At 31.8% G+C, this 72,089-nt stretch overlaps 6 protein-coding genes across 7 annotated transcripts in view; 4 read left to right on the top strand and 2 right to left on the bottom strand.

Moving 5' to 3' along the window:
* Positions 1-936: 936 nt before the first annotated feature.
* LOC133034437 (uncharacterized) lies at positions 937-1,470 on the bottom strand. The gene is made up of 2 exons (XM_061109524.1): positions 1,233-1,470; positions 937-1,163 (listed from the first exon to the last, which is right to left on the bottom strand). Exons 1-2 carry the CDS (start codon positions 1,468-1,470, stop codon positions 937-939), a joined length of 465 nt encoding a protein of 154 aa, XP_060965507.1.
* Positions 1,471-5,817: 4,347 nt separating this feature from the next.
* On the top strand, positions 5,818-8,276 carry LOC115706646 (9-cis-epoxycarotenoid dioxygenase NCED1, chloroplastic). Its single transcript, XM_030634362.2, has one exon. It carries the CDS (start codon positions 6,096-6,098, stop codon positions 7,890-7,892), a length of 1,797 nt encoding a protein of 598 aa, XP_030490222.1. The 5' UTR covers positions 5,818-6,095; the 3' UTR covers positions 7,893-8,276.
* A 15,783-nt stretch (positions 8,277-24,059) lies between these two features.
* Positions 24,060-45,721, bottom strand: LOC115706644 (BEACH domain-containing protein C2). Of its 2 annotated transcripts, XM_030634360.2 has the most exons (33): positions 45,441-45,721; positions 45,160-45,319; positions 42,480-44,553; positions 41,235-42,022; positions 39,654-40,367; positions 39,396-39,530; positions 39,169-39,273; positions 38,743-38,856; positions 37,930-38,006; positions 37,663-37,744; positions 37,025-37,354; positions 35,890-36,455; positions 35,506-35,590; positions 34,995-35,189; positions 34,142-34,687; positions 33,922-34,065; positions 33,217-33,696; positions 32,491-32,633; positions 30,821-30,890; positions 30,582-30,665; positions 29,731-29,787; positions 29,542-29,610; positions 29,374-29,460; positions 29,179-29,295; positions 28,542-28,691; positions 28,375-28,459; positions 28,160-28,280; positions 27,857-27,953; positions 27,659-27,772; positions 27,105-27,474; positions 25,389-26,179; positions 24,793-24,915; positions 24,060-24,510 (listed from the first exon to the last, which is right to left on the bottom strand). In XM_030634360.2, the coding sequence occupies exons 3-33, from the start codon at positions 44,503-44,505 to the stop codon at positions 24,439-24,441; spliced, it is 8,937 nt and encodes a 2,978-aa protein (XP_030490220.2). In that variant the 5' UTR covers positions 44,506-44,553; positions 45,160-45,319; positions 45,441-45,721; the 3' UTR covers positions 24,060-24,438. The 2 variants fall into 2 exon arrangements, with proteins under 2 accessions (XP_030490220.2, XP_030490219.2); XM_030634359.2 differs by lacking the exon at positions 45,160-45,319.
* A 3,446-nt stretch (positions 45,722-49,167) lies between these two features.
* Positions 49,168-51,194, top strand: LOC115706645 (early nodulin-like protein 18). Its single transcript, XM_061114465.1, has 4 exons — positions 49,168-49,471; positions 49,804-50,170; positions 50,297-50,626; positions 50,729-51,194. The coding sequence occupies exons 3-4, from the start codon at positions 50,434-50,436 to the stop codon at positions 51,115-51,117; spliced, it is 582 nt and encodes a 193-aa protein (XP_060970448.1). The 5' UTR covers positions 49,168-49,471; positions 49,804-50,170; positions 50,297-50,433; the 3' UTR covers positions 51,118-51,194.
* A 6,314-nt stretch (positions 51,195-57,508) lies between these two features.
* Positions 57,509-65,325, top strand: LOC115706639 (calcium-dependent lipid-binding protein). The gene is made up of 12 exons (XM_030634350.2): positions 57,509-57,922; positions 58,044-58,170; positions 59,056-59,157; positions 59,254-59,304; positions 60,481-60,601; positions 61,403-61,524; positions 61,614-61,712; positions 62,638-62,718; positions 62,803-62,888; positions 63,388-63,613; positions 64,268-64,432; positions 64,600-65,325. Exons 2-12 carry the CDS (start codon positions 58,066-58,068, stop codon positions 65,017-65,019), a joined length of 1,578 nt encoding a protein of 525 aa, XP_030490210.2. The 5' UTR covers positions 57,509-57,922; positions 58,044-58,065; the 3' UTR covers positions 65,020-65,325.
* Positions 65,326-70,598: 5,273 nt separating this feature from the next.
* LOC115706638 (receptor-like serine/threonine-protein kinase At2g45590) overlaps positions 70,599-72,089 on the top strand; it is a 2,630-nt gene continuing 1,139 nt past the window's right edge. Inside the window, exon 1 of the mRNA XM_030634349.2 lies at positions 70,599-72,089. This exon is cut by the window's right edge and continues 1,139 nt beyond it. Within this exon, the coding sequence (XP_030490209.1) occupies positions 70,769-72,089 (1,321 nt within the window). The 5' untranslated portion in view covers positions 70,599-70,768.

Genomic DNA, 72,089 nt, shown 5'->3' with positions numbered 1-72,089 from the left:
TTAATATCAAAAACTAAACGCTACTTGTTTCAAAAAAAATATGAATGATACAAAATTAAATTACCATAACTGAGTGAACCAGTGTAGTATATGTGAAAATTATTATGAGAACTGATTCTTTTTTTTTTTTTTTAAACAAGTAGCTTTTAGTTTATTATATTAAGAATATTAAGTTTAAAATAATAAAAATAAATGTAATGCATCTGGACCCTCCACGTGTCCATATTTATGAGTTAACGGAAGTCACTAAAAGAAATGTCACTTTTGCCAGCAAATTTTGTGTTGGCAAAAATTTAGTATTGCGTTGGTAAAATGAAATTTAATTCTGATGTGTTGGCATGCCAAAGGGGTTGGCAAATCAACATTGGTATTAGACCTTTTGTCAGCACAAAATAAAAAGCGTTGGCAAAAATAACTTTTTTTCCAACGCGTAAATGCGTTGATAAAAGTTAAATTTTAATAATTACAAATGTGCGCTGGTAAAACATTGACATTTTTACTAGCGCAGTTTGCAAAATGTTGTGCTGCAGTAAAAGTGATATTTCTTGTAGTGAGTGGTAGTAACAGGTGTAAGAGAATTGTAACATTAGACATTTTTGCCCCCAAAAATAAAGATAAAATATTTAAGTGTATAATCTAAAATATTAGGTATTTATGCCGCAACTTACTCTAAAAAAATTTAACTCTTAAGAGCTTTATGGTTTAATCATCCATAATTATACATTAAATATTTCTAAGAAAATGAAAAAATAGAAGTTGGGAATTGATTTCTGACCTAATTTTATTTATATAATAACAATTTTTTTTTTTCGTATTTTTGGAGCCCTGAACGTGCGCACACTTATTAGTTTTTTTATTGAAATTTCTTAAAACTTAAAGTTTGTATGACATTATCATTTTTTTCAATAAAGTTTTTGAGGGAAAATTGTAACTTTATTAATAAGAAGATTCAACCATTACAATAGAAAGAACATCAGCGGGAACATTCTCCACGCCAAATATACGATCTGGATACAAACAAGAACTACGAGCAAGACAATGTGCAGTTTTGTTTACAGAACGTTTAACAAAATTAATTGTGACTAACGACAAATCGGCCATAAGAGAACGACAAGCCGCCACCTGAAGGCCAAAAGGAGAAAGAATATCCACCGCGCTTTGGACTGCATGGACAACAACCAAAGAATCGGTTTCAACCACAACCGGTCCCCATTATTTCCTCTTTATCCAACTCAAAGCCTCCTTAACCCCTACCCCCACTCGTAAAACTGTGAAGCCTTCAATGAATCGACCCTGATAATCCCAGGCCACCCCTGCCGCTCCAAATCGACTATCACTTGCAAAGATTGCACCATCGACATTAACCTTATAATTTTTCCCATAACCGGTTTCACCCAATGCTCTAAGTCCATTCTTGAACCCGTAGGAACAAGTAAAGACTCCATTCTCCTTTGTTGAGCATTTCTCCATTGATTAAGGACTACTCTTACCAATTTCATTGCTTAAAATAAAATACGAGACTTACTCACTTTCATACTAATTCACCTAAAAATTATGTCTATTTATATATTTTTTTTTAACACACCTAAAAATTATATTTAAAAGCTCATAAAATATATGTTTTTGTACCTAAATCCTCATTATAAATTTATTTTTCATTTATGACCCTAAAAGAATTTTCTAGGTCCTTTCCTAGACTTGAGTGTGCTCTCTCTTATCCGATGTATGATTTGTATATTTGACACGTTTTAATGTAGTGCATGAAAATGTGAAAAGCATTTACATTATTAATGAATGTATACCACTAAAAATAAAAAAATTATATACATTCTCATTTCATTTTTTTTTTTTAAAAAAAAAGTTTCTCTATCTAGAAACTACTCTACTCAGGAATTCATTATTACAACAAACTAATTATAAGTATTAATGATAAAGATTTTATCTACATATAATAGAGATTATCTTGTGAACAAATTTACATTCAATATTGTAATTATTATTTATTTATTTATTTATTTATTTTTTTGGTGTGAATCAGAAACCTTATACTGCCTCAATCAGCAACTCACTTGAGTCTGAAAAAAAAAAACTATTTTAAGAACAAAAAAATTCAACCTGCTATATATATATATACTTCTCTTTACAAATATGAACAATTCAATCCATATCTAAACATGTAATCTTTTTTAACTTCATTTAATAACGTCCGCTCCAGAGATTATACATGTAGCTGAATTTTGAGAACAAAGAGTTTGATTTCTATTTGTCCAAAAGTGATGAAGTAATTAAGGCTAGCTGTTGTAACTTTAATATTCGATTCTAAAAATACATAATTCATGATCATGTATATCTATAATAATCTAGACAAATTTCATTTAATGATATATATGGGATGAAAATACCTTCAAAATTCTGTTTTTATAATTACTAAATAAAATTATTAAACAAATTGTTGTAAAATTGTTTGAACATAATTAAATTCTGTTCTATCTGGCATATAGAATCTGACAGAACAGAAATAAAAATAACTAAGCAAAAAATAAAATGACGCACAAAACGTGGTATCAACAATCCTTTGGACTCCTAGTTTACGAGAATACGCCCAGAGAATGAAATTTATTAGATGAATTTCAAGTGATTACAAAATCAAATTGACTTATATAAATAAAGATTTTCTTTGAATTTACTACAGCTGTTGTAATCTATCATTCGAATCCAATTTTTGAAGTGCTAAGACCTTGAACTCTCTTCAAATCGTAGCACTTACACTTCCTCCCGAAAAACGACTTACTTGCAATCTTCCTTCCGATTAATAGTGTCTAACTTGCACTTTTCCTCCCGAAAAGCATCCCACGAACAAGATTTTCTCCCACAGCTTGATGAACGATATATCTAAGGTGTATAACCTACACAATTTTAACAAAAAATAATCCTGAATAATATAATAATAAAATACTAAGAATTTATTGGACTCAAGTTTTTCACATAACTAAGAAACTCTATTTAAATTTGAAAGTAATTTTCCAAATAATAGAAATTAAGGAAAATTAATTACCTAAAGGTGTATTTATACACTTTAGAATCCCTAGATCATGGTCAAAGAACCAAAAAACAATTAGGTCAATAAATAAAAAATCTTTTCAAACAAAAAAGTTAGAATTTGTTTAAACAAAATCAGTCTGTTCAAACAGGTGCATTGAACCTGAATAGTTTTTCAACAAAGTTTTCATAAATAAATGAGGAAGCTTTGATAATCTTTAATGATATACTTGTAGTTTCTTGGAAATATAATAAAGATTTTTTTAAAAAAATACAAATATAATATCAAATAATCTAAATAAAGAAAATTTATATTTATTCATCAATAATTAAATAAAAAATCTAACTTGTAAGACTTTTCACAATAAGCAAAGAAAGTTTTTTTTTTTTTCAAAATTCATAAATATAAATACAAAACTATTTTCAAGAATATATCCCATAAACATTAATTTTGTCTATTTTATTAAATGGCTAATTACATAAAACACCATTTTTTATAATAAAAAAAATACATTTTATGTTTAATAAAGAATTTTTTTAATATATTTTTACGATTTTTTACCGAAACAACACAAAAACAACAAGAATACTACATAAAAGATAACATCAAAATAACAACAAAAAATAACATATAAATAATAAAAAATCAACAACAAATTAATAAGAGTACAACATAAAAACACTGTATTTTTTATAAATAAAATAAAAAAAATCGTAAAAAAATATTTAAAATTCCGTAAAATCGTATTTTTTGTAATTTTTTATTTATTATTTTTTGTGTATTTGTGAAATAATCTCTTTATTAAATAAAACATTTAAAATCTCAATTAGCAAAAACGTACAAATACCCTCCTTACACTACCTTCCACGAAAGTTAGGCAAAATTTAAATGAATCAAAGTAGTGTTGGACCCTATTTATTTATTTATATATATATAAATATATATCCTTCCCCGTTTATTTTTTTTTCCAAATATAATTAACAATATTGTCTTGCGTATTTGGTATAAAACAATATAGAATTAAGTAGGTAGCATATAAATTATATATAAAAAGAAATTAATTAAGTAAAAAATAAAATTGTGTCAATATTGTGTCTACACTAACGAGCTTGTCATACTTTAATTATATGCATACATTTCACATTATATACATATATCTAATAATAGTCCAATATATAATAACGATGATAGTATGAATACGTACAAGAACACATTAATAATAATAATAATATTAACATATTGTTAAACTTATTTTTTCCCCTATTTTTCATGCACGTAATCATTACATCTTACCTACTAAATTATCAAAATTCACTTGACAATTTTTTCTTTTTTGTTTTACAATGTATAATTGGTGCTGTATGAGAACTGATCAAAATACATAGATATTTATAAAAATGTACGTTATGTATAGTGAGAAGACGTAAGGAGAAAGGAAGTTGGGCGTGGCTTTTTTATATATATTATTCCATATTCAATTCATGATAATAATAATAATTTCATTAGGGGAAAAAGGTGCATGAATTTCGTTTATATTTTAGTATATTTTGTTTAATTTAAATTGGAAAATATTAATGAACGTTTACTTAAAAAGTAGGGGGGAGAAGAATATGGAAAGAGACAAGGAGAGGAGAGGAGCGTGTAGGGCCAATGATAGTGAACTAGATTTTCAGGGTGCTGTGACAATAGCCCTACAAACACTGCCACGTGTTACTGTGATGACTGACTGACCAGTACTGTCTTCTTTTTTAGAGGGAAGAACGCGGGGTTACTGGTGACGTGTACTTTCTGCTCCAATGAACTTCTCCACCCAAAAACCCCAACTTCTTTTTTTTTTTTAATTTTTTTTTAATTTTATTAATTTACTTTCTTCTGACATGAAATTGGCCAATGGGGATACTTCAATTCATTCCAATTTGTTTGTTTACGCCACATTCGAAATATCCAATACTATTTCTCAAATGAGTGTAATGTTGGACTACAACATTTAAATAAATATATATTATTTTTCTTAAAAAAAAACTAGAAATAATAACCTAAGCAATCCACTATTGCTATTATCAGTGATTTAGTTCAACTATGATATTTTTAGCCTAACTAGATTTTGACAAAACATGTCAAAATTTGTCTATTAATTAACTTTATTTTTAGTCACTTATGTAAGAAAGACTTAAACTCGAACAACATACAGTTTCATCATAATAATAGCAAGTATACTATTTTAATTTTAATTTTGAACATGAAATTTTTCCAATCAAATCTTGTCAAACAATTGTATTAATTAGGCTCTTAAGGAACTAATAACAACCAATAGAAAATAACAAAATGGTATGATATTTAAATAATAATTAGTTCATACAGGTAGTTGATTATACGATTCTCCATCTCCAACGAACTAACTTTTTTTTTTTCCTTTTAAATATTTGTGTGTAATGGGAAAGTATTAAAACAGTTAAACAAAAGGATTAGAATATAAAAAAGAAGAAAAAATGAAAGCAAAGCAAAGGAATGGACTATGGAGAGGAATAGGTTAGGGGGGTATCGTGGCAGAGTGTGAAGAAGCGGATGTCCCTATTAGACCCACCCACACCTCGTTTTGATCACTTATTGGCAATCCAACAATTGAGTGCTGCTTTTTGTAGCAATGCAACACGTGGTCATCTACTACATGTCTCAGGTGGACCTTCTTTCGTTTTACTTCTTCAACTCCTAACCTCACTCCTATTCTCTTCTTTCTCTTCCAACCCTATATATATCCCTCACTCTTTCATTCCCTTCCCTCCTCATCAAATTAAATCTCATCTCATCTCTCTCTCTCTCTCATTTTTCATCCCATCAACACTTACTGTCACTCTCACTTCACTTATTGCCTCTCTCTCTCTCTCTGTTCTTTTCTTTCTATCACACTCTAATAATTGTCTTTTAACAAATCAGAAACATTTCAACTCTCTCCTTATTCTAAGCCAATCAGAATTGAAAGAAAATATAAGAAGAGGAGAAAGATTTTAAGTAGTGGCAGTACCAAGTAGTTGTGTGCTAAAATAAACTTTTCAATATGGCTTCATCAGCATCTCCAAACACTTGGGTTAAGCCTAGAATTCCTTCTTCTTCTTCGGTAAAAATCAGAAAGCCCAATTACATAAGTTGTTCTCTTCAAGCTCCTTCTCTTCCAAGAATCCCCAAAAAGACAACTACTTCTACCACTACCCCTTATAACCAACCTTCTTCTACTCCTTCAATCTCCATTAATCATCGTTCGAAAACCCCAATTGAAAAGTCTCAGTCTTCATCATCTGGCTCTGAGCTCAACTTCTTTCAAAAAGTGGCGGCGATTGCTCTCGACGCAGCTGAGACTGCCTTAGTATCACACGAACGCAAACACCCTTTACCGAAAACCGCCGACCCAAGAGTTCAAATCGCTGGAAACTTTGCTCCGGTGCCTGAAACCCCTGTAGAACACTTTTTACCGGTTGCCGGTAAAATTCCCAAATGCATTGACGGTGTTTACGTAAGGAATGGAGCCAACCCCCATTACGAGCCGGTAGCCGGTCACCACTTCTTCGACGGCGATGGAATGGTTCACGCCGTTCAAATTAAAGACGGCGCCGTCAGTTACGCCAGCCGATTTACAGAGACTAACAGGCTTGTCCAGGAGAGAGCCTTCGGTCGCCCGGTTTTTCCTAAAGCAATCGGCGAACTTCACGGCCACTCTGGCATCGCCCGGCTCCTCCTGTTCTACGCCAGAGGAATGTTCGGACTCGTCGACCCGACTCACGGGATGGGAGTTGCCAACGCTGGACTTGTCTACTTCAACAACCGGCTTCTCGCCATGTCCGAAGATGACTTGCCTTACCACGTGCAAATCACGAGCTCCGGCGATTTGAAAACTGCTGGGAGATACGATTTCGGCGGTCAGCTTAAGTCAACTATGATTGCCCACCCGAAAGTGGACCCGGAATCCGGTGAGCTTTTCGCTCTGAGCTACGACGTCGTTTCAAAGCCATACCTCAAGTATTTCAAATTCTCTCCCAACGGAGAGAAATCCCCTGACGTTGAGATTCCTCTGCCTCAGCCAACAATGATCCACGACTTTGCCATAACCGAAAACTTTGTTGTCGTCCCTGACCAGCAAGTCGTTTTCAAGTTGCAGGAGATGATTCGAGGTGGCTCTCCGGTGATATACGACAAGGAAAAGGTTTCCAGATTTGGGGTTTTGGACAAGAATGCCTCTGACGCTTCCGGGATCAGATGGGTCGAAGCTCCCGATTGCTTCTGTTTTCATCTATGGAACGCTTGGGAGGAGCCAGAGACCGACGAGGTTGTCGTAATCGGGTCCTGCATGACTCCACCCGACTCCATTTTCAACGAATGTGACGAGAGCTTAGAGAGTGTTCTCTCTGAAATCCGACTCAATCTCCGAACTGGGAAATCAACACGACGACCCATTATCACTGCTGAATCTGAACAAGTTAATCTTGAAGCTGGAATGGTGAACCGCCACCGGCTCGGGAGAAAAACAAGGTTCGCTTACTTGGCTTTGGCTGAGCCTTGGCCTAAAGTTTCTGGCTTTGCAAAGGTTGACCTTTTCACTGGCGAGGTGACCAAGTTCATCTACGGTGACGAGTGTTACGGTGGCGAGCCTATGTTCCTTCCAAATGGCCCCGATTCAGAGGAAGAAGACGATGGTTACATCTTGGCATTTGTTCACGATGAGAAAGAATGGAAATCAAAGCTCCAAATCGTCAATGCAAAGGATATGAAGCTCGAAGCAACAGTTGAGCTTCCATCAAGAGTCCCATACGGTTTCCATGGCACATTTATAAGCTCTAAGGATTTGGAGAAGCAAGCTTAAAAAGATGGTGATGATCGATCTTAGTGTTGGATTATTGGATCGACAGTTTATATGTTATGTGGTTATGTAAAAGTCTGCGGTTTGTATATTGGTGTTAAGAAGCAGACTCCAGTGGAGACTTACCAGAGGGATGATGACAGATTACGTCCCCGGAAGATCTCCTCTGTTTTTCCCTTTTCAAATCTTTTTACTCTTTTTCTTTGTATTATACACAGTGAGAGGTTTTACAGAACCAGCTTGTAGCTTTTGGGCTGTAGGTAGTTATGGAGCTCAGCTGGTTTTTGCTTATTCTTTCACTTTTATTATTATGATTATGATTGTGTATATCATAATGTTTGCAAGTACATAATTTTATAAAGATAAATTGCATTCTGTCTTTATTAATCCTAATCTCTCTAAACAAACACTCTGTTATATATACTCTGTTTCTCAGTTCTTATTTATAACCAAACTTCTGTTTTTTTGGCACCTGAAGAGTGAAGACCGTCGAGTAATTCATGGATTGTTGTCTGTTTCTATTTCATTATTTTTAATTTTAACTTTCGTTTTCGTCTGTTGTGGTACGTGGTAATAAGTGAAAAGTAATATTGGATAATTAATATTATAGAAAAATACAGAAGTGAGAACCAATCAATGAATAAAAATCTAATAACAAGTTTTATTTAAACTCTCTTCTATTAAGCACGTACTAGTACTAAAGAAGAAGAAAAGAGCCAATGGGAGTATCCAAATCCAATGCATCAGGGGAAAAAAATTGTTCAAATATGCAATCAATTCAATGCCCGACAATTGTTCTGTTTACTCAAAATAACCGACAATTAAAAACTAATAAAAGGAAAGTGCCAACATTTTTTTAATGAAGATTTTTTTTTATTGTTGCATTGTCAATAATTCATAAATAGTACTATTAAAGTTAATGTGAATTATTCAATAAACTATATATGTAAGTGTAACTTGTTTAGGATTTGATTTTGAGAGGACCCCTACGAGTTTTTTTTGGTCATGTTTTTAATATATTTATTTTTATATAATAAGTGGTATATATATGTAAATGTTTGCCAATGAGGGGATTTGATGGTGGTGGCCACTTTTGATTGGTGAGATAGTGAGTGTACTAGAGGAGTAAGGTTCACGCTCGGAACCAATCACAAGAAGAAACATCATGTCGGCCGACTTATTGATAGATTTTTTAGAAGGTTTAACAAAATACATATATATATGTTTATATATATATTTATATATATGAGCTATTCAGAGATATTTCAATGGTGACTCCATAATAATAAATATGATGGTTGTCTAATCTTCAAGGAAATGGAGAGAGTTGAAATGGAGTACTTTTCATGGTCAACTTTGCCAATGATCTTTACTGGTTTTAGATGAAGATGGGCATATCAATGATATTTATCCACGTGACTAAGTACTTTATTTTAGGCCATTTTTTTTAATACTAAATATAATCTTGGGCTAATAAAATAATGTACACATCTCTTCAAACGGATAGTATGGTAATGATCTTCATCACCTACTTAATTTCATAAATATCTTTGCACACTTTCATATTTAAACTGTTTTAGCGATTTTTTAAGGAGGATTATTAACTTGTGGAAATTTACATCCTATCTCCAAAGTTTATAATTCAATTAATTGGACTATATAAATTTCATTATAGGACTCCGCATGCAATTAATATATTATCTACTATATATAATTATGTTGTAGAATAAAGGGTATTAATATAAATGATATTAGCTAAAGTCATACAGCTTTAAATAAAATTGTCAAATTGGGTAATTGATATTATGGAGCTAGGGTATGGAATGGATGACAATATGTAATAATGTCAACTCTTGTTAGAATGATATATAGTGAAGAAAATATTGAACATGTTGGGAAATTTGCAGACAAAATTAGTTTTAGCTGATGAATGAATGGTTGTGCATCACAAATTGCGGTTTATCTTCGAATAGAATAAAATAAATAGAAAAAGCTCTTTGCTACTTCCCAATCCTTTTATAGTATATTGCTTCGGGTGCTTTTATATAATATTATTATCATTATTATTTCCTATTCAATGCAAACTTCATTACAAATAAGAATTATAATGTTAATTCATAAAGGCATTTTTTCTAGCTTATATATTTTCAATCACATGTGCAGGGTCACTATCTCTACAGTTGTTAATAAGTGTAACATTTACCCTTATTAATAATCTCGCTTATATAAATATAATAGAGATGAAAGGGGAAAAAAAGGTTTCGATGGATATGTGGGCATATATATATATATATGGGCATTTACTGTAGATGATATAAAATGGGTAATAATAATTTGGACAAACACATTGAATGGTAGAGGGGCTCATCAACTATTCTACTGAAGCTGATGAATAATGAGTATGTGTAGGGTATGTGTCTTTTTGTAGTTTATTGAAGCTTTTGGGGTTTAATTTTCGATGATGGGGTATATCCTTAGTTTGATCCGTATGCAATGCATGGTCTTCTTTTGTTTTCTACATCTCCATATTATATCATCTATCGCTACCCAACACATGTGCTGGGTTTCATATCAAAATGTATATACCTTTTGATGATAATGAATACATCATCATATATAACACTATATGTTGTTATTTATTTAAATTCATTAATATATATAAATATAGTATTTACTTATATATATACTTATTATAAGTAAAGGTAATGTTGAATTATTTTTCCACTTTTTAAATAAAAAATAATAGAATTTACACGTGACTTCACCAGTTAGTTCAAACATAAATTAAAGACCGTTAATTAGCCATATGCTATAATAATTAATAAAGCTCTCCAATTATGATCTTCTGCTAAATGCTATACAAATATATATCTTCGGTTATTTGAGTTTGAGGATTTAATTCCTTCGCTATAAATTCAGTAAATAATTGCGAAATGTAAATAAATACAAATTTTATGTTTGGTATTTTATAATAATTATATATATTGAATTAAAATATATAAAATTGGATCAATACTAAATTATATAAGTAATAATATGCACCAAAATACTGTAGTTAATTAGTGACATACATTCTAATATTTTTCAAGCAATTAACTAATAATTATTATGGGAGCTAGGTACCACTTAAAAAAAATACTGCAGTATACATCATTGAGTGTATCATTATGGTACATATATTTCATATGCACATATTACGTACTACTCTTAAATAAATGACTGCTACATGATTAAATCAATCTAAAATAGCATTAATTATTATTACTTACTTATTTACATCTCGTAGATATATATAGAGACATGCAACCAACTTGGGTGGTTGATTGGATATATATGGCAGCTGATTCTGAACTATATATATATATATAGATGGATTGCATGGTATATATTAATGCATGATCGATCAGAGCAGGTATACCGTGATATATATAAATAAGTAATAAGTTAGATATACATACCGTCCTAAAATTAAACAATAATTAATTGATATGTTAGGCATATTAATATTGTATGTACATATTAATTAATTTATGTACATATATATATAAATATTGTATTACTATATAGTAATGCATGTACGTCTGAATCTATAAATAAGAGATCCTATTTGACATTTATATGTATAATAGTGTAAAATATATACCATTGGAACATGAAATCCAGATCGATCATTTTAATACCTATTTTAATTAATAATGTTAAAATTATGTACATTAATCTTAGATATGGTAGAGTTAGTTGTGCGAATTTCCACCCAACTATAGTCATAAACAAGTGCTAATTATAAATTTTTATTATAATTTTTTAGTCAATCTTTACGCTCGATATTATATGTCAGAATATTTTTTAAAAAAATTTATTTCATAGCGATTATAGTTACAGTATATCATTTCTATAAATTTTTAAAAATTTTTGAATAATTTACAATATCAAAAATAGAGTTCCTGATATTTTAATTTACGCGTGTTGAAAAAATTTTCAAATATATTTTCAGCACTATAAACTATTCGAAATTTTTTAAAAATTTATAAAGATGATGTTGTAAGCATAACAAATACTGTCGTGAATAAAAAAAATTATACATGTGTTTTTTAGCACAAAAACTCATTAAGAAATTATAATAAAAAATTGATAATCTATAGCTATAGAAATATATACAGTTAAGTAGGCGTTGCGATTGGATCGATAACTAAGATACATATGATCACATCATCAGTTAGTATTATTATTAAGATATATGTAATATTGTATGATGTATATATTTAAATATATTTATCTCTTTCATTTTCCCACATTGAGGACCTCTAATTGGCCATCCTAGTCCTATATATATAAACCTCAAAATCGAATTGGGGTTCCTTCTTCAACCGCACAAACCCACAAACTGCACATAATTAATATATTACATACAAAAACAAAAAGGCACCCTTCCATGATGATATGACATTATATCTTTATATATTAAAAGTGTCTATCTAACGGCAATTCTTGGTTTAACAGAATATACTTAAAAATAAAAAGAATATTATGTTAAATTTAACAATTAGTTTTATCTCCCGTTAACAAATAAACCCAATAATTAAACCAAAAAATTAAACAATCTTTTAAATATTAATAATCTCTTTTTAAATTAAAAAAATCATCTTAGTCACATATCTCTCTAACAAACATATCTATCTTTGTGTGATTGCAGATATACCACTTCTGTCATTGACCCACTTTTTAGCTTTATAAATGGAGATGTTCATATAATATTAACACTTTACAGAATATTTATAGATATAAACTTACATTACAATGCTATGTTAAAAAAAAAAAACTAAATAGAATAATCTACTACTCCAATAATAAATTTATTTACAATTTTATAATTACACTAATATTATTTTTAATACATTATTAAATAATATTTTAAATATAAATATTTAATTTTTTCAAACAAAAAATTTGTAATCTTTAAAAATAAAATACATTCAAAATCTTAAAAAGACCAAAATCTTAAATAAAACTAGCAATACGTGGCTCGGCACGTACATTCACCTAGTATATATAAATATATATATAGTTCGAGGTAACTAATTAATTTATATAATTAAATACGTATATAATATTATTACATCTATATATTCATAACGATTATTTATGTGGAAAACATAGCTACGCCAAAACTTAAAATTTAAAAATATAATTTGTTTCTGATCACTGTCAAATTTTAATAACATATAGTACGTAGTAGTATTTGCTTAATGTAAACACAATAAGTACTATACCTAGGCAGTACTTTACCTATAGTACGTTTTAATAATTTCTATCATAAATATACGTTATAAATTAGTAATCTAAATATATATATTTATATAAAATATTCATTGTGCCTTCGTCTTTGTGCTATACCTATAAACATAGTATATAAAATTTATAAGATGCTCTCACACAATATATTATATATAGACACTACAACAAATAAAATATAATCATGAACCACCAATTGCTTTGGGTTATTAGTGGTGCTGTGCTGGACAACCTTAGCTTTGTTAAGGTTCCATACTTCGATTCGATGATTCCAACTAAATCAAAATTAAGTTGTACAAAATTGTATATACATATATACCTATTTTTTTAAAAAAATATATTAAAAATAAGTAATATTTTTTTCTTTTGAATAATATAAGTATTTTTGTTCCTGAATAATATGCATTTATTGTGTAAAAAGTTTAAGAACAAAAATATTAATTATTCTTTTTTTAACCATTAATTTTTGGGATGACTTTGCCGTTGTTGTTCACTCTATATTGGTTGTTGTTTATGTGTCTCACTATAAAAAAAAATTCTATTTTTAATATTAATTTTTTAGTTATAATATAATTTTTTGTGACTAAATATAACTTTTAGTATCAATAAAAAATTACTTGTGACTAAAATATAATATTTAATTACTAATTTGTCACTAATTTAATTTAAACACAACAAATATTAACTAAAACATATTTATATAGTTACAACAAATTATGGTTTTTTATTTATAAGTTTAATCATTACAACATAAGAATGAAATTTATTATAAGTCACACTTTTTTTACTTTTAATTATAATTAAATTATGTTGTCACTAAAAGTAAAAAAATTTATAATATCTTGTCACTTTTTTTTATTTTTTTTTTCTTTACAAAAGTGTACTAGGGTAGGATTTGTCAAGTGAATGATGAAAGAATTCCACTTTTTTTTTTTTTACTTTATTATCAAATAATTTTATGACGATTACAATACAATTGGTAAATTAATGTTTACTTTTTTTTTTTGTAGCAGGTAAAATGTTTACTTTGAAAACAAAGACATTAGGTATATATTTACATCCAAAAACACATATTTGGTAAAATTACAATATTTTTTAAAATATTAAATATATTTTTTAACTTACATTATTTTACTTTTTGAATATATATTTGACGTACGTATAGCTATATATGTATACATGACGATATAATGTCAAAGCAATTTCATGAAACTGGTCCCTATATCGGTTATATATATAGCAATGTGTTCAAATCAAATTGAGACGTACACAGAGCAAGTTGGTATATATATAACGATCGATAATCTTAGGTATCACATGCATGATGTTGATTTTTTGATGATCTGTTTCAGATTTTGAATATATAAGTAATATTTCTATACGTATAAATTTGCTAAATAAATATAAAATGATGATCATATATATATAACCTTGACTGTACATATAATATCAAACTCAAAAAGCAACTCACATATACATATATTTAAAAGATAATAAGTGTTGTTCCAATTAATTTAGACTACGGCATAAATACTTAAATTTAATTATAATATTTAATTAAGTTATATTTTTAAAAAATTTGTAAGTATTAATTGTCCGTTAAATGTAAAGTTATGAATTATTATCTATATATATCATTTTCTTATTAGTATATTTTAAACTAATTTTTTAAAAACAAAATTAATGACATGATAGCAATTAATATCAAGGTAATTTACTTAACACTTAATAGTCAGTACCTAATAAAGAAATTCTTGAATTACCATTTAAGTATTAAAACTACTAAAAATTAAACTTAAATATTTATATCACAAATATTACTCTCCAATTTATGTATACATTTATAAATGCACATATATTATACTTGTGAAACCCGTGAGAGTTATTATATAAATTTCTTAAAATATAAAATAAAAAAGGTGGTGGCCATGCTAGTCAGGCGGGTTTTGATCAGATAAGATTTGTGTGACAATTATGTATGTGATTATCGTGAATTATATTATTATTTTAAACTTTTAATTAGGAACTAATTTTAATTCGTTAATTAATTAGCCACGTGAGTTTTCACGGCCAAAACTATATATATTATATTAAATTAATTAAATATATGTTAATTATTAGTCTTAACAAGATAACTTATTAACTAGTAAATACTAGAAACACAAATCATACTAATTAAATACTTTCGCCAAATATTTTATCAGTTAAATCAATTAATGAACAAATTTATGATTATTTCGCTTCAAATATTTAAATTTAATTTATTATATTAATAAATTTAGATAAATACTTTTTATGAGTCTTTTAAAATTAAATTAATTAGATTTTATATATTTAACAAACATGATAGAAAATTAATCTATTTTTTTTATTATTATTTAAAATTAATAATTAAATAATAGCAACATCACCCAATGTAAATATATATAATGCATAGTTAAATAAGGTTTCGACCATAGCAAAGCTGGTAAGATTTTCAAATGTTGTAGCTTATAAATCCAAAGCTGCAAAATTCTTGGTCTTCTCTCTATATGCGTTATCACATGATCCAAAAGTATCTATAATCATCAGAAATCAAAACATTTTCTAATCAGTCTAGAAGAATTTTTACACGTTACCATTAGATAAAAATTGGTGACAGATATCTTCTTCTCAGCACCGGAGGTAAGGTTCATTCTGACATTCTTTTATCTTGTTCTCTCTTTAATAAGATTAGAGTTAAGTTCTCTTTAGTCTTTTTGTCATTTTTTCATCAATGAAATCGTGTAGGTTTGTTCTGTTCTAATCAATGTCAAAATATATGAAGAAAATCTTTAAAGTTATATATGGTGTTGTTTTCTTATAAGATCTACCATCAATTTTTTCTTTTGCATTTTCAATTTTGTATATTCTGTTTTTATTTTTATTATTTTTCTTGTATAATTTTGTTTTGATAGTTGTAAGAGGAAAGAGTACGGAGAAAACTATGAAATTTTTTCAAAGAATTTGTTATCCGAAAATTTCTTATTTCTGTAAAGTTAATTTGTTATAATGGGATATATTGTAATCTTTTGTTATTGGTTTGTTCTATATTTGCGCCATTTTTATGGCTTTGGCGCCTTACAAGGCTATAGCGCCTATTATATGGCTGGCCCCTAATTATTTAGGGTAGTTTGTTTAAAATTTTCACGGCTTCTTGTATTGAAAATATAATAAAATGTTCACACAATAAAATTGCAAAATAAACAAGTTATGCACTAGACAAATTTTTTATAAGGGTTATTTAAGTTAAGGTATGATGTAAAGAAAATTTTAAAATGATATTTTAAAAATATTTCCAAGTGAAATAAGGTTTAAGGAGGATTAAGTTTAAACGATAATAGCTTTTAGCTATGGTTGGTTCATATTTTTAGGAATTATTAGCAAAAAGGGAAAGTGATGGAATTTAGTTTTCAGATTCTAATAGTATTATTTAAAATTAATCAAATAATTTAAAGAATAATAAATACGAAGATATTGTATTAAAAGAAGGTGGGAATACTAATTGCCAAATGCGAATTTATTGTATTCAGATATATTTGAGAAGTCAAATTTTATGAAATTTAGTTTGTAATCTATGTTTTTATGGTAACTTAAAAGGATACAATTTTTGGAAGTTTTACAACTTTTCTATTGGAAATTAAAATAGGAATAATTATGTCATAATAATTAAATTGGATTATTTTAAGTAATTTCAATTCAATATAGATTGATTTGATTATAATAAAGTTTTACCATAAATAAATATGTATAAAAATTACTTTTTTGGGATAAGTACAATAAAGGAATTTGTAATATTTTTTTAAAATGGGGACATTAATAATGAATTAATATGGTTGATTTTGTTTATTTAGGGAAAGATTATGGAATTAATGGGTCATTAATGCTTAATAATCAAGGTTATTTTGTTTCATTGTATTGAATTACACTAATCATTGATAATAAAGGTTATTGAAGTACATTATTCGTTGCTTACTTTATTATTGCGATAATTTTCAAAGTAAATTTTTGATATTCTATGGATGGGAGCATTGCAGGATTTTGTTATTACTAGATTACATATCAAAATCTTTAGGTTTTAGGATCTTAGTAAGGGATAGTAATCCTAAGATAATGATGAAGTAAAATACAAAAGTTGCTACTAGCCAAAGGGTCTCCCTTTGGCTAGTTATAGTATTTTATATGGGGATCTAGTTTTTCTATTTTTGAGTTTTGAGTTTTTGATCGGATTGATTATTTTCTAATAAAAATTTTTGGTTTTTTGATTTGTTTTCAGTTTATTCATATTCGTTAGCTTTGGTGACGGCTATCACCGATGGGGAGGTGTATTTCAACAAGTTAGGAGCGTTGTTTGAAGATGTTATAGCTTTATTGTCTAAATTTCCGGGGGCAGTTTTGTCCCATGTGGCCCGCTCTGAGAATTTAGCGGCCCATGGCTTGGCAAAGCATGCTCTGCGGTTAGACGATGAGCTATCCTGGTTCGAGGAGGTTCCAGCGCCGGTAGCGGACGTGGGCGTCGTAAATTCATGAGTGATTTTAATCACTTTGTCAAAAAAAAAAAAATAAGGTTTCGGCCAAAACCAATTAGTGATTTGTATAGAAATTCTTTATATAAATTGCAATCTTCCAAATATTCAATATTAGAAAATTGTATTTTATATATATCAATAAATGAAAATCTTCTTTCCAGTTTTATTTAGTGTAATTACTTAAATCGGATGAAAGAAAACTTTCACATCTGATTTTGAAAGGGGATGATCTTATATATAAGATCCTATTCGAATTTTTCTTTTTCTAGGCTTATAGCTAAAAAAACTTACTTTCTTACGATTACCAAGTTCATTCGAATATAAAATCCAATTCTAGAAATATAGCATTCCTCTTTTTTCTACAACTCATGGCTTCGAAATTTCTTTAATAATAGTAAAAAAATATGACTGTAAAGATTTGTAGTTTCATATTTGAAAACTTGTTCTTGCAGAATACAAATTTGTATTAACAAAACAGAAATAACAGTGCAAAATATTAAATTTTTACAGAAGAGAATTATACATGGTATCAGTGTTCTTTCAAACACTCCTAATTTACAGGACCACGCCTATAGAATGAAATCAATTAGTAAAGTCTCAAATAATTATAAAGTACAATTGACTTAAATAAGTTTAGACACCTTTAAAAGCTTTATCGCAATCTTTTGTAATTTACTTTGACAATCTGATTTTTGAACACCACCAAATAACGAACTCCTTTCGTTTTTTGATTGTGTGAATATTTACGTCCTCCCGAAGTAAGGCTTTGACAAGTCTTCTCTCGAATACCGTTCTCTTGTTCAATGAAACTCTTCAACATATTCTAAGAATAGTATAAGAACAATAAACAAAGACTAAAATCTAGTTGAAGACTCTATGTTTTCACAAAAAAAAAAAATTCTCTCCTCATAAAGATAAAAATATGCAAAATGAACTTAAAAGAGATGAGAGCGTTGGGCTGCTCTTTAGGTCATATTTATAGATTATAGATACTTTAGAGACAGATATAAAAGTGTTTACAATATCCTCTTAAAATAATCTCTGATTTGTAACGATAAGATTGGAATTTGTAGTGGCAAATTAGGCTGAAATAGAAAACTTTCTAAATAAGTCCAAGATCACGATTTAGACTTTATTTCTTCTCGTAGAAAATTAATCAGATTAATCGCCATATACAATTAGTATCAATTATACAAAGAAATAGACCAATATTTTAAACAAACTTTCCCTAAAAAGAATTTGTTTTCTTTTATACAAAATTCCTAAATAAAAAAAACAGTTGTAAAATGTGATATACACGAAAAAAAATAATATTTTATGAGAATAAAATATGCACAATAAATTAAAAATATTTTCATTTATTTATATAATTATATATTTATATATAATATGTTTATGATAAAAAAAAAACAAAAAAAATATCGATAAAAACATTTTAGAACTCTTACAATATTTTGTATCAATATCTATGTATATATGCATCTATTTATATAAAGTAAGAGTGTAAATTGATTGTATCGAATCTGATTCGGTTATGATTCAACTTGATTTAGATTATGTAAAGAACTGTCCCGCTCCCCCCCCCCCACTTGATTAGATACTCGGATCGGATCAGATTTGACCTGAATTATTCAAATTGGATCTGATCCGACCTGAATTTTTTTTTAAAAAAAATTAATATCCAAACTTATAATTTTATATCCATTTTAATTTTGTATTAATACTATTTAATATAATATTATAGTTAGTATTGGCTTGTATTAACAGATTATGTAAAGTTATAATATATTCTAGATAAACTCGACTCCAACACCAACTACAGGTTCAAGTGCCGATTTCGGGTTTGGGTACGGGTTGCGACTCCCATGTCCGGTTCTGGATCTAGGTTCGGGTTTGGATTTGGGTCCCGGGTTTGGGTTCAGATCCGAGTCCGGTTCAGGTCTGGTCCCTAGTTCGAGTCTCGGGTCTGGGTTCGGGTATCGGTCCTGGGTCCTGGGTCCTGGGTTCGAGTCCAGGTCTCAGGGCCAAGTCTCGGGCTTGATTCTGGGTCCAGGTCCCAAGTTTAGGGTAGGGTCCTAGTTCGGGTCCCAGTTCTAGGTCCGAGTTCGGGTCCTAGCTTGGGTTCGGGTTTCGAGTCTCGGGTTCAAGTTCGGGTTCGGGTGTTGGGTCCGGGTCTAGGCCCTAGTTCTGAGTCTAAGTTTGGGTTCGGGTTCGAGTTCGGTCCCAAGTCCGGTTTGGATCCCGAGCGGTAGGTCCGATCTGAGTCCGGATTCGGGGTCCAAGTCTTGAATTAAGTTTTTTTTTTTAATATATAGAAATTGGATTGGATCAGATCGGATCTGAAAAAAATTAGGCGAGGCAGAGCGGATTTGATCCGAGATCCAATAAGTATCCGAATATTTTAGATCAGAATTAATCTGTCGGATCGAAAATTCAACCCGCTCCAATTAATTAGATCTTTCTGACGTACTTAAAGTATATGAAGGCACCCAATAGGTTAGCTCGAGGCGACTTTTTAAATCTAAACAGAACTATTAGGTGACCAAGAATCGGCATCCATTAATTAAATTAACTTAATACATATGTATATATAGGGCGAACGTTTACTATTTTCTGATGAATAATAATGAGGAGATTATATACTATATACATATAATAAACAAACGAAATTAGAAATTACGGAGAGGAGAGAGAGAGAGAGAGAGAGAGAGAGAGAGAGAGAGAGAGAGAGAGAAATAAAAGAATCTCAATCTATATATGCCTAGATTTTTTTTTTTTTTTAAATGTATCTGTAGATCTTTTGTGTGTGTATATCTATTTATGTAAAGTTCTATCGGAATATTTTTACACACATGGACCAGCAGAGAGCCTAACGAAAACAATTGATCAATCACATTCATCAAAGTTTGGAAGTATATTTAAAGACGAATACCCTTTTTTAGGAATACAAATAAAGAGCTATCAAAGATCGAAATTGATCCTTCATCCATTAACGCCCATAATTTTTATGATTCTAGTTTCTACACATATAAATATATATACTAATATTTTTGGACCACACCCCAATATTGAACTTTTCCCTCCCAATCATTTTTCCTCTCCCAACACAACCCTTTTAAAAGGAACGAAAGAATTGATTGCGTACTAATATTTAGTTTATGTTATGATAGTATAATAATTAGTACTACGTACACTACTCGATTTGGAACTCGTTCATCGTATCGTTCGTGCTTAGTTGACGATGAAATTAGCTTATTAACAATTAACCTAGCATATGGGAATAAAATCAAAATACATACGTGTCGAGAGGAGGGTGAGTGGTCCTACTGGCCTGCTTGGGTTTATTGGTGACGTGTGTGTATAACGAATGTGGATTGGTGAGTAGAAAAAGGTCATATTGATTTATTGTCTAAGTGTCCATACAAGACTACAATTTCATTCATTCCATCCACTTAACCGGCCCACATCAGCACCATCTCCATGACATCATGGCATACCTCACCCACATGAAGTTCACGATCTCGACCAACTCCAAATATTCCAAACAAATTATATACCTTCCTGCAATATATATATATTATATATATGGATACATTTTGAACCATGTTGTTTTATATCTAGAAACATATTAAAATAAAACATATATGATCCAAGGTAATTATATTAAAAGTTTTATGTGATGAATGTTTTCATATAATCTACTTGATATCCCTTGTGATCAAATGAAGAGTCTAGTTATTAATAAAAAAAATATTATGAGTAGGCTTAAAGAAAATGGATTTTCAAATATATATCGTTTGAATCTGGTATATATATAATTAATTTCCTTTTGTAGCAGAATAATATTTATATATTTTTGGCAATCAATCATATCTTTATATCTTTACAGTGAGAATGGGACTGGCATGTTAGTAGATGCTGCCTAGAGACTCATTTTTGGATTCTATAGCTTTGATATGTACTTGCAACTTTATGCCTATCTGCAAATGCATTAATGGATTTGGTTGGTTTGGAAACTTTTGGACTACTTAACTGGTTAATACATAATCATTACTCGTATGTATTATTATGTGTTTCATGAGTATACTTGCAAGATTGATATTGTGTGTATATTTATGTAAAATATATATTATCAAGTACTGGTGCGGTTTAGGCATGGCAAAAAGATCCATTCATTCGGATCGGATCAGTGATCCGATCCGACGGATCATTACTGATCCGAAATATTCAGATAGTTATTGGATCTTGGATCAGATCCGACCCGCCCCGCTTAATTTTTTTACGGATCGGATCTGACCCGATCCGTTTTAAATATATATATTTTTTTTAAAAAAAAAAAATTACTTTTTAATATTTTTTTTTAAAGTGTAAGACCAGTGGAATACCACCATTAAACATATATGATCTGCCCATAGACCACACTATATATTATTATTTTAATTAATTACTCTCTCAATTTAATTCTTATATATATGCGTACATATATACATATAAATAAAAATATATATGCATACTGGCCACTATATTTTAATTATTTGATTATAATAATTATTATTATTTGCAAAATTCCCTACCTTCTTCTTTAAGGAAAATCTTAAATATAAGGTTATAATAAGAAAGTAAAGTAACAAATGTTATACAAATTAGATCGATTTATGTATAGGCACTGCTAAATATATTAATTTGTACAATAATTTACACTTTTATATTATATCACTTTTATATATGTATGCAACAATAATTTATATTTAATATAAACATATTATTAATTAATAAGAATAATATTAATTTTTGCAAATAAAAATACTAATTAATTAAATATTATAATAATGAGTAATTAATACTATTATTTGACTCTTAAATATTTAATTATTTGAGGGCATTTGCTAATATTTTTAATTTTTTTAATTTTTTTAATTTTTTAATCATAAAAATAAAAGTAATTTTTTATTTTTAAAAAATAAAATTGTGTTCTATAACCATTTTTGTTTTTTTTTTAATTTTAAAAATTGATAAGAAAAATATCACTACAAAAAATCTTATTTTTAATCACAACAAAATTTGTGACTAAAAGTAAAAAGTTGTTACTAAAATAGGTCCATCACTAAAAGTATTAGTTACAAAAATTACAATTTGGTGTGACTCACTATAAAAAATTTTACTTTTATTATTAACATATTTATTTTTTTGTAGGAGTCGTACACAGTAAATCTTGAAGACTAGAAGAATAGCATATAAAAGTTCATAGTTAATTTCATGTATTTTTTTAGTGGAGATTTATTTCATGTAATCATCATACTACATTATTATTGATGATTATATTAGTGGAATTTCTAAAATTTGGTAAATTAATTTTTCAATAGTAAAATTACATTTTTATGTGATAAGAATTTGATATATATTTTTTATTGATTTTGACAAATAAAATAAAAATATATAAGAAAAAAATGATGCATTATTAATTCTTAAACAAATAAATTTTGGAAAAAAAAAAATAAATTTAGATATAAAATATATATTTTTTTTTAAAAAAAAAAAAAGTTGGGTCGGATCAGATCCGATCCGTATAAGGCGGGTCGGATCAGATCTGATCCGAGTATCTGATCCAGCGGGGCGGGGCGGGGCAGATCCGTATATGATCTGGATCAGGTCGGATCAGAGTCGGATCAAATCCGACCCGCCCCATGGACATTCCTAGTGCGGTTAGACTTCAATTGCTGGTTGGTGTTATGAGTGTACTTTTAATGGCTATTACTTTCATTTATAGCTAAAATTGGAATTTTTTTTACTTAATTTTATTATTTAATTAAAAAATAATTTATTTTTATATTATATGTTTAAGGTTGTTCTATCAAATTTAATTAAGAGAGATAAAAAAAATTAAATTGAATTAGGAGAGAAATAAAAGTAATATTAAATATAAATATATTATTGATAGTGTAAAAAGAGAATTTTTTTAATTACATAGTAAAATTAAGCATAAAATTCCTACTTAAAATCTCACTTTTAAAAATTATTATTTCAAAATTAATATTTAATTATAATTATTTTTTAAAAATTACCATTGATATAGACAAACCTCGTTTTCCCTATTATGAAAACTAATTAGTTTATTTTTAATAGTACTGTTTATTTTTATTTTTATTTTTTCGGTTGATTAAAAAAATCTAGTAATCAAGAATATCACTCTCTGAAACAAATACATATTTGTACATTCAAATATCATTGACAGAAGTAAAACTACATCGTATCAAACAAACTTCACCTTAAATACATAATATAAATATGACATCTTTTTTCCCAGGGAGAACGCATCTCTATTATAGTCTACAGTTAAACAAAACTTGTAGCATATATAGTAAAAAATAAAAAATGTGTATTTTTCATTCACTAATTTATAAAAAAATTAATGGGGAAAATTGAACAGCTCAGGCCTCCTCATTATATCTCAAAGGAGACATACATACAACTCAATCAATTGAATTGAAAAAAGAAAAACAGAACAAAAAGAGCAACCCCGCTGTATATCTAAAAACCTAGAACTCTTGAGATATTTTGGGTTGTTCCAATCATATATGTTACATCGCTACCAAAAGATTATTGATTTACAGAAAGTGAGGACATTTTTCATGCCCTCGTAGTATGAGGACCTTGTTGTATTCTAGTGTGAGTTATCTTTACTTCAGTCCAGTATGGCCTAAAAAGACTGATCATCTGATGAGGCTGAGTCCATCACCTTCCCAACCCAGCTTCAGCATTTGATCCACCACTTTCAAGCTCAACTGCAATCAGCAACAGTAGGAACATTAATAATGATGTTGCAAACGTGAAATTTTGTAAGACTAGGAGTAAACATTGTTGTTGTGAATGGGAATGAGAATAAAATTAGTATAAGAACTGATAAAGAACAAAATCATGAGAATGGCCTTTCCACTACTTTAGTTTCTAACCAAACAAGCAAATGAATGAAAATGATTCATTTCGTTTCCCACAACCAGCCTTTTAATAGACTCACAACGATCCCTTGCATGAATTGAAAATGAAAATTGAAACATTGGACATACCGAAGGATCAGTGAAGATTATTAATTGCTTATCAGCAGTAGACACCAAAAGATTTGTATTATCCTTGTTTAAGGCTAGAGCAGTAATATCCTGCCCCTCTCCCAAGTTTAGGATATGAAAAATCTGCAAGAAATGAGAATTAGTAACTTGTTAGCAAGTAAACAATCTACCAAGGAAACTACCATAAATATAACGAGCAATATATGTTTGATGAACATGCTAAGAAATCCAGTATCCATGCCCCGAAGAATATGCATTGAACATGATGAGCCGAGGCCTAAAGGCTGAGGCAGGCATGTAATGAAAAGATAACTGGTGTGGGACAGTCAAAGACAAAATGATGATTCCTCACTTCTTTCTCTCCATCAAAATCATGCACGAGATTTGTTTAAAAAAAAAAAAAGTATCTCACTTATGGGCCGAAGTCTTAGTTTAGCCCAAGAATTTGTAATGTATAATTTTGAAACCCAAACTATGTTTTTATCTTAATTTTGGTCCTTAAATATTCACATGTCAAGTTAGCCTTTGAACTATGTTTAAGGTTATAAATTTGGCTAATGAACAATGTTCACCTCGCAAGAGGAATCTATCATTACCTTCAAAGTATGCAGATTCAAGAAGCAGATTGAAGGTGATGGAACATTCAATCTGTTCCCTTTGTCATCTTCATCACAATCCTGGTTCATAGTATCTAATCCCTGCTTCTTCAATTTTGAGTCCCAGCTATTGTTGGAGGGTCCGTCATTTTCTGTCCGTGTGTTTATACCAAGTAAAGCAGTTTGTCCATCACGAGAAATTTCCATACAGCTGATACCAGCAGAGAAGGGTAGTTGAACACTAGCAATCAGAGCCCCATTAAGACTAAAAGTACTTAGGCTATGTTGTGATTTGTTCCAAGTCATTATTACTCCCTCAGATGAGAGGCAGACAGCATTGGCCCTGACACCAGGCAACCTTCTAATCAATCGACCTTTCCTTATAGAATGCATCAAAACGTCTGATGAATAAGAGCATGAAACAACAATTCCAAGATCTGAGCTAACACAGCAACAGAGAATTTCGCTTTGGTGGCCTCGGAGGACATGTATGGGACCTTCAATACGACGTCTCCTGCTTTTGTCTGCCAACAGGTTTGATAAATTACTACTGCTTGTTGAATTTGCAGTACCAGTCCCAGTCAGAGGCTCTGATATGCTGCTTGAGCCAGAAGCAGATGCCCTGCGTATTCTCCAAAGTAACACAGTAGTATCCCGGCTTCCTGTAACAAGGTAGCTGCTGTCAGGTGAAAGACCAAGGCAAGTAACTGGAGAACAATGTCCATGCGCTGTCTCTAATGTTTTTGCTCCATCTGAAGATACTAGCTTGATACTGTTATCCACGTGTCCACCTAGTTAAAATCCAGAAAGATTAGTTGTGTCATCATGATCATCTTCTCATCAAACTTAATCGTAGACAAAACAAGCAAATTAACTAGATGGAAAGTTATAAATGAGACCTACTATAATACAAAAGCATGCAATAATGAGAAAAAGTAAGAGCTGGAAGAGCTTGTAGAACTCAATTAATATCATTACCAGAGAATTTTCGCACTATTCAATTATATGGTAGGCTTCCCAGTTTTTATTCAAGTTCAACTTTTGAAAGTTGGGCGAGCTAATATAGTCAACTGACCCTTTTTTTTCTTTTTTTTTTTATTATACTTATGTTGCCTAGTATTAGTAAGGTCCTATTTCGATTTATTATATATTCTTATAAGAAAAAAAGAATAAAAACAAAGAAACAAATTACTTGTGGATTACATTCATTATAATAGCATATTAGGATTTTCTTTTCTTTTCTTTTTACCTTTCTGAAACAAGACAACAGAATTTGTATTCTTAGGATTTATTTCCTTACCAGGAAGATATATATAAATAAACACATCCCGTTACAAATAGAACTATTTTAATAACCTGGGGTAGCCTACTGTTGCTTCTTCTTTTTATTTATCTTGAGAATACAGACAATCATTGCTTAAACTGAAAGAAGGCTAATTTAAGGATCCAAACAATCAACATATTCGAGTGAAAACATTAAAGGAGCTCAGAATTTTTGAATATGAATGTTTCTACGCATGAAAGTATCCGCAACCAACATGAGATTAGATCACACTAAAATTTAGATTTCTGAGTTTTAGTTTTATGTATGACATGAAGGGAAAGTACATACAATTTACCTTCCTTTTGGTATGAGGGTCACATTTTCACATAATATATTAATGAAAAGTAAAATTAAGAAGGTAAAGATCGTGATTGAAAAATATTGGTACTTACCAGTGATAATTTCTTTATCACAAGTAATGGAAACTATAGCAGAGCTTCTAATCCCAGACGTAGCAAATGCTAGTGCTTGGGGGAAATTCCAGTCATCAGAACCAGCTCCTGCTGGCCCTTTGAACATCCGCATAAATGTTCCACCACTGGAACTAATTGTACCCTTTCCATGTTGAAAGAGAAATGGTGCACCCTGGCCATCAGGTGTGTTTGGTTGCCACTTGTGCTGTGCAACATGAGCTGCTGGTGCATTTATATCCACAACTACAACAGTATCTGAAGAGGCATGAATGGCAGCAGCTGGTAGATTGCAGCGTTCAGGTGCAGGAACAGCATATGGTTTGACCTCTTTGGGGTTCCGGAATATGGTCTATAAGGAAAACAAGTCATTCCAAAATAAATCAAACAGGTCACCCAAAAATTCTAGATTATCATCAGCTGCGAGCCAGATCATTCTGATACATATTTTCAGTGCATTTCCTAAACCACAGTCCCAGATACAATGCAAACCACATCAAAATAGAAGTTTCAACAAAGACAAAAACAGCATCTACCTGCAAATGAAGAACATCTGCTAATGGCATCCTCTTTCTATGAGGAACAGTAAGAAGTTGGGATGGGGTTTGTCCAAAGTAAGCAATCTGATCTTGTGTGGCACGTTGATGTACCTTTCATGTAAAAATAAATTGTGAAAAATTTATAAAAACCAATAATCAATATTTTCAGAAGTATGGGAAAGTGAATCCACTTACTGGATCTGAGATCTTATCAATATCGACAGTTCCTTCATATGTAATATAGAAGAAAACATTATTTGCTGATATAGCTTCCTTCCCTCGTTGCTTATACCTGAATATTCCAAATAGCTAATGTCAAGTGCTTGTTAGAAAGAAAAAAAAAGTTAATTTTAAGGAAGAAAGATTTTATATCAGCATCATTCTCCAAGGTAAAAAAAAAATTAAAAAATTAGAAAACAATGAAATTTCAATGTGTACATATACAGGTATAAATATATATGAATTTTCTCTTTCACAAAGAAAGTAAGAAGCATATACCCAAATATGAGATCAATCCACTCATGAAGATGTGCAGAGACATGTTCACTCTCAAGAGCCATACGATGCTTATGAATGAAATCAATAGGACTTTCAGCCCAGGGAGGCAACTTGACATTATCTAATAATTATATCAAAACAAACAGGATTCAGTTCACAGTTTATATTTGCCTTGAACTATCATTTCACCAGCAACATGTAATTTGAGGGCATACCAAGCTTTCCACCTAATTGTGTTGTGCCAAAATCTATTGAATTCTCATTGGTTAAGATCTCAGGCAGGTAAAATAATTCTGGAACCTAAACACAAAACAAAATGCATTACACTCGTTAGAAAACTCTCCAGGCAGTCATACTAAAATGATCAAAATGAATACCATACCAATTCCTTCACGTCACTCATATCTTCAGTGACTCCATTCCAAGTTGCAACAATATCTGAAAACATCCGATCTGCATGATCAAATTTACCACCTTGCAGTTGAATTGAAAGAGTTGTAAATGGTTCGACTCTAAATAGATAATACAGCACCTGTAAGAGAATAAAATTGTAAAATCCAGAAACAAAAGAAGTGACAGGAATTTTCTTAATAGGATAAAAGAGAGACATTAATGATTCTACCAATTGTAATGTATGTATTGAGAATCAAGACAAGGATAACATGATAAGAAATAAAAAGGCACCAATAATCATACGGGAGCAATTTGCTAAGACCATAGGCTAAAATGCATGTCATATGGGAGCACATCTGTTCCCCAATAAATTATGCCAAATACAACCAATGGGCAAAACGAAAAAACTTCAGAAACAAACGAACATAATTAAAGAACTCGTAATAGGATAATGTGAGGACAGCATAACATTTTATATTTTAAATATAAATTGACTGAAAATTCATATCAAGTCTTCTACAAGGAACCGGCAATCTTCAAGAAGACAAGGTATGAATCTCATAGCTTGCAGCAAATATAATGGATTATGACAAATAACCAACTTTGGGAAAAGAAAGAAAACCCACAGTTCCAGCACTTGAATAATGTGAACCATAATGAAATTTGGGCATAACTGGATCCTCAAAGCTAGAATATCGCTCTTGAAACTTTTTCAATCGATCAGGATTTAGTGCACCAACAGGCTGCATGAAAGCGTACAAGGTTTAATCACAGTATCTATAAAATTCATGTGAATAAAAAGAAGTGAAAAATTATACAACCTTGGAAAGATCTCTGTATGAAGAAGGGTCTGCAAGATCCAAACTCTTTGAAGTGTAGTCAGAAAGAATCCAAGGGAAAACAGGATACTGCCACAAAATATAAGGGACTAAGCGATAGACTCAGAGACGTTATCTAATATAAATGGGAGTATATCCAAAGAAATCTACCTGTGTAATGTCATTATAACTACGTCCAGCTAATGTATTGAGCTGCATTAAGTACTCAAAATTGCTTATCTGCACCAGTGTATTCCATTAGTTATTTTCCCCTTCAAATGAATAATGGAAAAAACATGGCCATTTATAAAATTTCAAATTGTACCCTATATGTCATCTAATCTAATTCTAAATCCATACCTCCCACCTGGCCCAGCGTTCCATAAGTTGTGTTCTTTCTAAAAGTTGTTCGGGTCTCTACAAAAAAGATGAGTTCAAACACTTTATCGGCAAAGTTCAGTTATTTACACGCACCGAGCACAAAAATGCATTATATGCTTATGTATGTGTTGACTATGTAAATGATTTAAAATTAGAGGCTAATTGCTTAGTCCTTGGTTATAAAAGGAAGGTGGATTTCCGACAAAAATTAAAATTCATATAACCTTTTCTATATAAGAAACGAGAACTATTCTATCAAAAATATAGAAATGCCAAAAGAAAATGAGGCATCATCATAGGCTACAAGAAACAACACCAACTCCTAACTAGGTCTAAAATCAAACAATCATTAAAAGTTTTCAAATGAAAATTCCAAAATGGCAACCTAACACATGATGGAACAAAATAGAAAGAAAGAGAAATATTTTTTCTTTTTGAAACTAGGATCCCTGCTAACCCTACAATATTTGGGGAACAGAAAACTATACAAATTGCTATGTAGGTACCCATAACGGGCTCGAACCTCAGACCTTGTGGGAGCAAATCACATGGTCAGTTATCCCACTTGGGCAGAAAGAAAGGGAAATATTACAGTGCTTAATTTCTAAATGTCAATTTAACTATAAGATGATTACATATAAATCCAGCCAAAATGCAACAAGGTTGTTATTAAAACCACACCTGAGCATTGAACCCTAACATTTTATTAAGATAAAAAACTCTAGATATTACTGAAACACCATTGCATGAGTAATCGCGGTATGAAATAACAAATACAGTTTCCATAACCACTAGTAAATGCAATAAAAATGACAAGAATATAGTCGAACCTGAGTTGCCAGATAGATATTGTTCAGATGAGGAGGACGAGCTTGCACAATAGCTCGATATGCATTTCTTCTTCCTTCCATACTCTGAAAATAGAATATAGGATGGAGGAGGGCCAGGAATGAAAGAAGATACATCAGAAGGTGACTTTAAGGATCACACATTATTAAAATGTCTCCCCAAATAATGTGAAATATTCCTTAAAAATATATCTGAATGAAAATAAGGCATATAGAAGTACCGCAAAATCAAAGAAGAAGTTAGAACGGTCAACCATAAAAAGTTCCAAAGCACTTCTTCTTAAGAGATATCTGCAACAGAAACAAAGTTTGAAACCAAATAGAAGTTAAACAGTAAGTAGAAGGATACAGAATTTGAGACACATAACAGTAACTCCATTTGTATTATACAAATCAGGAATATAAAAAAAATAATAAAAGAGAGAGAGAGAGAGAGAGAGAGAGAGAGAGAGAGAGAGAGAGAGAGAGAGAGAGAGAGTGGTCACTTGTCTTAAACTGACCTCCACTCAAATTTATTGAAAAGCCTCACTTGTGGCAAAGGAAAACCGTGGTAATAGAGATACTACAATATAAATAAAACATAAAATATCTACTATCATAGTAGCATCAAATCCCCCATAGGATAACTCTAGCTATACAGTATATTACCCCAATCCCTACATAAATCTAAAAATGACAAATCCTCAAAATATTTACTTAAAAGTCCAAGTTGCTACCCAGAATTTAGTTTTCTCCCAAACTTCCACTGCCGAGTTCTCTTTTTCTTTTTTCCTTTTTAAGCAAAACATTATTTTTTTGAGACTAGGATCCCCGCCTAACCCTACAATATTTAGGGACCAGAAAATTAGAGCAATTTCTATGTACGTACCCGGGAGGGACTCTAACCTGAACTTGTAGGAAACTATTTGAGCTACCCGTCTTAGTATCATTACTTGTATTATATATGATAAAGAGTAACACAAACAGAAGGTGTACAAAGAAGAAAGATGTTGAAATACAGGAAAGGAAACACAAACATTACGAGAAAGCCTGCCACTCTCTACATAAATCAGAGAAAGGTACAATAGCAAACAAAAATCATCAGTACAAGCGCAATGAGGGGTCAATTCATTCTATTAGGAATGAAAGATACCATTATGCAGATGACAAAAATTAGGCCCAGTAATCCACGTTTAGTCTGTAAAAGAATGAATAGCCCTAGCCCTAGATCAACTATATTCTGGAATTCAGCCTATACGGACTTGTTGTCCTATCTTCAAGTAACTAAGAAACTATTGGAAGAGTTGTGTTGGTTTCTCGTACATTATAAATCATAGGCAACATTATACGAGAACACCTTCAACATGAAAAGCATTGAAACTATTAAAAATCATTGAAACTATGAAAAAGCATTGAAACATGAAAAATCAGTGAAACTATGAAAAAGCATTGAAACATGAAACATCATATCAATCATGAAAAGTCGTATCAATCATGAAAATACTGGATAATTTTACCAAAAGACTAATGAGGTCAAAAATCAAGAGGCAATCAAAACCAACCAAAAGAGTCAAAAAGGAAAGGAAAAAAAAAAGAGTTTTCTTATTGGGTGGATGAGTCCAACCAATGAACCAAAAATCAAACAGCTTAACCAAAGTAAATTGAGCCGTAAGTAACAAACAAAACCTAGAATATACGAATTTATAGTAAAATAGTGTGAATTCTGCCTTTCCTTTTAGAAGAAAAGAGTTTGTTATCACCAATGCAGAGAAAAATTTCCTAGGAACCACCGCAACAGACTGAAGGGTATAATTAGCAAATCAGAAAGCTAACGCTAACATTAGTTTGTTGATAAAAGTAAGAAATCTACAAGACAAAGGTAGTAGCAATCATATATTCTCTGTTAATTCACCTTCTGCTATAAATTTGATGAAGGGAAGACATTGACCAGCTCCGGTCCTTTTCTTCATCTCTCATTTCCATGCAATCTATTCCATCCACAACAGGATCGTTCTCACTGTTATCAACTAAAAAATTAATTCTTCTAGTTGTTACCTGAAAGAATTTGTAAATATCATAAACTTTGTAAGCTGATAGTATGGAAAACACAGGCACAATCAAGTGTACTTTTTTCTTACTTCCATTTTCTTTCTATATAAACTATAAGCAGAAAAGTGTATTTTTTATTCAATGAGTACAATAATAAGAAAAATGAATGAAAAATTAAAGAGAGCAAGGAATCCTCATCCAAGAAACAGAACGTCAAACAAACACACCATAAATAAATACTCCCAAGACAGAATAGAACATTTTAAACTCCTTGTACATAACAACCAACAATGAAACCCAGAATATAAAACATCCCACAGGACTCTACTTTCTAATGCAATCTTAAAACATATTCTCTAATTCCTTTCTATGGCATGATCACCAAACCAAATATCATGAGCTTAAACCAAGACAAAAATTGTATATCTTTTTCAGTTCTTTTTATACCCTGCAATCTTTGGGAGGCAGTACACTTTAGCACATTGCGAGGTAAGCCCCCACAAAAAATTTCTGAAGCAAGGTATTAAATTAGTAATAAAAGAAATAGATATTTACAAAAGGACATCATACACATGCTTAATAAAGTTACCTGAAAGGTTCCACGTATAACTCTTAGTGGCCGAACCATTGATGAAGGAAGCTCAAGAACAATTCTTTCATCAAGTTCACTCGGAACAAAACCAGGGGGGACTGCTGATGAACTTTCAACCAAGTCATGGTCATTAGCAAGTCGAATATCACCAGATTCAACTGGAACTGATATGGTTTGCTCAGCTGTCACAGATAGCCGTGATTGATTCTCCACACTTTCTTCAATACCATAGGACCTGCCATCCAAATTATGAATTTCCAGGTGTTCATCATCTTCATTTACCACATCCATTGAGATTGCTTCTGCTGCAAGAATAGGAGCACTTGATGAATTTATAACATTTTCTTTATCTTCTTCGTTGTTAATATGATCCTCATAATTGGCAGCTGCACCAAAATGATCTGAGCCTCTGTAATTTCTCCTTAAACAACACCTCATCCTAGATGAACTTTCCATAAAATCAAGCTTCCAAAAAACCTATCGAAAGTTAAAATAATCCCAAGTGAATATCAATAGAAAAAATCTCAAAACGACACGGCAAAGCTCAAAGGCCATTACAATTGCACAATAAGAGTTTTAAGATTGAAAAACTAACAATGTGTGAGAAGAAACCAAAAATAAAATTATAAACCAATAGAAATCAGAATAAACACAAAGCAATTTCAGCAGATCAGTTTAAAAGATAGTAGTCTTGTTACATACACGTGGAGGAGTGCATAATTGGTCCCCAAATGGCCCAAAAAGGCAATTCATTTCTATCAGACAATGGATAAGCTTGCGCCATGCACGAACTCCATTGCCTAAACGATGTCGAGCGATAACATCAACCCGAGCACGCCTATCAACCTGTAGAGCAAAGAATATAAATATAGTGTGCCACATGAAGAAGTAGTGAATACAAAGAGGGTGAACATGAGTGAACCTCAGATCTTTGAATGTTCCTTGCTAAAGCAAAACTTGCAACAAGGACAGCAATAAACTTATAAGATAATGCATTAAAATCCTTTCCATAGACTGATTTTGTATCAACAGGTTGCAAACACTCCATCCAAGCAACTCCCATTGCTTCAGCAACATTCCATCTCTTCACCCTTTCCATGTCACTAGCATTCCGTCGCTGTGCAGATGTAGCCATAGCCACTGCACTAAGGCCTCTCCCAGAACCAATTTTGGCATTACGCTCTAGATCGCGAGCCGCAGCTAATGCAGCAGCTTTTGCAGCAGCCTTATCCTTTGGAAGACCTGGTGATTTGTTAGGAGCATCTGAAGGTTTCTGAAAACTTGAAAACGTATGAAGCCTAGCAGTTTTACGCTCAAGTAACGAAGAATCACGCTTAAGCTGAGATGTTGAAGCAGGAGCTGGATTTTCCCCACCAGAGGCGCCAGCAGCAATCATTGCCAGAGCCATTGCTGCAGGTGGAGATGCAAAAGCAGCAGCCCAAGCTGGAGAGATCATTGCCAGAGCAGCCTGAAAGATAAAGCAAAGTGGAATCATTTGACAAAGACATGTGAGAAAGAAGTCCTAGTAAACCTTTTTTACTAAGAAACAAAAGGCAAAACTTTTGTACGAACCCTACTAAGAACGTCAATATCTTATACAAGCGCCATTCTACAAAACAAATATAATATTTAAAATGAAGAATGTATAGTATCATAATCAACGCCGAATAATTTTCTCCATTATTCACAACACAACAACAAGAACTAACAGATTGATATAAATCAGATGTTTAGAACGCATCAAAGATAGAAGTTTTAAAGACAACTAAAATAACCTCTATGGGGAGGGAATCAGCAGCTAATGCACGGTCATCAACAGTAAGCGGATTCAACCCATCTGCAGTTGCAAGTTCATGAATTCCAGCCAAAAGTGGCCTCCATCTCCTCAAAACAGCAACAAATGGAGGTATAATGGCCTCAAGATACAGTTTTCGAAGATCTTTTCTGTCCCTGCCTACTGCATGATAAACCTGCAAGATTCATACAGTAGTCGTATTAAATAAAAACAGCTACAAATGTATAATATTTGAATGGAAAAAAAAACAGAGTAAAACAACTGTTATATCACATAGATTTACATGAGAGGAAATATTCTATCTTTCTATCAGAAAGGTGACCAATGGCAGTTTTAGCATGAAGTCATGGCAAAAAGACTCTTCCATTACACACAAATATAAATAAAAACTATGCCAGTACATAGCAAGCAAACTTGACCAAAATCTACTTGTGATTTTTTTATTATGAAACAACACCTAAAACTAGAAATTTAGTACACAAAGAACTAACCTCAGAATAAAGAACACAAGAAGCTACCAACACTCGCTGTCTCTTAGAGTCCGAAATTGGCATGTTTAGAACCGGTGAAAGCACACTGTAAACAGCAATATGTATTAGCTCAGATTCACTATATTGGGAGAAGGTAACAGCAAGACACAACAAAATACATTTCGAAGATGACAGTAATCACATTAGTACTAATAAAATAATTTTCAGCAGAAGAATTCGCCAAAAAAACATACTCATGTCTCAATCACGTTATTATATTACTTCCCCATTCTCAATTTTGAAACGTGAATATTTTATCCAAATTTCTTATCTCAAGACTATAATGAGAATATTATGCAGGCCCAGTTTAGAAACCCGTGAGAATGAAAGGGATAGATTAAGTACCTCCACAACAAAGCCGAGCGTGGTTTCCTCCCTTCTGACTTTGCATCATCTATACTAACATTCCTCAAGAGCATACTATCTTCACCATTATCTTCTTCTCTCATAGAAAGAAGAACCATTCGAAGCATGCATAAGAATGGCTGGTCACTGTCCAATAACTGGTAAAGAGCTGACATGCCTCCCATTCCAGTACCTGATCCACCACCTATACCAAGACCACCACCAAGCCCAGATTCATCCAACAGTAAGGCTTGGAGCATGGCAACAGATTTCTTTACCAAGGGAAGTTCAACCCAGTTTCCGTTTACATCTTTTTCTAATGCAGACTTCCAAGATTCCCAGCCACTGCCACCACCACCAAAGGGAGCTTCTTTTGAAGGAAGGCCTACACCATACCACAGTCGGCTCCTATACTTCCAACCCTCAGCCAAATCCACAGCACAGCTTCCATATGACACAAAAGCACATGAAACAGATTCATAAGGCTCAGCTGCTGCAGCAGCAGTAAGACTTTCCATCACTGTTGCAGAGACTTTACCATTCACATCAGCTATTGAATTAAGAACCTGGTCACCATCTCAAAAGAATTAAGATTTGATAATTGCATATGAGAGTAAAATATCACTAAAATTAATACAAAAACTAACACTTTCTTGGAGGAAAAAATTACAGAACCTGGGTCAAAACTATATGTGAAGTAAACATCGAAAGAAAATCACGATTAGAATAAAGGTATAAAGAAGTTTGGCCCCAAATAATATGAAGCCATGAATTATAATTTTTCCTTCAAAAGTAAACAAATCCTTTACAAGGGGAGATGGTATTAGAAAGAGGGATGATTAATGCTCTGTTTAAAAAAAGAAAAACTAAATGCAAGACAAAAATAGATTCTTCAACAACCAATCATCACCAGCTAAAGAAAAATTGACCATATTTGTTAAGGCTAGTTGATAGCTGTAATTTTTGCTTTTCCTTGCTTTGGGAAGGGATGGGGAGAAAAATACTAATTAACTGGTAATAAACAAATTAATCACATGCTAAATTATTTTGATAAATGAGAAGATGAAAAACATCAAATCTATGATAACTATCCTCTAGAAGCCAATACTGCAACTATAGGTAACCAAATGCTTACATCAACAGGTAGTCCCCCATGATCACTAGACAATGATCTGTGATCACCAATGGCTTCTAATGATCCACCACCAGCCATACTGGATGAATTCAACTTATTATTCAGGGGAGATACAAGAGAAAGGGGAGATTTGGAACCATCTGTTGGATGGGAAGCAAAAGATTGTTTGCTTTGTAAGCGTAAGTGATCCTCAACAAGCATTAATATAACAATAGCATTCTCCACCAAAGCCACTGAAAGCTGAGCAGCATTCTCCGATTCTGCCTTGGCATCTTTGGGTGATAATCCCTCGGCGGCTACTCCAGCAGCTGCTGCTGCAATAACTTGAGTCTGCCACAAAAGAAAAGCTGGATGTAGATATTTTTGAAATTCTTTCTGTTAACTAACTAGAAGGAAGGAAAGAAAAAGAACAAAAATATCATCCACGCATAAGTAAAAAGAACTTGTTATAAAACCACGAGATGCCTACTTTTAAAAGAAGAGTAGACCGAAACCAAACTACTTACACAAGGAAAGAAGGGGAAGAGGGGAGAGGGAGGAATTAGCCTTATCATCCTAATTGGCTTTAAAAAAGATGAATGAAAACTCTGAATAAATCACATTGAGCCTTCCCTAAAAAAACAAAGGATCAAATTTACCTGAACCTGGAGTTCTCTGGCAGCAAAGTCTAGCAAGCTACCCAAAAGCCTTCTTTTAAATATGGGCAGTGATTCTTCCCGTCTTAAAAGATGAGCATATTTTTTCATGAGAAGTATGAAACATAATTAAGAAAGCAATTACAAACTAAAGACAAAATGTCCTCTGAAAAGCTAGCAATAAAGTGATCAATCAAACTATTTTTAGTAATTAAACAGGATAAATCTGACACTGTGAAAGGAATTCTCTTTATTTTCTACAGTGTATACCTAATTCTTTGGTCACCGGTGCTAGATCCACCAACAATAGAAAGCCACTCTGCACAATGAATTGTAGCTTCAATGTCCTGATAAAAGGAACCAAAAATAAGTATGAATAAAACCAACTGAATAAAAATAAAAAATAGAATGAAAAAAAAAAAATAAAAAAGCAATCAAGGCATTGTCAGTGTAACAATAATTTGCAACATAAAAAGACGAGAGCCAAAGGCATTATCCACTAGAATATGCTATATGTAAATCCAAGCCAGTGTAGAATTCGTAAGAATCCACAACCTTGGTATTCCTACATAAATGATAAGAGACCAAAGTGCAATATTTTCTGTTTGCCGCCTATAGTTGATGGCCATTCTTAAAAATCACAAATATAGGCTGCATATACTTTTGAGTTGATAACCTTGTGATTAGGACCTTTTGGTTACTAAAATAAGTAAGCTAATCCAGGAGAGATGGGCAAAACTAATGCAAGTAATAGGCACTGAGAAACTTTTAAATAGGAGGTACGATGGAAAGAAACACCTCACAAATAAAGAAACAAATGCATGTTTCGAGTGTTGGAATGAGATCATTTCCCTTTCCAAGTTAGTAATCTTGTAATAAAGTTTTCAAGGTCACGACAACATATGGTGGGATGCCTAATTCAAATAGTCATTGAGGCAAAACTATGAAGCACCAAGACTGTGCAAAACCATTACATTATAGTGCGACTGCATAATAAAGGACTAAAGCCACTTTTTAACGGATGATAAATAATAAGAAAACAAAAAAAAAATGAAAAACAAGAAGATTAAGAAAAATGTCAACCTTCCATCCATCCTTCTGGCGCATTGAATACTCCAACATTATAATAAGGAAGTTGTGTATCAGGTCCTCTATGTCTCCTAGGCTCACAGAATCAGAACTTTTGCTTGCATCCAACTGTAAAAAGAATTGAATTGGAATACATGAATATGGTGTATTCTTCTACACTGCACCTAGGGAAGATGCAAAAGCTCTACAAAAAAAAATTCAGGTCTTATGCCAATTCAGTATGATCTACAAGAACATTACCAGGAAAATACACAAGTACCACAAATGTTTCATACTTCTGCTTTTGAGTTAAAATGTTCTCATATCATTTGCTTCCTCAACTTAAGGAATACAAGATATAATAAATGAAAAAAATTGCAATATACTTGTAATTGAGAACCCAAAAAAAAAACTTCAGAGTTAAATTGGAGGATATTTTACCTCATAATTGGAGATAAGAACCTCCAGAATCCATTCTGGCCATTCCTCCATTTTTGTGAGAGTGAGTCTATTTTCTGGATTACTACAAGTCAGAAACAGAAGATCCTGAAATCATATAAAAAAGAACCATCCGATATTACTTTCTCAATCAGAATAACGTTCTTCTAAAAAGAAATCCAGGTGTGATCTAGATAAATATTACGGAATCAAAAACATGGAAGTGGTACCTGGAGTGCCCGGCTTTGGAAAGACCTAGAAGCAAATGGAAGTGAACGTAGAAGAACCAACAAAAGTTGTGAGTGTTCAAACCGATGGCCAGAATCATAAAAGTTCAGTCCATCATCTGTTGAGGAAGCATTGATCTGAAATCAAATAGAGGAAAACAGGTCAATATGTAGCATATACAACTTTCAACAATTACAAGAATAATTATTTAAGCAACCATTAAAAAAAAAAGTACAACTTGTGCCTTGGATTGTCCATACCGATGCCCCAAATAATGCTGCATAGACATTTCCAGTCATGAGCCTTTTTGGTGCTGCTTGGAAGGCCTTATGCAAAGCAAAAAGTAGAAGAGAAACTTTATCATCAAACATGGTACCACCTCCATCATGTAGCCCAGTTCCAAGAAAATTATTTGTGGCATCTGAGGAAGCAAGTGAATCAAATCTTAAATGACCAGATGCTACCAAAGCCCCTAACAGCCCAATAATTCCAACAACAATCCCATCACTTTTGTCAACATTATAAACATTATTCCTTGCACTGTCAGCACTGATTGAAAGACTTATATCACCCAGATTCTTCTTAATAAAAGGATTATCAGAAATAGATATTGTCCTCTCAAAAGTCACATTTGGGGCAACAGCAGCAGAGCTCATACTACATATAGAGGTTTCAGATTCACCGAGATTCTTTCTGCAACTCAGTTCCTTTTCATCAGATTCAATTTCATCCTCTGAAATTTTTCGAGAGCTCTCACTTCCACCATCTTGTTCAGGTCTCTCGATCAACAAACTTTTGTCAGTTTTGGTTGGGGATTCATGACTACTACAGTCACCAGTTTTGGCTTCCCGTTGCAGGAGAACTAAAAGTGTTTCTACCCCACCACAAGCTATGAATGCCTCTGCAAACGTATGAGCTTTAGATGTATTTGGCTGTACCACCAAGCGATAGAGCAAATGCAGCACCCTTGCAACCTTGAAGAAAAAAATATTAATAGAACTGTCAGCATTAACTCATCTGTGTTGTTAACTGTTCAAAAAAAAAACTCAAATGTGTGTTGAAAAGTTAGTCATTTAATTAAAATATAATAGATATGTATACAAAGAGAAGGAGTAAATTGTGGCTAAAACAACCCATCCTTTTTTTTATGGTAAATATACCCAATATTTTCAAAGGTTGTACTTTTATACCCAATCTTTTAAAATATTAGATGGCAGCCGTGACTAAATACACACCTTTGAGATTTTTTATAAATGATGCCACACAAGTGTAGCATTTAAAAAACATTTGATATAGTTACCGCCAAAAAGAAATATTAGTATAAAAGTGCAATATATGTAAAACATATGGATATTTACCATAAAAAAATATAATACACATAAGACTGTTACATTTTAAAACATTGGGTATTTTAGCCGCAACTTGTGCATAGGGTTGGAGTTATTCCATCGGTTGAGAGAAAAAAAAAAAAAGTTATTCAGCAAAAAGAAAAAAAAATTGAATTTGACTTAGATATTTTTTATATACACACATTTTTGATATAAAGTAAATAGAGATATTTTTTTTATATCTCATTAATTAAGAAGTTGAATTAAGCATAGAAACTCAAATTTCTTTTTTATTATTCATCAGATCAAAATCTAATAGTTTAATATTTTTAAAAGATCAAAATCTAATAGTTTAATATTTTTAAAATTAAAATTTATGATTAAATTTTTTTAGTATCCATCAATGAATATACATCATAAAATGCATGTGAACTGCACTTAAGATATTAAACTATTAAATGCATGTGAACTGCACTTAAATAGCAAAAGAGGTAATGTTGCAAATAAAGTTACCTGGTTTGGTTGTGGGCAGTCAACCATGAACCAAAGTAGACGACGAACATCATCAGAAGCCAAAGAAGGAGGTGCTGCTCCTATTAAAAGCTCAATTATGACCAGGAGTTCATCGACCAATGCATTCACTTCACCCACTGGTCGTGTTGCCTCATTTAAAGAAAATGTATTCACCGAGTCCCTTTCACGAATTGTCCAGTAGCACCTTCTGCAGCCATCTAGAAGCAACTGGAAGGCATTTGCATCTCGCATTACTGACGACTCGGTGAAAACCATGTCAGCAAGTGATGATAGAAGCTTCTTCTGCAGTCCATAATTACACAAGCTCCATATCTTTAGATCCAATAGCAATGTACTAAAAAGTTGCACTTTAAGTGCATGGTTATTTTTCTGAGACTGACATAGAGAGACAACAGCTGCCACAAGTTCTTCATTTCCCACACCATTGTGCTTTCCAGTATCAAGGGATGACAAAGTTTGCAGAAGATAATTTAAGATCCTTGACAGAACCTCAGGTCCTCTGGCACGACATAACTCATCATTGTTCCTGGGATGTTGAGTAGCCATAGAAATAATTCGGAATATTGGAGCAGCAAGAGAAGAAGTGGCCAAAGACAAAGAAGCATTACTTTGTTGAGGTTCCAGGCTGTCTTTATTTACATCACTCACTGCTAGAGGAAGTAAAGACATTGGACCACCATATGCTAGGGCCCATAAAGCCTCCACTGGTCGCATCCGTGTAGCAATGTGGACCTGCCCGAGGACCTCAGCTGGCCGTCTGAGCATGCCTGAGTCATCATAACAGAAAAATAAACAATGTAAAACAAACACAAGTTCAACAGGGAACTAAAGATAAATTCTCCCTTAAACTTTGACCCAGTAATCATCAAATTATATATAATTTAAAGTAAAAAATAAATTCATTTAATCCCTCCACTGAAACAAGCATTCACTCACTTTGTGGCAGGTAGTGGGCTACAGTTTCAAGTATAAATGTTAATGAACGGTGACATCATTAAAAAAAACAAATTAAAAAAAAAGTGACTACGAGTTAGGGAAAATGAAAACTATTTTGTTAAACTAGGGTTGAATTGTTTAGGCAAGATCGGCTTCACTAGAAAATAAAAGTATGCACATCTGCAGCTAAAAATATGTTGAATAATATTATTGCAGAAAAGCTATAGAGAAAAAAAAATAAAATTATAATATCCACAAATCAATTGATGATAAAAGATTTTATCTGACCTGCAGATCCACTCGGGGAAGCATCAGGACAAAATCGCCCACTAAGTAAATTTGGGTGATATAGAAGATGGATACATCCTCCAATTTCTGCATCTAAAAGAGAACTTTCCTCTGCTAATCTCTGCACATATTCATTTGTTGCAAGCCATGGCAATCCTGCTCCTTGGCCAAATGAAGGAAGTACATCCCCTCCTCTAGATGACAACCGTGTCATCCTCTCAGGGCCAATCGGTTCCTTAAAAATATAGACAGGACCCATCTCAGCAAACAAAGGACATTGGCGACGACGACGTTGTAAACCAGCAATTGTAGGAGGCGGGTTTGTTCCAATACAACAAAATGCAAGTGGCTTGGAGATCCGAGGAAACTCAAAAGGTCGAGATTCATACAATGATCCATCAATATACAATCTCAGTTCACTCTCTGCTTTCCCAAGCAGCCCTTGTTTGCAAGTATGCTCAAGACCAACGAAGTACCAGCACTGAGGCTTGAATGCATGAGTAAAATGTAAAGAAGCCTTCTTTCCCTTTCCGCTTCCACTTTCCACCACCAAAAACTGTGCATGGAAGTATGCCTCTATTCCCTGGTTGTCAGCAGACAAGAAACTGAACAGACGTGGCATATGCGCTGTTCCTTCACCTGCAAGCGCACTGGCAGCAGCAGCAGCTGACATAGCTGAAGATTTTCCTGACTTAGCAGCAGCAGCAGCAGCTATTGCAGCAGCAGCAGTTGCTGTATTTAACGTATCAGCAAATGATTCAATGTAAATCCATGTTGCAAATGCATACCCATTAGTGAACGGCCATCGGCTTTCCCCTGGACCAAGCAAACCAGAGCTTTCACCATCAAACTCAAAAGTACATGCTGGTCCCTTTGACTCCTTTCCACTAACTGCCTTCTCCAAAGCAATCATTAAGCGAGTTGACCAAACAGTGCTAAGTGTTCTTGTGATGACTTGAAACCATCTATGCAAATCGATGACACTAAGTGAATGTCCCGCTAAGTATTGAATGCAGTAGCATAAAGGAGTTCCATCCCATCTCATTTGCTCTGTGGATCCTATATTCTGTACAAAAATGTTTTCTGCTGACCTTAAAAGTACTCCTAATAGACCAGCCATAGAGCACATCGCTCTGTTTCTTGTGCAAGCACGTAATATTGCAAGCAAACCCCTGACCATCCGTGTACGAGGGGACATGATACTATTAGTATCACCTTCCCAAGGGAGCCAAGGAATAAGTTCACCGGCCACAATGGCAGCCCGAGAGTTCAGCATTACACTAGGAGGATTGCAATCCCCATCTTCTTCAAAACTTTCAACACCGCCCATTGTTGCAATGAGTGAATCAACTACCACTAAGGCAATGCTCTCCATTTCCTCCCCATTGCCAAAATTCTCCAACCCATTAACAATCCTTTTTAGTTTTTCTAAACCTTCTGGCTTCCCCATAATAGCAGAGTCCACCAAATGCAATAACTCCGGGGATACATTTGGCATGGCAGCTTTTGGCTTCGGTTTTGCTGGTGAGCCAACAGGAGAATATGAAGCATCCTCGTACAAAGCAGAATCAATACTAGTGGAAGAGGTGGATGGTTTGATAGAATCGAATTGTCTGTCTTGTTGAGAGTTCCAAGAAGGGTGATCATGTAGCATTTGGTCAACTGGGGAAGAACCCGATTCTGCTGTAAGTGTTCCAGATGAAAATTGTGCAGTATCTTCAAACCCACCAGAGGAGTATCTTGCATTATCTGAGTTTGATGATCGATTTGAATCATTAACAGCAGCTTTCTCTTGATCTTTCAAAGAAACCTGTTCAAACTGATCTTCATCTACGGATAAATTTACTGAATGCATCCCTTGCAAGACTGAATCATTGTCATTAATCAGCGATATATCACCTTCAGGAAGGCTGATATTTTGATGATAAGATGAACCTACATTTCCCTGTACACCGCCAACTACTTCCTGATTATCGGATTCCCTCCTAGAGATTTCCTCTACCTCCATCATTTCTTCTTCTTCCATTATAATTACGCCTTACAATTCATTCAAATAATATGCAAACCGAGGAACCTACAAAAGGAAGAAATAAGCAAGAGCAGGATATAATCGTAGAATATTAATGAGGATCAAGTCTTGTCTAATACTTGCACAACAAAATAACCTTACTTCGAGAAATATAGAAACAGAAGAGGACATAATTTGGCTGCTAAGGAAACCAAATTTTTGTGCAAGCACTTTGCAAATATGAAACAACTCCAGCGGAAAATGATCATTGAGAAACAGTACCAATTAGTTTTTTTTTTTTCTTTTGAAAGCAGAAACAGTACCAATTAGTTAATTCTAATAAAACATAAGAAATTCAATTGCAGTTAAATACAGCCCCTTTTGTTACATGTCTATTTTCATGTTTCCACGCATTATGTCGCATTAAGCAAACAGTGCCCTATCAAAGTTATCTTGGATTTTTTATAGTAAGTAATCAATTTAAATCACTAATCAACTAACATACTATACCCTATCAAATAACCCAAAGGATTAATCCCAGATCTCTTTGTCGTGTTTTTTCACTTCCAATAAGCCAACTATCGAAGATGTTATACGTAAAAGCTCCAATCAAGTTTATCATAGATCCAGCACAATAAAATTCACGGCTACACTTAAAATCGTTCGAATTACCAAAATGAAGATCGATCTCCTCTGACATTGTGTAAACTGATCAATGCACCAGATCGACAAGCTCCATATACAGAATTTTCTCGCCACAATAACATATCAATAAATATATGTGTATGCATAGATAAATGTGTATCTTAGAAGCTCAACACTGATCGAACATCTATTGGATAATATACGTCAAAAGAAAATGTATAGATCATTACAAATGTATAGTAGTGTTGAAAAAAATAAAATTAAATTGAAATCCATGCTAATGAGGGAAAACGGAGCGAACTTGTTACCTCGGAGAAGAGAAAATCCAATAAATTGGAGATCGTCGTACGATATTGGGCGTTGAAGAGATAATAGATAGAAAATAATCAAGAAAGGGAAAGAAAAGAAAAAACTCAGAATCGATGAAAGAGGAAGAGAGAGAAGAAGCGATTTGGGCGCGAGAGAAAATGGCGGATATAGCTAGTTATGGAAGAAGGCCTCTCTCTCTCTCTGGGTCTGGCTACCCAGTCAAAAATCCACATATTCAATTACTACATATTTTATTATTATTATTTATTTAGCACATTTTCTATCTATTTATTTTTATGTTTTTTTTTTTTTTTGCTAAGATAGTTTTATTTTATTTCTTTAGGACAATAGCAATGATCTTTGTTCGGAAAAAATATATATACTGTATTTAAATTATTATTTAAAACGAAGGACTAAGACAAATATTTTGTCTTTTTTTTTTTTTGAAAAATATTTTGTCTTTTGCTTTTATGATTTTCTTTTTCTTTTCACAAATAGTACGTGCCTTTTGGGTTGTCTTAACTTAAAAGTGAAGCAAATATATAAGAGAATGTGTTAGGTTACATTATTGATTAACATGTTACTATGTTAGATATGGAACGTTAAGTATATGTCGAGGAATGTTTTGATGTTTTTCTATCTTTTTCCTAATTGATACTATCATGTTTTTCTATTCTTTTCTTTTCTTTGGTATTTAGTATTTACTTTTATGTGGCATTAATTTAATTTTATTGAAGTTCCTAATTAATATGTGATTGCCTCCCTCAAATTTATGGTCATGTTCTTTGATTACTTAGAAGAGAAACAACTCCATTCATAAACAAGCTCTAAAATTAATGTTTTTTCTCTTAAATTTTATTGGTCTAAAGTATGCATTCTTTTAATCTAAATTTTATCCTTTTATAAACATCTTTATTTCAACTTAAATTTAATGTAGCTAAAGCCTGTTATTTTATATCTTATTCAATTATATTCACAAACTCATGCCTTAAACATCAACAAAAAATATTAAGAATATGATCAAATTTGTAAAAGTAATGGAAAATATTAAAATTTGTGTAAACTAAACAGATTTTCAAAAAATATATGTATATTTATATGAATTAAGTTCATTTATATTTACATACTCATATCTTAAAGAATAGTAAAAATTACTAAAAATTCAAAAAATATATATTTAAAATTCCTTTTTTTCAACTTAAACTAAAAAAAAAAATTATGATTACTCAAAGTTAGATTTTCTAAAAAGAAAAAGAAAAAAAAAAAGAAAGGAATTTAAGTTTGTTCTCTTTTATATTTAAATAAAAACTATATATTTTTTAAATAGCTTAATTAATTTTAAATTTTGGTATTTTTCATCATTTAAATTGATTTTTTCTTATTTCCTAAAGTTTGGACTTAATTGTTTAATAATTGTTAAAAAAATATATTGGAATTAATAAAAAAAATAAAGGGATTTAATTTAGTAGTGGTTAAAGTTTGTGGGAGAGAAATATTATTTACAATGTAACATCAATGATTAAATGACAAAATGGAATGAAAACTGTTAATTGAGATTTTTGATAAATGTGTTTCAGGCATTAATGAATCTTAGTTCATAAATCTTTTGTGTTGATGTTATTGAAGTTTACAACAATGAATATTTCACAAATATTTTGGAAAGGAATTTTTAGGTTTAAGATTAAATAACATAAAAAGAAAAGGCAAGAAAGATTTTATTAAAATATTAGGAAATAGTTAAGAGTTAAGAAAAAAAAAAGTTAATAGTTAATTTTCACCCTGAGGAATCCTTTAAAATCCATAATAATAAAAAAAAAATAGAGATTTTTTTTATTTTTATACTTTAAATAATTTTTTTTTTTTTTGTATTTTTACGAAAATTCACGTAACAACTCATATAGCAACTAACGGAGCAATCTAAATTGTAATCAAAATCTACATAGCAACACACATAGAAACTACTAGAGCAACTCAAACTATAAATTTGAAAAACAAAAATAATAATAAAAGATAGTATACAAAATAATTCCCCTAAAAATTAATCTATTTTCTCAATTAAACTATAAAATACCACAAAAAATACTTAAATAGTCAATTTTTTTAATCTTCCTATTATAATTCACTATTTTAGGCAAGCAATAAGTCTACGAAGCATACAATTTATTTAGCTTAGATAATCATTAAATCATATGGAGATAAGTTAATTTAGATAACAAATTTATAGAGCATATAATTTATTAAGCATAGGTTCTATTTTTCATTACAATCAATAATACATCTGACATTACCATTAATTACAAATGCTTAATTAAGATTTTTACCCCCTGAACTTTGACATGTACCAAATCATGCCCCTTAAACTTTTAAGGTCATTAAAAATGCCCCCTGAACTATTGAGATTATTGAATTTAAGGACTTTCGTCTAATTTCATTCAATTTTACTATTTCAGTGATTGTTTATGTACTAAACCATACTCGCCAGACTTTGATATCTACTAAATCATGCCACTCGAACTTTGACACGTACTAAATCATGCCCCCTGCACTTTCATTAATGTTAGACTTTTTTACTAAAATTAGAAAAAAAATAAAAAAAAGTCTTTAAATCCAATAATCTCAATAGTTCAGGGGGTATTTTTAATGATCTTAAAAGCTCAAGGGGCATGATTTGGTAAATGTCAAAGTTCAGATGGCAAAAATCCTAATTAGCCATTACAAATTATCACTCCACTTAGAATCTAGACTATTAGGTGAATAACAATTCCAACAGCATCTGTAATGGTAGCATTTTTTAAAGGTGTTATATCTTCACATTATCTAAAAATATAATATTTTATTTTATCTTTCTTCCACATTATTTTTTGACACGTTTTATTTTTAAAAACACTCCAATAATATAACACATTTTAAGAATGCTATAATTATGATCTCACACATTATAATATATATATAATTTTTTTCTTTATTAATCTATTATATATATTGCACTTTTAATTTTTTGTTATAAAAAAAAATATAGCATCAATGTCATGGTGTGACATCAATACAAATTTCAAGAATAACATTTTTTATCTCTAATGGTATAGCATTCTTTTATTCTTCCACCTCACATTCTTCACAATACTACTATTGGAGATGCTCTAAGATGATAGTTAAAATAACCCTAAACCTAAAGATAAACTAATTCATAATAACAACTATAATCATAATTGAAATAATAGAGTTAATAGAGCAAAAGAAAAACTATATTTGATGTAGACGACAGCTATCCTAAGTCTTTTCTTTCTAATGTTACTTTTGTAAAAGTTACCAATTTGATCATCTCATTTGTTAAATGACAAAATAGACTTTGTATTTTTTAAATAGTAAAAAATAGGACCATGAGTTTAATTTTTGACAATTTTTTTTAATATGACAAACTTAAAAATAATTTCTAACATAAACCGATATAGAAAATATAAATAGTTTTGTCATAACACTTTTAGATTGGATTATTATTAAATTTAATTTTGAGAAAAAGTCAATTCAGGGTCTTGTTTGTACTATTTAGAAAATATAGTGTTTATTTTGTCATTTAACAAAATAGAATATCTAATTGTTAATTTTTGCAAAATACATAGTACAAAATAGTATTTACACTATCAATAATATTGGTTTATTAAATTTCATTTATTTTATTTTAATAAAAAAAAAAATACTAAGGCTTATCCTCATAATAATGTTAGCAGTTTCGAAATGATGTCTTTAGTGAAGAAATATACGGTTCCATCTTCACATCACATCCCTGTTCTCCAAAGCAAGCAAGCCTATGCTTTTCAAAAGGTTATCCAAACTTCTCCAACCTAGAAGAACAATTTGGGGCCAAATTCGTTGACCCAGTAGCTGATTTAATTACCAAGAGGAGAAGAAGAAGTTGCGCATTCCGCAATCGTTTCGAGATTCTGGAGGTCGAAGTATCTAATTGTTGATTATTAGAAGAACAGGAAAACTAAGAAGGAGAAGACAAAATGATTTGGGTCTCTTAGTGGTTGTAAGTTTTTGTTCTAATGGGATTTTTTTTTTCTTTTTTAATAAAATATTGTTTGGTTTCTCAACTTCGGCATTACATGTTTGGGTTTGGGCAGAGCTGCTAAGAAGAAGTTGATTATGAATTCATCCTATTCTCATTCAGTATTCATGTGTTTATCATTTTCTCGTTTAATGATATTGTTTTCTGTTTTCATCACTAAGTTTTTTCTATTATCTTTTCAATTATCACAACTATAGTTTTTCTTTTATACTCTACTATTAATCATTTTATTATCTAACGATCATTATAAAGATAATCAAACTAACCTTTGTTTTTGTTCTTGATACTTTCAGAGTTCAATGCTTCAACCTGAGAAAAATTGTTCAACAGAAGAGGATTAGTTGCTGGTTTTAATAAATGTTTTTTTTTTTTGTGGGGGGGCTGTTATCATATTTTTACTAATCTAAGTAACTAAATAAATAAATCAATTTTACACCTTTGGTTCATTTTAAGTTCAAATCAGATACTTACCTTGACGATTATTTCTGATTACAATGAAGGGTGTCTTATGCTATTGTAAAGGTTGCATCTGTATTGTAAGAACTTACCTCGTTTAAAGTTCGTTGGGTAAATAAGCTTATGTTAGTGTGAATGAGTGCATCTGTATTGTAAAAGGGTTGCCTCAAACCGTAGAGTGTGCAAAGTTTATTTATTTATTTGGTAAGTAAAATTATTTGTTTAAGTTAACTATTTTATTCTGTGAAAACATAGGAATCTGTTTGTCACAACAATTTATGGTTAGCATATAATAGTTACATTTCAAAAAAAAAAAAAATTGTTTAATAGCAAATTCTGCCGACACCATGTGAATCCAAAACGTCAAACTAGGAAGTAGAGGACAATTGAGTTTTATATTTTGATAAAGACTTCAAGAGATCCAACCAAGCCAACTCACACCACTAACAGAGCTGAGTCGAGTGAGTATGGGGATCAACACATTCGTCGCCGGAAATCTGATCTTATTTTCGGTCCTTATCGTTTCAACAGCGTTGGCCAGCACCAATCACACCGTCGGCGGCAACGCAGGTTGGTTCTTCAACGCCACCACCAATTCCTCCGCCACTAATTACACTTCTTGGGCTGCCAAACAAACCTTCTCTCTCGGCGACTTACTCAGTAAGTTTAATTTAATTACTTAATTGAATTTTCTGTTTATTGATAAGAACTTTGTGTCTATAAATATCTATCTTTTGTTTAATTGTGATTTCCCCTTTTCAGTTTTCAATACCAACTCAAAGCAGATTGTAATCGAGACTTACAACAAAACAATATACCAGAGCTGCACTTACAAAAACTCCACCAATGACGATGACAATACGATCCAGTACGATGGCGGAGGTGGTAAATTGGGGGAGGCGTTGACTATCGAAGTACCATTGACCATCCAGGGTTCAACGTACTACTTCTCCAACACCGGCGACAAAGTCCAATGTCAACGCGGTATGGCCTTTCAGATCCAGGTCGGCAATGGCGATGGCTTTCTGCCAGACCTCAACTACGCTCCACCTCCGCCGCCCGGAAATGGTGTCTTCAGGATCAGCAGTGGGGGGCTCTATTTTCTTCTTCTTCCTCTATTATTAATTAATATTTTGAGGTTTGAATTATAATTTTATTTTGAAATTTTGCATTTTTTTTAATGTAAACGCGTAATGAAGTAATGGACATCACGATTTTTTTTTCCTAATTGCATTTAATTTCTTTGATCAAAGGCATTTTTATTATTATTATTATTATTATTATTATTATTATGGTAATTTGCTTTTACTTTTTAAGCTGTAAACACAAAGAAATAGTGATAACTACAATATAGTTTCACTTTGATTATTAATTTCACTAGCTAGTTGTAGTCGTAACAAAAATAATACAAGAGCTTTTATTGTTATTCTGATCGTTTAATTGAAATTTAAATAAGAAATAATAATATCGAGTTTAAAATTGGACACGTTCAATAAAACCTCAGTTTTTTAACAATTTTTTTTGGATGATAGGATGAAAGGTATCAAGGATGCCATTTTTTTTTTTAAAAAAAAAATAACATGGAGAATTTAAATGTAAAAATTGAAGACTAATTACCCAGGTGTAAAATGTGGGCTGTTATTCCGTTAGTGTTAGTTATAACTTTTTCTTTTGTTAGTTAGTTTATAGCTCTATTATCTATTATCTAACTAACCTATGTATTCTACTGTAACTAAGTTACTTCTCTGGTTGTGTATATATATAAAACTAAGTTATCAATCACTCTAGAGTGTTGAGAATTTTTTATTTAACTACAGATAAATACATAATTAATTTTTAGTTATATATAAATAATTAAGTTTAATTTTTGACGATAATAAATATCAAGTCATTATTTACGTGTCAATTTTTTATTGGTATGTTTAAATTAATTGTTAAATAAAAAATAAAAATATGATAATAATTTTAATATTACATAACTAATTCTCATCTTCCACAATTTAGAAAACCTAAAAATCCAACCATTCTTCAAAATCTCAATTAAAGATACTTAAATGAAATATGATCATCATACATGCATTATAATAAGACACTAAAGCTAACACCAAATCTCATGCACACCTCGTCACCGGAGCTAGCACCAAATCAACACACTTTAAGACAGAGACACTTTCGTCAGCCGCGAGTCCGCGACACTAGACCTGAGAAGACTACCTTGACCTGCCATACAGGACCTTCGTTGGTTTCCCAAATCGTTGTCGATGTGGATCTCTCCGTTTACAAATTTATCCATGTCGTTGAGCAAGCATTCATTGCAAAGTCATCTTCATCAGGCTGGGTCATGTTGGAGAAGACGGTAACTCTATGGCGGCTAAGTTTTGTGGGAGAAGATGAAGAAGCAAGAGATACATAATGAAGAGATAAGGGTCTTTTAATTAATTTATTTTTTTTTTAAAAAAATAATGACTAAATAGCTCAATTAACTTTTTTATTCCAAAAAAAATAACTTAATAATTTTTTTTAGTTTATAAAATTATTACTTTTTTCAATTAAAATGAATTTTATATAATTTTTAAATAGTTATGTTAGGTGGACCAATATAAATGTGCCACGTGTATAAGAGTGTATACATGGCATGTAACTGAGATAAATGGATGACACTTTAAATTTGCTAATGGAGCATTAGTTTGGAGTGTTTTACCACTAAAATTTAAACTTTGAGAGTTAAGTGCAAGTAAAATAATAGTTTAGTGAGTTTAATTGCAAAAAAACTCTTAAATTTAAGTATTAATGCTGCAAATTATTTTTTTTATTTATTTATTTTTCATAATGAGTTTTCTATCTCTCTGGTGAAAAATTCATCCATGTTTTTTTTCTTTTTCCCGTGGTCTATTTGAATTTCTTTTTATGTGTTATGAGACATATGATATGGAACGTGTTTTTTTTGTTCAATTATATTTCCTTTTATTATTTATATGAAATATTAAAAACATTCACATAAATGATAACAAAAGTATATTTTATCACTAAAAGAGAGCAGGGCAATTAGGTGTGTTTCCACAGTAAGAATGGCCAATTTTCAGTCAAAGGTGCTTAATGGTTGATCAGGAACATCGCTTTAAGCCTAAGCTGGATATCTAGAAGTGGATTTGGCATCTGCCAATTCATCCTAAGATTTCGATGACGCTTTGGCGAATTTTGAACGAGGCTCTTCCTACCATGAATAGATTACCTTTCCTTAGGGACAATGACTGTTTTTTGTGTGGTTCTGCCTTAGAAAGTTACCTACATCTGTTCAGAGATTGTAGCTTTGTAAAAGCTATTTGTTTCACTGGTTTGTACCCCTGCAGAATTGATGCTTTTGATAGTGATTCTATGTTGCAGTTTGTTGAATCTATTTTATGTTCTTTCTTTGGTTTTAGGAGACTCTCGTGTCTGGTTTATGTTGGTTGTGTGGCTTTAGAAGTTTGGTATCAGAGGAATTCTTTTAGAATTCAGGGGAGTACAATTGACTTGAGAGTAGCCTGCTGAATAATTAGTCTTTTGGCCTCTGAATTCTCTATTCAGATTTCCCCTGTTGCTGCAGTGAAAACTAATGTTGCAGGTAATAATTTGTTAAGTAGAGATGGAGTCGATATTGTTCTTTGAGCTGATGCCTCTTGGGCTGACAGAGTTGCTATTTTAGTGGTGGTTGTGGCAAATTTTGTAGATGGTTCGTGGTCTCACTTTTCGTGTAAGTCTCTAGCTGCTTCGGCTTTGGAGGCTAAAACCTAGGCCATCCTGTTGGCTCTTCCTGGGCTCTGCATAACTCGTGGGAAGAGGTTCATCTTTTCTCAGATTCTCTTTTAGCAGTTAGTAGTTTTTTTAAGATGGTGTGTCCTCCGGATTGGAGCTTTCTTAATGTGTCTTTTGATGTTTTAAGTTTAGTTAAAAAGTTTAACACTATGTTTGGTAGAGGGGAGAGAAGGAGGGAGGGAGAGGGGTGGAGGGAGAAGGATAGGGGGATTGGAGAATCATTTTGTTTGGCAAGAGGGAGAGAAGAAGGGAGAGGAGAGATGGAAGGAGAGGGTCTCCCTCCAAACACATTATTTTTAATCCCTCTTAACATGGGAGAATTCAAGAAAAAGACAAAAAAATTATACAAAATATCTTTTCTACCCTTGAAAAAATAATATATAATTGTATTAAAAATGATAAAATAGAAATTTTATTATTTATTTTACTCTCCATCCTTCCACATATACTTCTAACACCAAACAACACAAAGGAGAACAAATATCATCTCCATCCCTCCTACTCCCCATCATTTCTACACTCTCCATCCATCCTACTCTCTCCTTCCTACCAAATATAGCCTAAGGGTTGTAAGTTTTCGCTTTTGAATTGTAGTTTAAACTCTTTTGCGAATGGTTTAGCTAAAAGTGTTAGAATATCTAGTTAAGAAGCTTGTTTGTATCAAGAGAAGGGAATTTTTCCTATGATCAGGCCCGGCCCTGGGCATAGGCGGGCTAGGCCTGTGCCTAGGGCCCACCTATCCCAGGGGCCCAAAAAAAAATATTTTCCTTTTAAAATTATATAATTTTTTTTACTGATTTTTAAAAATACCATATTTTTTTTAAATAGGGCCCAAAATAATTTTTTTTTCTATGGCCCACTAAAAGTTAGGGCCGGCCCTGCCTGTGATTCCCATCTTTTGTCCTTAGTTTAATGAACACTTTGTTTTTTTTTTTTTTGAAAAAAAAAACTAGGTGTGTTTCCCCTCTTTGGCTTTACTTTACTATTCTTACTCTATGAGAGCTCCACAATATTTCTCAAGACTTCGAGCGTGGGTTGTCCTCATCCATGGGGTGTCTTATTAGAGCCCCACTTAGCACTAACATACATTATTGTTAATTAGAATTTCATATGTTATCTTTATCTTTATAAAATTGGATAAATTTATAAGATTTATTAATAATACCAATGAAAATGGAAAAAAAATTGCAATAAAATAGAATTAAATGTAAATGGATAAAAAAATTATAAAAAAAAATATTAAATTCTCAATTTATAAACTACACTCAGGGCCGGCCCTAGGCATAGGCGGGCTAGGCCCGTGCCTAGGGCCCACACTTTTCGGGGGCCCAAAATGAAAAAATAAAAAAATTTATTAAGCTTTTATTTAAGTAAAATTTAAGTGTATTACAAACAACAAATATTTATAGCTTAGTTGGTTGAGGTGGAAGTCATAATGTTCAAGGTCATGGGTTCAAATCCCACTATACTCTTTTTTTTGATATTTTTTATGTATTTTTGAGGCACGAAATTTAATTCGTCTTGGGCGTATATTTTCAGTAATACTACACTTTATGATGTGTTCCAAAAAAAAAAAAAAAAAAAAACTACACTTTATGTGTACCGTATAAATCTAATAGAAATAGTACGATGAATAATTTTTTTTAAGGGATAAAAAAAATTCTGAAAGAGTATTGTATAAATTAATCACAATCACATGATTTTTCTCTCATAGTATCTAAATAAAACTCGGCACAAAGTTGAGTTTTGTCCATTATATTGGAGTATAAGTAATTTATAATTATCTAAAACACAAACTATTTCAAAACTAAATTAAAAAAAAATACATTTCATTACTTTGATCACAATATATGCTCTTGAAAAAAGAGTAATGTCGTTTTCTTATAATGTCCATTGATTGGCATTTCTAATCAAGAAAATTAACAATTAATTGTTGAGAAATTACTACACACAGCACCATAATAAACAACAACAAATCATACTCATATTAACTAAGGTGTCGTTTGGTAACACTTTTGTTTTTAAATTTTTTAATCAAAAAATGAAAGTAAAATTTTTGTTTTTAAAAATTTATTTTTAAAAAATAAAAATGCGTTCTGTAACTACTTTTGTTTTTCAATTTTAAAAACAGAAAACAAAAGTGTGTTCTGTAAAGTTCATTTTTATTTTTATTTTTTGATTTTATTTAAGTCGGGTCTAGGTCCGGGGTCGGATTCGGGTTCAAGTCAAAAGCCGGTTTCAGCGCCAGGGCCGTGGGGAGGGAATTTGGGTCCGGGTCTGGTCGTAATCCAAAAGATTGATTAAGAAAAAAAACTGTTTAAAAAAATATTAAAAGTGATTTTTGTTGTTTTTAAAATTTTGATTTCTAATTATAAAATTGAAAAGTAAAAACAGTTTTATAGAACATGTTTTTGAAAAATATTTTTACTTTTCTACTTTTAAAAACAGAAAACTGATTAAAAAAGTGTTACCAAACGCCACCTAAGATCAAACATTTAATTTTAAAGTATTAACACATACCTCTAGTCTTGACATTGATCTCCAATGGCCATATTGATTACACTTTTATTTATAAGAGTAACTGTTAAAAATTAGAGAAAAAAAATAAAAGACAAAAATAAAGAGTGTGGATTACACTTCTTTGATCTACACTTAAAAATAGAGCTTATGTGTTCTATTTTTCTATCATAGCCACACTTATTTAACATTAATCACTGATTAAGAGCACAACCATTTTTATAAGGAATTATAGACTAATTGTATCTACATTAAATGTGAAAAAATTAGTTTGTCTTGGATCTAATAAGTTGATCAAAGACATTTTAGAGCTTGTCTATGAGTTCCGAGCGTGTTAGTACGAATGTCTATTCTATCTTATTATAACCCGATGATAATACTATACATTACCAATTATATAATTATCATTATATATGTTAATACTAATCCTGAATAAACAACACATAATTAAATTAATCTGCATAAAATATTCGAACATTATTCAGAAAAATAACTAATACAGTAGGTTAAAAATGAGTACATAGTTAAATATTACTATACGCTACTAGTTGCATAAGTTGATGATATTCCATTGCATAATAAAATCAAAATGAATATTTAACAAATTAATGCTGCAAAAAAAAAAAAAATTCTTATGAAAGGAAGAAATATATATAATAATACTTCGATCTCGATTCCTCGATAAACTACATTAATAATCTGGCTAAAAAATAACATTTTTCAATGCATATATGACTAATATTTTTTTTTTGGGATAAACGATTATAATTAATATATTTAATCAAGCTAATAAACGTTCATTCATAAATAAATAAGCAGGTGTAATTATATTAATGGGAGCTTTACTGTAAATTAAAAAACGTATATACAAAACTTTTTAAGTGAAACATTTCACTGTGAAAGTGAAAGGTCCTTTTTTATTAAATAGATTTATTTTCGAAATGGAAAAGAAGATGGCCGACAAAAAAAATGAAAAGATCCACGTAAAGGGTAGAGACGTAGAGTCAAGGGTATTGACTTTCCGGTCTTTTGACCCGTATATGAAAAATATTTGGATTTTTTTTTTCTTTCAGCAAGAAAATATTTGGGTTTGAATCGTTGTTAGACATTACAATCACCACTATAAAAGTTTATTTTTTTTGGACATCACCATTTAAAAGAAATGATAATTTTATTTAATTTTCGACTAAGGCAATAAACGGCCTAAACGGTCATGACACGAAAGCATAAAGCCAAAATAAAATTAATTATTATTAATTTGAAAAATAATAAATAAAAAAAGAGAATGTAATTAAGGCATAGAGTCTCTCGCCTGCCTGGCCTACTCATCTTGAATGCTTTCAGTTTTGTGTCGAATCGAAACCCAAAAATAATCTTGCGGAGGAAGACCGAGGGAGGAGGAACTTCTCTGAGAGTGACAATCAATACGACACCGTTTTGGGAGGGGCCTTTTAAGCCAGAAACGCCGATTAAAAAAAAAAGAACTATCTCCCACTTATTAGATATAGAGAGAGAGAAAGAGAAACACAAGAATGGAGGAAACGAATCATTCATAAATGCTATTCTTCTTTTTCGTCTTTATTTCTCATTCATTGATTCATTGTATTCTCTCCTCTGATCCCTAATTTACTCTCTTTCTCACTGGTAACTTCCCTATTTTTTTCCTTTTCTCGATTTCATCGTTTGTTTGATTGCAATTTTTTTTTTATTATTATTGTTGTGTTGAATTTTTATCTTTATTGTTATTGTTTTGGTTTGGGGGAAGGTTGCGTTTGGAATCTGAGAAAATGGGTTTGATTTCGGGGATTTTCATGGGGATGATCTTGGGGATTTTGTTAATGGCTGGATGGAGTCACATGATGAGGCAACGCAGCACCAAGCGAATTGCTAAGGTACGTGCGGAATTTCTTTTACGGATTAATTTTCAAATAAAATTAGTGTCTACAGTTCTTATCTCTTTCTTTCTTTCATTATTATTTTTTTCTTTAATTGATTCTCCATGTTAGAATTTCAAGTTTCCATGTTAGGAATGCAATGAAGCTTTGAGTCTACTCTTCTATTTTGCCTTGGAATATGTGAAATTTAGAACTAAGGTCTTGTTTTAGGGCTGTGTTGCTTTGGGGGTGGCTTGATTTTTCATTCATTATTCTTCTGAAAAATGAGAATTTCGTTCGAAGAAATGCCAATGCAATTATTATTGCTCTACGTTTTCATGTAATATGATAACATGCGTTACTACTAGTAGTAGATAGTCTGAATAAATATGGATGCTTACGGGAACAGTGTTTCTTTACTTGAAAAGGTACCACGAATATAATTACCTTCAGGAGGAAAAGGTTCATACTGGAGAGTATAGGTATTAGGCAGAAGCTGGTGTGGACCTTAGCTAGTGGGAAATGGTTGAGGGGATGCTGGAAGAATAATATTACTGTGTATTTTATTATCTGGGGCTTCTTAGCTGAAGATAAGAAATAGTTACTTTTTTGTTATTGCTATTAGTGAAATTAGCCCGTGCTGGAGTTTGAACCGATATCTCTTACTCAACACACCAACCCATCCTGAGCTAGACCCAAGTGGCGCACTAAATCCATAAATTGGTGGCTGGAGTTTGGTTCTTGAGCTAGATTGAATCATTTAAGATTGTTCGTGAGGGTAGTTTTGGTTATAGCGTGAGATGCATGCATTATGAAGTTATTAGTGATGATGATCCATGGACAGCCGTAATTATTTTAGGTATTTCCTATATTTTCCCTTCTGAATATTTTGTATCATTGCAGGCAGTTGATATTAAACTCCTTGGGTCCCTCAGCAGAGATGATTTGAAGAAAATTTGTGGGGATAATTTTCCTGAATGGATATCTTTCCCTGTCTTTGAACAAGTTGGTTTCTCTTTATTTCTCACTTTTGATTATGAAACTTTTTAATTGAACATAATTTTTATTGTTTGATGGTTCTAAATTGGTTGGCTGTCTCAGGTGAAATGGCTGAACAAGCAACTAAGTAAATTGTGGCCATATATTGCAGATGTAAGACTTTTTCTCATCCTCTATCAATGGTTATATACCGCTGAATGCAAATTTCTCTTCTATCTCTTTAGGGAAAAAGTTGCCTGTCTTTCCCTTTTTATGTCAAATAGCTTATTATATAGTCTTATTTGAAGGAGATTTGTGTTATCTATACTTCTTGTAAAGTTTGTTTGGTTTCTTTGTATATGGCATTGATGCTATGTTTTTGACAAGTAGTTCATATTGTAATTTTTTTGGGGGGTTTTCGCGATATAGGACATGCAATGCAGCTAAAGGCTACTACTTATGGGGGTACATTGTAGCCTGAGTTAGAAGATTTCAAGGGAATTCGGGCAAGTTACTAGTTAGATATATTAAGTAAATAAGTTTTGTTAAAAGAAATCATATAATTACATGCACAATTTGTATAGGTGGTGATGAGATATACACAGTGAAAGAAAATTCTATTCTGACATGGAAAGATTTCTCAAAGAATATTATATAGTCTTTCCTATTTTATGTCAAATAGTTTATTATATAGTTTTCTTTGAAGGAGATTTGTGTTATCTATACTTCTTGTAAAGTTTTTTTGGTTTCTTTGTATATGGAATTGATGCTATGTTTTGGACAAGTAGTTCATACTGCATTTTTTGGGGGTTTTTTTGCGATATAGGACATGCAATGCAGCTAAAGGCTACTACTTATGGGGGTACATTGTAGCCTAAGTTAGAGGATTTCAAGGGAATTCGGACAAGTTACTAGTTAGATATATTATGTAAATAACTTTTGTTTAAAGAAATCATATAATCACGTGCACACTTTGTATAGGTGATGATGAGATATTCACAGTGAAAGAAAATCCTATTCTGACACGGAAAGATTTCCCAAAGAATATGGTTGTAGTATTACATATTGCAAGTTTTTGCTATTCTTATGGATAGAATATCTTAATTAGTTTTTTCTGTGTAGAATATTTACTAGTTCACCTTCGTAATTTTCTTGTACATACATAATATGAACCATAAGCTATTAGATCATGCAATGCAAATATTGTTGTTTCAATTGAATAATGTAAACTAAAGTAGACTGAAAAAATGGGGAGTTAGGTGGCATAAAGATAAGGATGAGATGAAATAAATAAAACTAAGTAGCTTAGTAAACTTCAGTGTTTCAAACTAACATGCTATTTATTCTCAGGCAGGAGAAATGGTGATTAAAGAATCCGTTGAACCATTATTGGAAGAATACCGACCTCCTGGAATTACTTCATTAAAGTTTAGCAAATTGTCTCTGGGTCGTGTAGCACCCAAAATTGAAGGTGTAAATCCATAACTAGTTCCACTATTATATCTCTCTAACTTAATTGTTCTGACTGCAAGTCCCAATTATGCTAAAACTTCCTGCTCAAACTTATTAAGGATTTTTGTTTGATCTGAGTTTGGCTTTAATAAAAGATTCCTACTTTTAGTGATTGATTATATTTATCTAGGGTCCTTCACATTATTTATTTATAAACCTCACTTATGGCGGAGGAAAACCTTGGTTACAGATAGCATCTAGGAAGCTTATAAAAATGTTTTCCATTCTCTACATAAGTCTAGAAAGGACAGATCCTCAAAATGTTTGGTTCTAAAGACCCAAGTAGCTGTCCAAAATTTAACTGTCTCCCACACAACCTCTTCTGATTTGACAACCCCTTCAAAAATTCTGGCATTTCTTTCGAGCCACACGGCCCAAATTGTTGCTAATATCACAGTTTTCCAAAGCTTTGTTCTGCGTTTGCTGCCAGTTAACTTAGAAGCTATCATTTGTGGTACGGACCTTGGCATAACCCAAGCCAACTCAAACTCCTCTAGCACATGTCTCCATAAGCATCGAATAAAATTACACTCCAGAAACAAATGTTCAACGTAATATTGAATAATTAATGACAATTGATGTGTCCTTTGAGACCACTATGTCTTTTATATGAATTTACTGTTGCTGTTTCCTCCTAATTTTGAGATTATCTGCTACTCAGATTATCTGCTGTATTCACTTTTTCATGTTACTCTATGCGCTCCCCTCCCTCCCTTTTGTTTTAAAAAAGCATTTGTTCTTGGACAAACAATCATTGCAGGTATTCGTGTCCAGAGTCATAAAAAAGGCCAGATCATAATGGACATTGATTTCAAGTGGGGTGGTGATCCGAGCATCATATTAGGTGTTGAAGCTGCGATGGTTGCTTCAATTCCAATTCAGGTCATTGCATCAATTTTGTTTCAACTGTCAATTAATCTTTATACATAGCGAATTGTGATTGGAATATTTTGCAATAACATTTGCTGCAGTTGAAGGATCTTCAAGTTTTTACTGTTATTCGGGTCATCTTCCAACTTACTGAAGAAATCCCTTGCATTTCTGCTGTTGTTGTTGCCCTGCTCTCTGACGTATGTCTTTTAAATTTTGAGCTTATTCCCTGCTTGCATATCCCTGAGTATATTAAACCTGTCTCTCTTTCCTAGCTTAATTCATTCCCTTTTAGATGCTTTCCCATGGTCATGGTTTGTGTTCTGTTTTCAAATCATTTATTTTTCAATCTTTCTTAGATGCTTTTTTCTGTAGATATGGCTTTTATTAGTTAAATTGTCCAACATCATTTACAACAAAGAATGGCATAAACGTTGGAGTAAATTTCTTTCCCCAAGGCTCTCATAATTTAATATTTTTTTATCTTTTTAACGTTTAATGTTTTCTAACATTTTTTTCTTCCTTTATGATGCTACCTTATCACCTTTTGGCTCTCTTTTTATTTATATACAATCTTTATTTTTTCTTATAAATAAAAAAAATCTCAGATTTTCCTATTTAAGGTCTCAATTACATGCATATTGATGAACAGTTTTGAAAGTTAATATGAAAGTTTTGAAAGGAGTTTGAACATACAAATAGTTTTTAAATGTTATTTAATATTTTGCGGATGATGTTTTTATTTTTGTTATATCTGCTAAGCAGCCACAGTACGCAAACTTTTTGAGTGATCAATCAATGCTTCTTTATTCCTTGGTATAATTAGTTAATTCAGCATTTTTTTGATACGCTTGTAAGAATATTACAATTTAGACTTCATGTGAACATTAGACTGAAAATATGTACTTTAATCGATGTGCATTGGCTATACTATTTTACTTAACTGAATGATAGAAGGGATGAACGAGTATGAATTTCGTCCAAGTAGTTATGGAAGACTTGCTTACCTTTTCCTGCAAGTAGCTATCAAAGACTTGCTTACTTTTCATAGTCTGCTTTTGATTAGACAATACAGGTGTAGATGAGCATTTTAAAAGTGACTAACTATATTTATACATTCATCAGCCAAAGCCTAGAATTGATTATACTCTGAAGGCTGTTGGTGGAAGTTTAACGGCCCTTCCTGGAATTTCAGATATGATTGATGTAAGTATATTATAAACTTCCATATATTCTGATTCATTTATCAGTGCTTCTAAGACTAATATGTCATCCACAAATATTTCTCAGGACACTGTTAATACAATTGTCACCGATATGCTCCAATGGCCTCACAGGATTGTCGTTCCGATTGGTGGTCTTCCTGTTGATACAAGGTAGTCATGTACTCAATATCTGATTTATATCATTAACCTCAACTTTTAGAACAAATATAATCCTTTTAGTCTCTTACAACCATGTGTGTGGCCCTACATGTCTTTATTTCTTAGATAATATAATCTTAAATGAATAATTTAGATAAGTGCAATTTCATACTTTCACGTAGGTGTATGGAAAGACCTAGATTACGGACAATAAGGAAACATTAGTAAAATACCACAGAAATAGATCAGGTGTTTTTTGTTCTCAGTAAGAATATTTTGTCTTGTTTGTTGGAGGATTTTATTTTATTAAATAATATTAAACATTTAGTTGCTTGTAGTAAAAAAAATTTGCACGAATAATTTATCTTCAAAGAACCCTTGGTGTACGTTTGTAAATTTAGTGCACGTTAGATCATATATATACACTTTTATATTTTTTGGTTTGACTTATTTGTGCATGATTACACATTTACTCTTTTCTAATATATGCAATGTGTCTTGTTTTATGCAGCGATTTGGAGCTGAAACCGCAGGGAAAACTTAGCTTAACAGTAGTAAAAGCTAATAATTTGAAAAACATGGAAATGATTGGAAAATCTGATCCATATGTGGTCGTGCATATACGACCTCTGTTTAAGGTTAAAACAAAGGTTATCGATAACAACTTGAATCCTGTTTGGAATCAAACATTCGAGATGATTGCAGAAGACAAGGAGACTCAGTCACTTATTGTTGAGGTTATATATTACTAATCTTGTGCTCTTTCTCATCCTTTATTCACACTGTTCTACCCTTCTGTCATCCAAATGCATCCTTTCCAAACATGTCTACTCATTAGTTATTTGTAATGTCTTAAATTATTGCTCATCTTAGAGAACTGGTGTGAAAGAGAGCACATCCGTCATTTGAGGCAAACCTGAAAAACTAGTTAAGGGTTTCCTTTTCAAAAAGAAGTTGCCTATTTTAAAAAACCTGTAGTGAAATCATTGTAGGGTGCAGTTTGTATCTTTTTCATGAAGAGATTATATATTCTACTCTGTGCCAAGAAATTCCATTTTTTTTCCGTATGAGCTAAAAGTATTTTACTCTGAGCCAAAAAAATTCCTTTTTTTTTTCTATGAGCTAAAACAGTATTATGGTTATTTGAATGAATTCAAAATTTGGAGAAAGTATTGTGATGCGCAATACAAACACAGATTAAGTGCACAAGCATTGTATTATCTGAAGTAGGATGCTCAAATGGTTGTGGAATCTTGTGTCTTTATCTAGTTTAAATTACATTTTAGATGCTTGATCTGATATGCTGGTTGAAATTTTCCTAGTAACTGATTACTTTCTGTTATGGGTTTTATAATTTGTTGTCTCAGTAAAGTTACTCCTTGTAAACACAGGTTTTTGATCAGGATATTGGGCAAGATAAGCGCTTAGGAATTGCAAAAGTACCTTTGATTGAGCTAGAAGCAGAAACTTTGAAAGAGTTTGAGCTGAGATTGTTGCCATCACTTGACACTCTGAAAGTAAAAGACAAGAAGGACAGAGGAACTGTTACAATTAAGGTTGGGTTTGAAACTAAATTTTATTATTTTTGGGATCAGTTAGTCTTAGTGGCTTTTGATAAAACACTTGACTATGTAACTCATTCTTAATGATGTTGTACAGGTGGATTTTCTTACCTCATCAAGTTCCAATACTATATGCTAATTAAATTGGATTCTTTCCTCAGGTTTTGTACCATGAATTCAACAAGGATGAGCAGCTGGCTGCAGTGGATGAAGAGAAAAGAATCTTGGAAGAAAGAAAGAAACTTAAAGCAGAGGGAGTTATAGGAAGCACGATGGATGCTCTTGATGGAGCGGCATCACTGGTTGGGTCTGGTGTTGGGATGGTTGGTACTGGCATTGGCACTGGCGTTGGGATGGTTGGAAGTGGCATTGGCACTGGAGTTGGGATGGTGGGAAGTGGAATTGGTGCTGGTGTTGGAATGGTCGGGAGTGGGCTCGGGGCTGTGGGAAGTGGCCTTAGCAAAGCAGGGAAGTTCATGGGAAGGACCATCACAGGACAATCCAGCAATCGGAAAAGTGGCTCCACAACTCCTGTGAGCAGCATCCAAGAAAATGGCGGTGTAAAACCTAGAAAGGACTAAACACAGCTGCTGCTGGAGTGTGCAAATGGATCATTGTTTATGTCTTGTTTAAATATCAGATTGAATTCAGTTTTAAGCTGGTTTTTATGTTCATAGATTTTTCACTGTCTTGCCAATTTGAAATGTCATGGCTATGAATAGTTAAAAGTATGTATCATTTTGTTATTGTTTATGTTCATCTTTCATTGTGTAATAAAACTTTAGAAGTTGTAAAAATAGCTATTATTGATTTTCTTTTTATTTGTCACTCTTTTTTTGTATGTATTTTTGGACTCAAAATCCAAATAAAGTTAATTTGAACAAAAACGAAGCGACTCAGTTTTATTTTTTTCAATTATTATTTGAGAACTATTTTAATTCATAAATTTGGAACACAGTGCATTATCTACACGGAACGAAATTGAGTCTAAGAGACTTCCACTAATGAATGCACATCCAAATCAGTGGTCGGTGGGTACGATATGGTGGTAGATACTCACAATTCATAATAGGAGTTTCAATATAAAGAATTTTTCATATGTTAAAAAATTAGTCCCAAAAAAATGCATCCATCAATGTCCACCAGAACACCTTTTCAATTTATTTTCACTAATTTACTTTTACATCTTGTTTTGATGTATAAAAATAAAATTTTAAATGATGTAGAAGATGGTGTAATGTGAAAATTAGAGGGTAAATTATTTTTTTTCATTTTCTTTCTTCCAGTGAGTGACAGCATGTATATGAAGCATTTGGTAAATTTAAATGCTGACACACCTGTCGTACTAAGAGAAAAATCTAACCATCTTTGGAAGCTCCTTGAAATAAGAAACATTTTAAATTTTAATATGTTACAAAGAATCTTTGGTGTGCATTAGTTTGTAACTTTTGAGGTTAAATTAATAAGTTTCCACATTTAATATATGAATGAGAAAGCCATAGAAAACAGTACTCAAGCACGTTCAACCAGAGACAATTATTATCTTTTTGAAAATGAAGCTTATATGTTATTTTAGTCTCAAGAGAAAACAAAAAAACGTTTCTTTGTTTTTGTAATTATTGTTAGAGTTAGTGGGCATGAATCACCGGGAGTGAATCATATAAATATAATGCTAATATGGACAAAATGTACATGTCAAATATTCTAATAGTTCCAAATAATTCACATGTCTTCGGCCTTATTCTAATCGACCACCAGTCCAACGTTTCATATATACCAAAAATCATTAATCATCATAACTTATTATACAACAATAATATGCATTAATATTTTGTTCTTCAAGAACAAGCTATAACAATTCAGACATACATATGGCAGGCACATATCTTACATTATTATTTTGCACATACATAGAATATATTGCTGGGATGCTTGGATGTTACGAAGAAATCAGGAATTATTTTTTTAGATACTAGTGACATTTTTTAATTTTGATTTTCCAAGCTTTTAAATTAAATTAAATTATTTATTCTATTTTTTTTAAAAAAATAATTTTTGATGAGGACTAAACCTCCGAACTACCATGTGGACGTTACTGTTTAAAAGTATTTTTTTGAAAGGAAATAATATTAAAGATCGATAGATTATTCCAATAAGAGAATAGTACAACTATTAATTTATTTTTGCATATAATGTATTGGACTGACAACGATTTCATATTAAAATCGATTGCTTCGATATAAATATATCTTGTTGCCTTGCCTCTATAGTATTAGTGCCTATTTTTTTTTTCTTAAAAAAAGAAAACTGAGCTGATAGCCTACTTAAAAAAAAGGCCTGTTGCATATTCTTTAACAGAAGTGTCATTCTAGAAATCGAAGATTCCATTTCTGTAATATATATTTCAAGAGCACATAGAGATAGAGCTTTATTTGAAAATTTCCATCTACATCCATTCCTGAATGTAGTTTGGAAATTGGTATTGTTCACTTCTAATTTTCAAAATTATATAATGTGATTAAAAATGATATTATTTTTACATTTATATTAAAGAAAAAGAAATTGAAATATAGATCGGCAGATTGAGATAATTCTTTTAAGAAGGGTTCTCACTTTTTTTTTTCTTTTCTCTTCGTACTCATCTTCTTTCTTTCATTTTTTAATAGAAAAATGCAAATTCATTAATTAACTCAAATTATTCAAAAATTATATCCGGTTAATTATTCAGAATTATAGAATTCAAATGGGTACAACCCGTATTGAATCACGAATTTCTAGTCAATTATTGAGCAACATAATTAGCATATTGTTTGATAAAAATAAAAAAAAAATATTATTCAAATCAAAAAAAATTATTTGCATTCTAAAATACAGAACCTAAAAAAAAAATATATCTAACGAAATTTAAATAATTTAAATAATAACTACATTGTGGGACTCCACCACTATCTTATTACTTATCTTTTAGTTAAGCATTCACTAAATTTAAAAGAGTAAAAATATACACATAAATCACATGAAACATGACACACATTTAATGATTTAGTGACAAGTACTCAATTTAGATAGGTGAATTCAAAATTACCTAATTATATCTTAATAAAGATGTTATAATTAAATAGAGGTATTAATAATAAAAAAAATCGTAAAATATTGAGATTTAATTTTTTTACAATAAAAGAATGGAGTTTTAAGACAAGTAAGTAGCACTGAATTGTTTAGGATAATATGGAAAGAAAGAAAAGAAAAATTGATGTTTAACTTTAAAGTGTAAAAGGCCAAAAGTGTATTGGAAATTTCATATTTAGTGATCTGACCTGCCAGACAAGCGTGGGCCTTAATCTTTTTTTCGATAGATATTGAAAATATCATATCAAAAACACAAACTCCATTATTCCACGTTGCATAACTAATCATTTCAATCTTTAAAAACCAGATTTATTATCATCAATCATATACATAGCTTCCTCCTCCTCCTAGCTCCATTAAATGTTACGGATAAATGAAAAAAAAATATATGTATATATATTTTAAAATTTCAAAACAAAGAAAAGAAAAAGGTTACAATATACTTCCTGTAATGAATTATGGAATTAAGAACACCCAACATATTATTATAATTAGTCCATGTTACTGATGCAAGAATATAAATTAGTAATAGAAGATAGAACTCATAAACCTTAATTACATTTTCATTCTTAAATAGTATTAGAGCCGCTTGTGATTTGTTGTGAGCTGAGTATCATCGATTCAAAAAGGCGAGCTATAAAAGAGTTGATTGTGATCTGTTATTTAAAGTGCCATCAATCCAAAAAGACGAGCAAAACAAAATCTTCCGCTTCTCCTTTAGTATCCATCAATGTGTGTCTATTTTTCAGTATTGAAATATTTGACTTGTTTCAAAATTTATAAATTTTTCGATATATACACCCACAAATTTGTCGACTTTGTCTTGTGAAATTATTTCAAATATTATATATGTTTGATCCTATAGTCTCTTAAAAGTTGTTCCTTACCTACACTTTTCAAGCTCAAACGTGAGGAGAGTGTATTAAAATTAGTTATACATTATTAATGTGTAAAAATAAATTATCATATATAAAATAAATAAATTACTACTCTCGTTCGTTGCCAATTAATTTTAAAATTGAACTCTGAAACTAATCACACCTTATCTTAAATCTAACATATATGTATTTCAGTTCTCATAATGTTTCAGTACAATATAAAAAGATAAAACTTCAATGGCATCTGTTTTTTATTATTATTAATTTATTTATTGGTAATAAGCTTTTTGATGTGGCTGTGAATATATAGGCTTTAGGATAATGTGTAAATTATATGATAATAATAATAAAAAAATGTTAATATAGAAATATGAAAGAGAGAAGATAAGTCGTACGTGGGACTCACATGAGAATGAGATCTCAGTTTTCTCTCACTCACTTTGTCTTCTTCAGCCTCGGCTGTTAGCTCTTTGTTTTATTCTCTGTCTTTTCTTTCTCCTTCTCATTTCGTAAACCCTAAGCCATTTTTTATTGCAAAAAATAATATATATTTATTTTTTGAAATATGTTTTTGAGTTTCAACTTTCACAGAACAAGTCTCAGCCTCTCAGTCATCCCAGATAATATTCCTTTTACCAACTTACAAAAAGTCAAACCTCTCCAATTCACTCTACCATTCCTTCTTTTATTCATTCTAATTTTATAAAAAGACAAACAAAATTATTTAATTTATTAAGTCATATCTACGAGTTTTATCAATTAAAATATTCAAAGTCTCTCAATTATGTTTGATTAAATAAAGATTATAAATACTCTTACTAAGCTAGTAAGCTATCTATTTAAACAAATTCTATAGAAGGAAAAAAATTAATTCTCTTTATTTTTGAACAATTAAAGGGAAGAAAGTTGCTTTCAATTAGTTATAACTTATAACTTACAAACAAATGAATTGCATATTTTGCTTCAAACTATAATTGTTTAGACTTAAAAAAGTTATATTTTTATTTTTTAAAAACTATTATTTAGGAGCCATATATGTAGGCTACAAACAATGCACTCATATATTTATTTACAATTATAACAGCAAAGTTTTTTAATTTTCTTTTTGAATAAATTAAACTAAACATAAAAGTAATATCTTACTTTTGCTTTGAAAAGTCAATTTCTTTAATAAAGATTTTACATTTTTGCTTAAAAGAAGTATAAAGGGCTTTAAACTGTTTTTCAGGATTATGTTGACAAAAAAAGTAAACGGCTTTTACTTTTGGTTTATAAAAAAAAAATTTAAAAAAATAAGGCTTTTACCTTAGACATGTTGAGGTAGAAAATCAGCGGAATGAGAAGAAAGTTGACAAAACAGTTCTGTCAAAAATAAAATCAAATAAAAGCACATAGAATTTAGAAAAAACCCAAACAAGTCAAACTCTATCAAAGGCTTCTGACCATCTGTGGTTTCGGCTAACATACGCACTATGCGTTTAAGTGACACATAATATTGACAAAGTTATTAAAAGAATCCCAAGCTATATATATAGCGCATATAACGCATATTTTCTATACAAAAAAGTCCTATAATTCGATTGCTACTCTGTAATTATGAAACACTACTACACTACTTAAAAAAGATGCATTATTTCCTTTTTAAGTTTCCAAAACAGTGTATTTAATTAAAGATGAAGGGGCTAGAGAGGGAGATTCTTAAGTGAGCAATTATTAATGGTTTTAAATATTTTATTTGGATTTAAATTGAAGGAATATATTTGGCATTAATAGATGTAAGGAATGCTTATTTAATTTATAAAATTAAGATACATCTACCATTAAATTATTGGTAATGTTTTGAATAGAGTTAGATAAGTCATCATCTCCTTATCTTACCAGTGTAGAGTGGACCAGCAATCTTTCTTGGCTTAATAACGTGCTTCTTTCACTGTATATCCCACGCGCACAGAAAACACCGTGGACAACACTCACTCTCACATTTCACTAATTAATTAACTCACCGTACCGTTAAATTCCAAAAATAACCCATCGAGCAAATGATGAACACGTGTCCCTCACAAAATATCATTGGTTCTTTAGCATCTACCTAATTTGACAGTCACTGTCACCCTACCCTTTCCCTAACTAAAAAAAAGCAGTTATTTCAAAATTAATATGATTTTTTTTTCTCACCCGAAATTCAGTTTGCTCATGCTTCTCTCTAATTTGTAATAATATAAGCTTTGAATGAATAGAGAGACTCTTTCAGTTATCTATATTCGCTCAGCTCCTCAGCTATGATTCCCTAATTACCCTTTACTTTCCATTTAATTTACGTAAAATGCCATCGCGTCCCGATCCGCCTCTTTTGCCGGCGGTGATGACGCCGCCGGTTGTTTCCACCATCCACCACCACAACCACCACAGAGTCCTCTTGCCTGTTCTCGCCGGGACACTAACTGTGACCGTTATCGGGATTTTTTTCCTCGTTGTGTTTATTTACCGGAAGCTCTCGTACAACCGGACTACTCCCTTTGACCAGAGCAACCAAACCAGTGGCGTTTCTAACCAGCACCAGAGGTTTTCTTACTCCCTTCTCCGGCGAGCAACTGGGTCATTCTCTGCTTCGAATCTTTTGGGTCACGGTGGGTTCGGGATGGTTTACAAGGCTACGCTTCCGTCAGGTCAGTCCTTGGCAGTTAAGCTCATGGACTCTCATGGGTCAATTCAAGGAGAGAGAGAGTTCCACAACGAACTGTCGTTGTCGTTGAACCTCTGCTCTCCTAATGTGATTTCTCTTCTGGGTTACTCCATGGACAGCCGAAGAAGAAAGCTTTTATTGGTTTACGAGCTCATGCCCAATAGAAGCCTCCAGGAGGCTTTGTTTGATCGGAAATGTGCCGAATTAATGGAGTGGAAGAAAAGGTTCAGCATTATCCTTGACATTGCTCGAGGCCTTGAGTACCTCCACCATTCCTGTAATCCGCCTGTGATTCATGGGGATATTAAGCCCAGTAACGTATTGCTTGATTCTGAGTTCAATGCTAAGATCGGTGATTTCGGTCTAGCAAGGTTGAAGACGGAGGATCAGGATCAGGGTAATCTTGTCGTGGAAGAGGAAGATGAGGGGGAAGAAAATGTCATTGAGAAGAAGGAGAAGAGCAGAAATGGAGGAGTAGTTATGGAAATTGGGGATGATAATGGGTCGATCTTAGAAGAGACAGAGAGTGTCACCGTGAGTGTGCTAACTAGTGGGTTTGATCAAGAGGGTTTAAGTGTAATTGAACGTTCGCCGGAGAGTTGCATCGTCAGGATCTCGGGACCTGAGGCTTCGCCGGAGACGACGGTGGCAGAGTCGCCAGCGACGGTCGATAGGATTGGGGCTGCATCGGAGGGTGGTTTCGATAGGGCTAGCATGGGGAGTGGGAGAGATTTGGTTGGGAACGGGAGGAGAAAAGGGGGTTCAGGGAGGGATTGGTGGTGGAAACAAGACAACAATGGCGGAGGGTCAGAGTCAGGGAGAGTAAAGGATTACGTTATGGAATGGATTGGGAATGAGATCAAAAAAGAGAAACCCAAGGCGGAATGGGCCGTCGCGTCTCCGAGCTCGGCGGATATTCTGGGGTCGTCAACAACAGACTCCGAACTAAAGAAGAAGAAGA

Source organism: Cannabis sativa, chromosome 1 (genome assembly GCF_029168945.1).
Source record: "Cannabis sativa cultivar Pink pepper isolate KNU-18-1 chromosome 1, ASM2916894v1, whole genome shotgun sequence".
In the NCBI taxonomy this organism is placed as follows: Eukaryota; Viridiplantae; Streptophyta; class Magnoliopsida; order Rosales; family Cannabaceae; genus Cannabis; species Cannabis sativa.
Note: the sequence above shows the minus strand (reverse complement) of the source record. Positions and strands in the feature narration are given on the sequence as shown.

What these genes read in the sequence shown, in the direction of transcription:
- LOC133034437 (XM_061109524.1), bottom strand. Translation starts at nt 1,470, where the DNA reads ATGGAGAAATGCTCAACAAAGGAGAATGGAGTCTTTACTTGTTCCTAC. An exon ending in AGGGGTTAAGGAGGCTTTGA is followed by an intron (nt 1,164 to 1,232) that starts GTTGGATAAAGA and finishes TTGTCCATGCAG; the next exon opens with TCCAAAGCGCGGTGGATATT.
- LOC115706646 (XM_030634362.2), top strand. Translation starts at nt 6,096, where the DNA reads ATGGCTTCATCAGCATCTCCAAACACTTGGGTTAAGCCTAGAATTCCT.
- LOC115706644 (XM_030634360.2), bottom strand. Translation starts at nt 44,505, where the DNA reads ATGGAAGAAGAAGAAATGATGGAGGTAGAGGAAATCTCTAGGAGGGAA. An exon ending in AATTATGCACTCCTCCACGT is followed by an intron (nt 33,697 to 33,921) that starts GTATGTAACAAG and finishes AACTTTCGATAG; the next exon opens with GTTTTTTGGAAGCTTGATTT. An exon ending in GTTATAATGACATTACACAG is followed by an intron (nt 29,461 to 29,541) that starts GTAGATTTCTTT and finishes ATTTTGTGGCAG; the next exon opens with TATCCTGTTTTCCCTTGGAT.
- LOC115706645 (XM_061114465.1), top strand. Translation starts at nt 50,434, where the DNA reads ATGGGGATCAACACATTCGTCGCCGGAAATCTGATCTTATTTTCGGTC. An exon ending in CTCTCTCGGCGACTTACTCA is followed by an intron (nt 50,627 to 50,728) that starts GTAAGTTTAATT and finishes TCCCCTTTTCAG; the next exon opens with TTTTCAATACCAACTCAAAG.
- LOC115706639 (XM_030634350.2), top strand. Translation starts at nt 58,066, where the DNA reads ATGGGTTTGATTTCGGGGATTTTCATGGGGATGATCTTGGGGATTTTG. An exon ending in TTGCTTCAATTCCAATTCAG is followed by an intron (nt 61,525 to 61,613) that starts GTCATTGCATCA and finishes CATTTGCTGCAG; the next exon opens with TTGAAGGATCTTCAAGTTTT. An exon ending in GAATTTCAGATATGATTGAT is followed by an intron (nt 62,719 to 62,802) that starts GTAAGTATATTA and finishes AATATTTCTCAG; the next exon opens with GACACTGTTAATACAATTGT.